General features: G+C 45.6%; 1 protein-coding gene across 3 annotated transcripts; it reads right to left on the reverse strand.

The window, feature by feature from the left end:
- Nucleotides 1-2757: 2757 nt before the first annotated feature.
- RAB38 (RAB38, member RAS oncogene family) lies at nucleotides 2758-50142 on the reverse strand. 3 transcript variants are annotated; one of them, XM_053304722.1, is made up of 4 exons: nucleotides 49659-50142; nucleotides 37963-38082; nucleotides 28257-28537; nucleotides 2758-7052 (listed from the first exon to the last, which is right to left on the reverse strand). In XM_053304722.1, exons 1-4 carry the CDS (start codon nucleotides 49873-49875, stop codon nucleotides 6900-6902), a joined length of 771 nt encoding a protein of 256 aa, XP_053160697.1. In that variant the 5' UTR covers nucleotides 49876-50142; the 3' UTR covers nucleotides 2758-6899. The 3 variants fall into 3 exon arrangements, with proteins under 3 accessions (XP_053160697.1, XP_053160698.1, XP_053160699.1); XM_053304723.1 differs by lacking the exon at nucleotides 37963-38082 and having other exon boundaries at nucleotides 49659-50135; XM_053304724.1 differs by lacking the exons at nucleotides 37963-38082; nucleotides 49659-50142 and adding an exon at nucleotides 34609-34739.
- Between the last annotated feature and the right edge of the window lie 21947 nt (nucleotides 50143-72089).

The raw sequence follows: 72089 nt of genomic DNA on the forward strand, positions 1-72089 counted from the left end.
CCTGGTAAAAAAGAAATGGGGGCATCCCTGCTGTGAGGTCCCCCTGCTGGGCTGTGAGGCCCCCTCCACTGCCACTGTGAGGCCTCCCCACTGCTGCTGCTGCCATGTGTGCGGTATGGGGGTGGGGTGAGCGGAGCCCCCCCCCATGGTGTCAGCCAGCAGAGCAGGAGTAGCCGCTGAGCCTGACCATCTGGCCCAGCGGCCCTTGAGAACTGTGAGGTGCTCCAGGGCGCCTGTGCAGCCGAACTGAGCGTCGATACTCTGTTCAAAGTGCGCAGGCATGCTGGAGTGCCTCACAGTTCTCAAGGGCTGCTGGGCCAGATAGTCAGGCTCAGTTCACCCCTCTATCCTCCGGCCATGCACATGGCAGCTAGAATTATTTTTAAGTTTAGCGGTTCAGCATCACAGTGGTGGGGCAGGCGCGGGGTGGGGTGGCTGCAGGAGGCAAGACAAAAACCTATACAACATAGTTGGGCCTCAGGCCCCCTTCCGGACTTCTGGGACCCAGTAATTTGTACCAGCTCCCCCTCCACCGCCACATCGGCCCTGATCCTGCGGGCAGGACTAGAACCAATTGGTCAAAATTACAAGGAAGCAGACTTAGGAGACACATGAGGAAACGCTTCTTCACTGAAAGAGCTGTTTGGCTGTGGAACAGACTGATCCCTTTCTCATGAGCAGTGAAAAAGGGCAAGAGGGGTAGTGGGGAGGAAGCCTGGGAAAGCTTGCCTCCCCGCAGACAATCTGGTCCTGTCCTTTGGGCGCCCTTCATGCTGCAATGTAAACCACCCTGGCATTTGATAGAGGGCATTCTAGGAAGGTGACAAATCGATAATGGATTGCTCATGCCTAGGATGGAGGTGGGTCAGAGTCACATGGTGCAGACACCATCGAGCTGTGTCTCCACAGAGGCCTCCTGGCTGGCTTGAAATGACTGCCTTAGATCCACAAGGTCTTCTAGAACCATGGCCCGCAGTTCTTTCTGAAGTCCTTTGTATGTCTTCTCAGCACTTCGCTTTCTTGGGCCTTCAGATGTGTAATCTGCCATTTTTTTTAATAGGGCTGTGCAGGTCAGAAACAGGAGGTTTCTGACATCTGAAATCCCAGCCCCTGCCACCAGGAGGCATCAGATCATGGGGCAAGTGTCCTGGGTAGTGTGCTGCTGGTGGAGGCCCTTTAATTGCCTACCCAGCACTGGCGTGGGTGTGGCTGGGCCACGCAGCACTGCAATTTCTGGGAGCTTTGGGCGAAGGCAGGGAGTGATACAGGCCTGTGCAGGCTGGGAAGCCAGCAGCTACTGGGAGGATGTGTGGGCTTCTGAGCAGGACTACAACCCCCAGAAGCCTGCATGTCCTCCCAGCAGCTGTGGGGGTTTCCTAGGCTGCCCTGTATCACTCCATGTCTGCTCCTCCAAAGCTCCTGGAAACTGCTGTGCCACCCAGCCACCTCCACACCAGTGCTGGGTGGGCAATTCAAGGGACCCCAACAAGAGCACACTACCTGGGGGCACTTGCCCCATGATCTGATGCTTCCTGGTGATGGAGGAAGGGATTTCCCACATGGGAAGTCTGTTTCTGACCTGCACAGCCCTATAAAAAACTACAGATTACACATCCGAAGGCCTGTGATTCTGATGTTGCAAATCCCCCATTTCTGGCCTGCACAACCCTAGTTTTTTAGTACCACAATGCTACCCACTACAGCCCTATTCATGTTATGTTCGACACTCATACAATGAGTGTACAGTATTGGTACAGATCTGTACGCAGGTACAGTCATTCACACGTTATCTTGAACACAGGTGCAGCAGTACACTTGCTCTCTTTAGCCTCCATTTGAGGCGCCTGAACCCAGGTTCACTTTTAAAATGAACACAGGTACAGTCATTTACACAAAAACATGGAAGAGTGTACAGAAATCTATATACTCATACAACATAATGTCTGAACAGGGCTTGAGTCAGTCAGTTTAATGATAAGGGCTGACATCCTGACTAACAAAGCATTAGTTAGTCTTTATTTAGCAGGGGGAGAGCAACTGGCTCTATCCATCCCCATCACAGCATCCCTCCAGTGCTGTTGCTGGTATCTGCCTTAAGTTTCTTTTTTAGATTGTGAGCCCTTTGGGGGACAGGGAGCCATTGTATTTATTTATTTATATCGATATAAACCACTTTAGGAACTTTGTTGAAAAGTGTTTTATAAATATCTGTTGTATTCATATTTCATAACAAAAGTTGTGCTAGCAGAAAAAAGATCTCACAATTGCGCTATAAACAGGGATTTGAAGAATTGCACTATTGCGGTCTGGCACAAAAGTTCCCTTTAGAACAAAGGAGGCATTCCACTAGTTTCACAACTGGTGCACAAGTGCAAGCATGCTTGTTCTGAAGTCCTTTGTATGTCTTCTCAGCATTTATCTGTCTTGGGCCTAGTGCAACAGTAGCTTGGACCACCGGCTTCAGACTTGTGCAGGTGGCTTATGCAACAGCTTCACACAAGCACACCCTTCTGAAAGTGCTTTGTTCGCCAGGATGTCAGCAAGGTCTCTTCTCATCTGAAGGTTTCTTCACATCCAGTAGACCAGGGCTGCAGAACTTCAGCCCTCCAGCTGTTTGACTACAACTCCCATCTTCCCTATTGGCCACTATGGTTGAGGATGATGGGAGCTGTAGTCCTACAACAGCTATAGGGCCAAAATTGTGCAGCCCTGCTGAAGATACACACAGACACAAATAACTTGGCAAGTTACACAGTCTGGGGAGGGGGGGTGTTTTATTCCAACGGGTCCATGGAAAAAATGCTTCCATAAGCAGAAGGTGGAGTGTTTCATTTCAATAACCACAATATGAGAATAAGGCAATCTGTAATTACAGTATAGAACTGTCAGCCCGTCTGCTTCAATTTCAGCTAATACTTTGCCCTTAGACTTCAAAAGCTGCAGTAGATATTAGGAAGGAAAAAAAGAGATCCCTGAATACCGCTGTTGAGGCAGGCAAGTATCTTATCCCTGGTTGACAAAAAGGGGAAACTGAGGCAGAGTGACTCATTCAGCGCCACAGCGGAAGCATGTGCCAGAGCTGTCCTGAGCATTTAAAAGTCTCCATGTGCAGGAATGCTCCTTTCCCAAATGAAAATGGGCTAGTAGGCAATCCTAGGCAAACTGAACATGGAAGTAAGTTCTATTAAAGGCAGTAGGACTTCCAAGGTGCTTTCCAGATTACACGCTACAACAGCGGTAGTTTATTTGGCTCGGCAGGATCGCCTTGAAAGCGTAAATAAAGGATGTTGCGCAAAATAAGGGGATTAGTCTTTTCTAGTTTGCAGGAACCTCCTACAATGGGAAAATACAGCTTGCTTTCCCCCCTCCAATGTTGTAGCACTGTGACACAAAAATAAAACCCAAAAGAAGGCATCGTGAATGGAACCTTGCTGACAGTGCAAGGGACGACGATGTTGAAACGCAGGCAGTACAGAAGCATATTTAACCGACACGTAGTGACACAGTTGTAGCGTGTAATCTGGAAAGCGCCCAGACAAACATGGATAGCATCAGGCTGCATATAAGCAAGCATGTAATAGGGCTCCTGTTTCTTTAACAGTTGTGTATAAGGCGGGATTTGGGGACAGACAGCTCTCCTCTTTCCTGCACAGCAAGCTGCATGCAACTGCAAGCAAGCAAATACCAGAAATCACACCTCAAATGTGTTGATGTGATGTTTTAATTAATACACATTTGCACTTGCACCCAATGGTTTCCTGTCAAGCAGGGGTTTCCATCCTTTTTTAAAAAAGTGTACCCTTTTTGTTGCAAACCTTCAACCCATGTACCACATAGAGATTGGGTTTATGTGCATTTGTGCATGTGTGTATGTGTGTATATGTATGAACGCGCACACACCATTTATATGTTACAATTATGAGACAAGTTATTCCAGTCACTGGCTTACATCCAGACTAAGTTATTCATGAGTAAGGAAAAGTGTGCCATCGAGTCGGTGTCGACTTCTGGCGCCCACAGAGCCCTGTGGTTGTCTTTGGTAGAAGACTTTTGACTTTTGGGCACTGGGCTTTTGAGGGTTTGTTTGTTGTTATTCTGTCTCTCACAGCTACACTAAACCTACCATTCCAATTATAGCCTGGTCATTTCTGTGTCAGGGGGAAACGGACAAAATCAGCAGGGGATCAAATACTTATTTCCCTCACTGTATACACATACATATAGTACATCAAAACACAAAATTAAGTGTTACCGTTAGGAAGACAAGCTACTACAGCGAAAGTAGTAGCCAGTGACGTCATTCACAAAATCAAAAACTGTGTTCTACCCAGATTTGGGAGGTGTGTGCGCTCCCAATTTTTGGTTGTGTGGAAGCAAGGTAGCAAGGAAAACCTGGGTAGCTTTTATTTATTTTTACACTTATATCCTGCTCTTCCTCTGAGGAGCTCAGAGCAGTACATGGTTATTTTTATCCTCACAACAACCCTGTGAGGTAGGTTAGGCTGAGAGATATATGACTGGCCCAGAGTCACCCAATGAGTTTCATGGTGGAATGGGGATTCGAACTCAGGTCTTCCCAGTCCTAGTCCAACCACTATGCTATGCTGGCTCCTTCTGCCTTGCTTCAACACGGTCACTTCTACCCAGGTTTCCCTCCTACCTTGCTTCCACACAACCAAAAATTGGGAGCACACACAGCTCCCAAACCCGGGTAGAACACAGTTTTTGATTGTGTGGATGACTTCACTGGCTCACATTCACATTAAATTAGTCATAAGGCATGTTACTGACATTAATGGGAGAAGTTTACTTGCCCTATTAATTTCAATTTGAGTACTCTGTGCTAATTTTCTGAAGCCTTGCAGTCAGACTGCAGGGAGACATATATTGAGCTTTAGCATGTAGCCAGCCAATCGGAGGCAGAGGAAGAGGGTTCCCCCCACCCCACTTTTGCAGCAGACATTGCTGAGGATGTGCCAGCTTCAAGCCAGCGATCTTCAGATGGGAGCAAATAGTGTGGCCTCAGCACAGGGAGGCAGAAGAGCTCCGGGTCCCCTCTGGGAGCCCTTCAAGTTCCACCTGTACCCACACAGGACACTGAGACATATTGAGCACAAGCTAACTTTAAGACTGTTAGCCATTCTGCAAGTTAACCAGAAGAGAGGCAGAGTCAACCCATGGGACACTGAAATATATAGAAGGGAACATCCTTAGGAACATAGGAAGCTGCCTTATACTGACTCAGACCATGCTCAGTATTGTCTACACAGACTGGCAGCGGCTTCTTCAAGGTTGCAAGCAGGAGTCTCTCCCAGCCCTATCTTGGAGATGCCAGGGAGAGAACTGGGAACCTTCTACATGTAAGCATGCAGGTGCTCTTCCCAGAGTGGCCCCATCTCCTAAGGGGAATAGCTTACAGTGTGCTCACATGTAGTCTCCCATTCAAATGCAACCAGAGCGGACCCTGCTTCGCAAAGGGAACAATTCATGCTCACTACAAGACCAGCTCTCCTCCCATCCGTGTACTGCTAAGGTAGAACTGCCTTATTCCCAAGTGAGTTATCTAACCAAGACACAACACCACCAGAATCTAGGGTTTGTGTCACTCTGCTGCAGTGCAAAATTATATTCCATTCCTCCCCTAAAAAATATTGCAAGTAACTTCATCAAATATCCCCCTACAATTGCCCAGAATATCCAAAGATTCTTTCCTTTCTACAGACATTCTTGTAACTAAGGAATCTTCCAGATCATAGTAAGCAGTACTTTGGGAAGAGCTCACCCACAAGTTGAGGGCACTCAAGACTCCACATATTCCTGAAGACTTGCATCTTCTTCCCCAGCATGCGGTCATGGGCCGGCGTGATTTCTGCAGTGCGGCCTTCTTTCCCAATGCGAGCTCACAGGCTGGTCAGATGGCCAGTAGGGACCTCACAATATTTCTGTAGGGCCCCTACTGGCCAGCTCTTGCTTACTGTGCTTATCCCACCCTTTCCCCAACTTGTCAGAAATGTATTGAAACGTGGTGGGTGAATTAACAGAATGTGAGAGCTATCCAGCAGGTGGCGCTGCAGAAACCGTGCAAGGTCCCTTCTGGCCATCTGACCAGCCTGTGAGCTCACACTGGGGAAGAAGGTATAAGCCTGTGGAGGGAGTGTGTGGGGGCTAAGTGCTCACTCTCAACTTGTGGATAAGCTTTGTTCAAAGGGCTTTTTATCGCCACCTGGAAGAAGTAAGAAGCATCAGCAGGACACCCAAAGAAACCAAATGTTAATATTTTTCTCAAGAGGTGATTCCCCCAATACGATACACGTTTTGTATATTCGTATTTGAAATGGCATCTTAGCCTTCCTAACTGCTAACTGAGCAAAGTGGCACTTTCTTATGATTATTAGAGGAGAGCAACTGTCCTTCTGCAACCCCAACACAACATCCCTCCAGTGACTGCTGATAATGACTACTTGGGGTGTGTGTGTGTGTGTGTGTGTGTGTGTGTGTGTTTGAAGACTGCGAGCTTATTTGGAGGCAGGGACCCATCTTTATTTATTTATTTATTTATCTTTCTGTGTAAACCACTTTGAGAACTTTTGTTGAAAAGTGGTATGTAAATAGTCATAAGTAGTACCGAGAGAACCTTGGCTGAACAATGGCAATTAATGACAACAGCCCTAACACTTAGTACCAAATACCCAGATGAGACTCTCTGCAGCTTATCCACAGAATAAAAAGAAAGGAACTTTGAAATATTATTTAATCATCTGGTTTGGGGGGGGGGGATGCAAAGTTTCTGATCTTGGTTCATGCTCAGGAGCAGCAAAAGCTGGCTTTGTGCACCAGAGAAACTTTTCTTTCCAAGTGATGGTCTCAGTTTCAGTTTCCGCCAGCAGCTTAGACATTACTTAGGGTTTAAAGCAAGCTGAACAGCTGAACATCTTGGAGGAATTCAAGTGTGGTTTGATGACATCCACTTCAATGTCCGGCACTGGGTCGCTCTCGCTTGCAATGATGTGCTTCACTAGGCACCTGGACGCTTCATCAATGTTTATGTTTTCCTGCAGGTGAAGAAGAAGAAGAAGAAGAAGAAGAAATAATGAGTTCAGTGATTTAAATACGCACACCCCCAATGCACAGATTTTCTAGTCTTGCAGTAGAGATTAAGGCTCTTTGAATCAAGGTAGAAACCCCATTTTTAAATCTGAGCCTCGCTGGATCAGGCCCAAGGCCTATCGGGTCCAGCATGCTGTTGCCCACAGTGGTCCACCAGATGCCTCTGGGAAACCCACAGGCAAGAGGAGAAGACATACCCTCTCTCCTGCTGTTGCTCCCCTGCAACTGATACTCAGAGGCATCCTGCCTTTGAGGCTGGAGGTGGCCTTTAGCCCTCCGACTAGTAGCCGTTGATAGACCTCTCCTCCATGAAGTTATCCAAACCCCTCTTAAAGCCATCCAGGTTGTTGGCTGTCACCACATCTTGGGCAGAGAATTCCACAAGTTGATTATGTGTTGTGTGAAAAAGTACTTCCGTCTGTTGGTCCTAGATTTCCTGGCAACTGGGAATCAGAGGCCTCCTACGTCTGAGCCTGAGCTATAGTCATCAAGACTTAGAGCCACTGATAGACCTGTCCTCCATGAATTTGATGAAGCCCCTTTTAAAGCCATCCAAGCTGGTGGCCACCACCACCACATCCCATGGCAGAGAATTCCATAGATTAATTATGTGCTGTGTGGAAAAGTATTTCCTTTTGTTGGTCCTAAATTTCCTGGCAGTTTTATTGATTCTAGTGTTGTGAGAGAGGGAGAAATGTGTCTAGAATGGACCTCCCTTCTGCTTGATTGTTCTCATGCCCCTCAAAAAGCTAATATTGAGGGTCATGGGACCCTCAGGAACAGCATGGGATATGTCATGAGAGGTTGCAGTTGGAGAAGGCATCTGTGGACATTGTGAATGCTCTTCTTCTGATTAAGAGAGAAGCTACCTTTATTCAGACTAATAAGCAATACGATATGATGGAGAGGCTGCCAGGGATTTGAACCTGGGACCTTCTGCACAAAAAGCAGCTGCTCTGCCACTGAGCTGCAGCCCCACCCCTAATGGGAATCTCTTCCAGCAGACAGTGCTCACATGTAGTCACCCATCCAAATGCAAATCAGGACCAACCCTGCTTAGCAAAGGCGAGAACTCGTGCTTTCTGCCGCAAGACTGGCTCTCCCCCACAACTCAGAAGAGCTAATCATGTACAACGCTCTAAACTCTTGGGAGGAAAGGTCAAACAAAATCAAGTCCCCTGCTAATCCCTGCTAACTGGGCAAAGAGGCACCTTTTAATGTGGTGATTCTCTTTATTGAGCAGGGGGAGAGTAACTGACCCTGTCCATCCCCAGCACAGTACCTCCAGTGACTGTTGCTGGTGTATAACTTATGTTTCTTTTTCGATTGTGAGCCCTTCGGGGACAGGGAGCCATCTTATTTATTTATTATTTCTCTGTGTAAACTGCCCTGAGCCATTTTTGGAAGGGCAGTATAGAAATCAAATTATTATTATTATTATTATTAATTATTATTATTATTATTATTATTATTATTATTATTATTATTATTATTATTATCATCATCATCATCAGTTGAGAAGAAAGAAAAACAAGTTAAAATAATCGACATAGCAATACCAGGGGACAGCAGAATAAAAGAAAAAGAAATAGAAAAAAATAACAAAATACAAAGATCTACAAATTGAAAGGCTGTGGCAGAAAAAGACCAAAATCATCCCAGTGGTAATTGGCAGTTCCAAAAGACCTTGAAGAGCACCTCAACACCATAGGGGCCACAGAAATCACCATCAGCCAATTACAAAAAGCAACTTTACTGGGAACAGCCTATATTTTGCGACGATATCTATAACAACAACAGCAACAACAAAAATAATAAAATTCAGCCATCCCAAGTCCTTGGGAAGGACTCGATGTCTGGATAAAACAAACCAGTCAATAACACCTGTCTGACTGTGTAAACAAGAAACAATAATAATGATATCACAGATGGGAGTGCACTGAAGCGAGCTAAACATAATATTGTCTTATATTTAGGAACTACAAGAGAATTTAAATATCTGGCAGGAGAAACCTCAAATAATTGCAGATTATGAACAGATCTATCAGACAAATGAGTATGTTCTTCTTGATAAGTCACATCCAGTATCCTCTGCTTAATAGTAAGCTTAGCTCGCTCGTTGCCCAAATACAGTAACAGGGCAGAAGAAAAACCTTGATAGAGGATCTCTAACTAGAGTGGAAACAATCTGATAATAACAGAAGAATGAAAGGAAAGAAGTCTTAACCTTAAAGATTAAGATCCAATCTCTGACTTCTACCCTGTGCATACCTAACTCCAAACTTGTAACAGTATTAGATACACACCAGGGGACCTGGAACAAACTCAAAAATTGTGATTGAATAACTTCAAGGGACGCTGTGGCTTCCAGCGGCATCTGGTGGGCTACTGTGCGAAACAGGATGCTAGACTAGATGTACCTTGGGCCTGATCCAGCAGGGCTGTTCTTATATTCAGGGCCTAATGGTGGTGGTGGTGGTGGGAATCTGAATTCCATAGAGCAACTGAGCAAGAGCCTTAGCTTCATATAGTCTAACCGCGGCAGGGATAATTTGCCCCCCTTTAGATCTATAAAAAGCCAAAATGGCTGTTTCACATATGACCAATAAGTGTTTCAAGCTTGCAAATCACTCTGCCAAGCTTTCAGTGTTACTACAAATAAAGTTATTTAATTTGTTTAATTTATTTATTTAGCATATTTTTGTACCACCCACAACCTGCATCTCTGGGCAGTTTACAGTTTAAAACATTTAAACATCAATTAAACAATTAAAATCATTTAAACATTAAACATTAAACTCATTTAAAAACCCAACATTAAAATATTAAAACTATAAATCTAATTAAAAGCCTGGGTGAATAAAGAAAACACTATGATAAAGTTAGAGTAAAATACGATAATAAAGTTATAGTGTTTTACCACCATGACTTCCCCCAAATTATCTTACGGATTATTGTTTGGTAAGGTACAAGATCTCTAACCCTCACCTTGTAGAACTACAGTTCCCTGGGAGAAGGAAATACTCTTCAACTAGTTTAATCCTGTAATATAGGTACATCCTTGAAATTCTGCCATAACCCAAAGCAATGCCTGAAGCCTGCATTTTCCTAAACTTTGGGCATGGAGCGGCAGTACTAATGAAGGCTGTCATCCAATTAAAGAAATCCTAGTTGAGTCTGATGATTTAACTAATTAAGCAATTAACAGAGGTGTGCAGAACCGGTTCAAATCTAACTGAATTCGATTTGAACCGGCCTGGTTCAACTGGTTCAAACACAAACTGAACTGGCTTCAAAAAAAGGTGGCTGCCGGCTGATCCAAGTTTGAACCAAACTGGACTCAGCCCACTACGGACTGGTCTGACCCATTTCGAGGGGCTATGATGGTAAAGGGGAATCTGGTGAGGGTTCCTCTTTGCAAGCAAAGAGGAATCCAGCCTTTAAAAGGTTTCTGAGGGCAGCTGTGGGGAGGTGGCGAGAGGGCACTTTACCGCTGTTGGCAGTTCCTCTAAACTCCGGTGCTCATCCATGGAGACCAGAAATGTGCTACTGCAGCTTGGGCTGAGCTGCTGGGGGGAGCACTAAGGTTTAGATAAGCTGCCCCCAGAGGTGGTGGTAAGGAGCCCTCTCGCCCCCAGCAGTCCTTAGAAACCTTTTAAAGGCAGGACTCCCCATTGCTTGTAAGGGGGAATCCTCACTGGATCCTCCTTTACAAGCATAGCCCCTTGAACCAGGTCAAATCAGTTCAATTGAATGGACCACACCTCCGGCTGGTTGAACCAAATTGGTTCATGGACTGGTGGTTCGGCTTGACTCTGGCTCCAATTCAAACCGAACTGCCAAGAACGGTTCTGTGAACACCCCTAGCAATAAATTTAATTTATACATCAGGACAATTCAGTTTAGTTCTGAAGCAATTTTGGCTGACATCCTGACTGATGAACCATGAGTGCTACATAAAAATAATACGGGTGCTGTGTAAATCTAGAACTCAGCAGCAGCACTTGTGTTCACGTCCGGGCACATCAGGTTGTGTTCGATGATCTCCACACCTTGTGGAAGCACCCAGTGCCACCTGAAAATATGCCCCTGTGGGCTGCACAGCCTTCAGGGAAGCTGCCTCATAGCAAGTTAATCGTTGGTCCCTCGAGCTCAATATTCTCTACGCTGACTAGCAGAGGCTCTCCAAAAATTTCAGGCAGGAGTCTCTTCCTGCCCTACCTGGAGATGCTGCCAGGGATTGGACCTGATATGTCTGCATGTAAGGAGATGCTCTTCCACTGAGCTACGGCCTATCCCCTAAGGGAAATATCTCAAAGCGCTCACATGTAGTCAACCATCCAAACGCAAACCAAGGTGAACCCTGCTTAGCAAAGGGGACCAGTCATGCTTGTTACTGCAAGACCAGCCCCACCCCCCATATTTTCAGGTGGTGTAGAATGTTTCTGGGGAAAGAGGCAAAATTTGCCACCCCCCTCATGTGAGTGCCGTTGCCAAGCATATGTTAGTTGAATCTTTCAGCAGAAACAGTGCTTCTCATGTAGCACCTGTGCTTTGTTAGGGTGTCAGGCTTTATTTTTAGTTTTTTATTTTATTTTTAAACATTGTATATCCCACTCTTCCTCCAAGGAGCCCAGAGCAGTGTACAACATACTTAAGTTTCTCCTCACAACAACCCTGTGAAGCAGGTTAGGCTGAGAGAGAAGTGACTGGCCCAGAGTCACCGAGCAAGTCTCATAGCTGAATGGGGATTTGAACTTGGGTCTCCATTACACCATGCTGGCTTTTATTTTTAGATGACACTTTAACCTTATTAAGATGTTATGTTCAATTCTCATATGAGCGTTCACAATTTACACTGGTACAGATACTAACATGTTACATTGGATGCAGTACAGCAGTATACTTCCTATCTGTATCCTGCATTTTCAGGACTCCAGGTTCACTTTTGAAATGAATGCAGGTACAGCCATTCACACAAAAACATGTGTATGAGTTCATTCCCCACCTCGGTTAAAATAAACCAAGTTTGGTCATGATGTCCACATTGACCAATCCTGCCTGAGTCTAACCTACTTATGCTGAGTTTTGTCATTAACTTCAAGCCTGAGTTCAGATCTCACCATATTCGAAGTAAATAGGATAGAATCAACCAAGAATGGTTGGTTCTGGCATCACAACCAATCTTGTTTATTTTAGTTTGGAGAGGGTGAAATGCCACCACACATGACCCTACATCAGCATGACGGTATAGGAGAAAGGGGCATGGCCCTGAAACTCAGCAGACTTGGCCGCTTGTCATCAGGCTGCCAGGAACCTTGCTATGCCCCTGCAAGCACGGCTTAATTTTAGTTTGTTTCAGTGACTTTGCCCTCAAGCACTCTCACACAGAAAAGAGGGAAGTTTAGATCATGGGATTGAAGGAGGGGCAGGATCTGAACAAGCTAAGATCTGGCAGTCATTTGTAGCACTAACCCAGGTTTGCGAAATACATTTTAGTTAAACCATGGTTCCGTGTAATGTCTGAACGCACCCAGTGGGACCATTTTTGCAAGTGTATACTACTGTATCCAAACATGTAGAGGAGAGCTGATCTTGTGATAGCATGCATGAATTGTCCCCTTTGCTAAGCAGGGTCTTCCCTGGTTTACATCTGAATGGGAGACTACATGCAAGCACTGTAAGAAATTCCCCTCAAGGGATGGGGCAGCTCTGGGAAGAGCGCCTGCCTGCTTGCATGCAGAAGGTTCCAAGTTCCCTCCCTGGCATCTCCAGATACGGCTGAGAAAGCTTCCTGCCTGTAACCTTCAAGAAGCCGCTGCCAGTCTGTGTAGACAATACAGAGCTAGATGGACCAATGGTCAGACTCAGTATACGGCAGCTTTTATTTTCCTATGTGTGTGCTAGGAACGGCAAAGTGTGAGATGCCAAAGCACCAACACCTCATTCTGGAATTTAGCAATCAAAAGGCTGGCACTGAACTGAGAACAGCATAGAAATGATTTATGATCCTGAGGAATTTACAGTAAGTCTATCACGGGACCTTCTGAACAGACTGGCAAATTCCTTCAGTTTCTAAGAAGTAACTTTCAGGGTGCTGTGAAATGTAATTCAAGCAAATAAAGCAAACCTTAGAAACCACTCTTACAGCCCTGGTTAGAATGCAAGGGAGAAAAATGAAGGAGTTCCAACCCTTCCGAGGTCTAAATTGATCATAGTGAAATAAGTGCCAAGTCATTTCCATAGAGTCAAAAGCCCTAGCTAGCTAATGCTCCCACAATCTCCTGAGAATCAAAGCAAATGGACTGTACGGTTAACATGTGACTGCAAAAAGTCTCCAGGCACCTTAAACATGAACTGATTTATTGTTTTCATGGATTTATTGCATGGATTTATTGTTCCACTTGATCAGATGTGTGAAGCGCTGCTTGTGCTGAAACAGACTCACATGACTACTCCTTTGATAGTTCACATTAAAAAACTTCAGAAGAACAGAACTTTAGAGTTTTCGAAGGGATCTTTGAGGTCGTCTAGTCCAACTCCTGGCTCAGAGCAGAAACTGCTGTATACAAGGTCAAAGTCACCAGCCCGATATTTTCTACTTCTAGTGCTTCCAAACTTTGGCTTGCCAAGGTGTGCCTCCATTCCAAATTAAAACTAGAGGCAAATTTCACGTTTACATGGAAAACCTGTGGACTTTTATTGCTGGCTTCTAAGCATGTTTACTCAGAAGAAAGTCCTCAGTTTTAATGAGACTGACTCCTGGGTAAGTAATCACTGGATTCCAGCTTCAGGCTGCAATCCTGTGAACTTTTTCCTTGCAGCAAATTCCACTTAAATCAGTGGGATTTACTTCCAAGTAGGGACACAAAAAGAACCACCACCATATAACCTAAAAAACTAAGTTTTTAAAGTATGCATGGAACATTAAAAACTATCAAACAATAGAAAACCTAGCTCTATTGAAACTAGAGGACACAAGTAAATGGCCATGCTGGAAGGATATCCAAATTTATAGTACCAATCAATCAATCCTTTATTACAGTCACAGGCCAGAACAGTTAAATTTCTAGTAAAGGAAGTTTGGAATTCTACAAATCGCAAATCAAACACCTGGTTCCACATGAGAGCATAGCTGCCACTTGGGGAACTACAAGAATTCCTTTATAATAATGCCACTGAGGAGGGCCCATTGTAGGCTAAAACGCATTTGGCTATAGTAGAAAAGGAAGGACATTCCCTATATATGACTTGCAGTTGATGGAAATGCCCCATAAGATACGGAATTCACAGTTTCATCTGATTTAAGGACAACTGGATTCTCCTTCAATTTCATATTGGACTTCCAGATATTTAGAGGGTTGACTTATGGAGGATTGACCTGCAAGTTCTGATATTCTTGGCATATTCATTTGGGGGATCTCAGCAGCAAGGCTGATTGTTAATTCTCATTTTACAGAATTTGTTGCTCTATGTTTATGTTTTCTGTTACATGCTTTTTTACCTTTTTATATAAATGGTCCACATTAATGTGTTAATGGAGTGTTTATTAAATGTTTATCCTGTCCCATGCATACTTTTAAAACTTAAGTTTTTAGGTTGTTATATGGTGGTGGGTTCTGTTTGGGTTCTTTCATGCAACAGGTTGAACCCACCCAGGTCCTCTTCAGCCTTTCATTTACTTCCAAGTAAACATGCAGAGGGTCAGACATCATCTGTGTTGGAATGTATGAGCTCTTTTATGGAAATAGTATAATAACCAATGGTTGCATGCAATAAAATTGGAGGGAGGGAGGGAGGGAGGGAAAGGGCACATCGGTGAAGAATTTATTTCTTAATCAGATTTTGATTGTGTCCTTTCTCTAATGAGCTCAAAGAAGTCTGCATGACTTTCACCTGCCTCCCAATTTTATCCACACAACAACCCTGTACAGTAGGTTAGGCTCCCTCTCTGACAACCTCATTGCTAGCCATCTGCTGCTTCATCAAAACATTTTTGCTTCAACAGTCTTTCAATTCTGCATGACAATTGATGTTTTGTTTTCCTCCTGCAGTTTTGCTGGCTGCTTATTATCTCCTGCTGTGTGTCTTTGTTAATTGCCTGGAAGGAACCAGAGGTTTGTGAAGAGCATGAGTTCAGACACAGCACACACCTTAAGGGGAAGCATCACTTGGTTTGGCAAGCCAACTTCAAATTTTGGTTTGAGGCCCTGAGGGAACCTCAAGTTCCTACCCTGGAGTGGGTTCACGGACAAATCAATTGCTGAGGCTGTTCTCACAAGCAGCCAAGACTGGGCTAAAGCATCTAAGCCTTGGCTGCCCATAAGAACCAATGGGAAGCACACGGCTCCCAGTGGTACCTCGGCGGCAAACCTGCCTACAGAGCCTGCCTCATAAATGGGTTAAGGAACCGAATGTTCCCTGAGCCACTTTTCCCTGATCATGCGTCAGTGCCAGCCTCTTTCAGCCAGCACTGCATCCCTGATGGGTGCTCGCCTGTCGCTGGGAATTTTTCTCCTGTTGGAGAAAAATAACTCCCTAGAGGTTCTTTTCTCCAACAATCCCCACCGCGCCCGCACGCGGTGCATTGTGAGATTGAACCTCCGTGCTCCCTGGAGCAACAACAGACTGTCTGGGCACAAGATCCACACACTCAGATTATCCTCGGAGATTGTGTGTTGGGAAGGCAGGCTTCTGCAGCCTTCCACACCACCCACCTGCCTGGTTGTGAGAATGATTCATTGAATCTGCAGGTAGGTTCTGCATTATGTTTGAACCCACCCTGTATCATGTGACTTCAGATCATGCCCTCCACTAAAAGGTCCCCACTAGAAGTTCTCTGCACTTGGATGCCCTGGCACACAGTCTGGCAATTACTTGTTGCCTTAAAATTTAATTTAATTCCTCATGTTCTGGATCATCCAGCACTTCACTTCCTTGCAACAAGACATAGGTGGGCTGTAGCTGAGGATTACGACATTAAAAAAGAAACATTTTATTGAATGTGTCTCCCTACAACCTCAGGACTCGATTTAGGATGCTTTATTAACGTCTCAGCTGTATCTTGCTGTAACATAAGGCACAACATTAACGTTTAGAGCTTTTGGTTGTGATATCTGAAATGAACCCCCACAGACCTGGGTCATTTGGCTGTCTTCACCGACATATTGTGCCTTGATTAGCTTTTATGGATCTTTCACACTTCCAGAAGAAATATGTTATTGTTGGGCATGTAAATCTCTTAGGATTTATGGTTCTTTTTGTCTTGGAATGTAAAACTGCTTCTAGATTTAAGCCAACAGGTAGTTTTAGTTTACGACTATGTGAAATTCTGCTGCTTTTGAAAGCTGTGGGGAGCCATAGGATTCCCAATAACCCAGAGTTATTCCAGACAATCAGGATTTCTGGACGGCTGTCAAGAAGGAGGAAATGCACCCTTTCGGCCAGCAAGATGGCCAGGAAATTTTAAGTGTCACCTATGGGTCCAGGTGTGAAAAGAGATAGCCACAAGCTTCTCCCGCAAGAAGCCCCAGAGGGAAAATACAGAGCCTTTCTCACGATCCATGAGAAGGGCTTGAAGGGGTGAGGGGAGGAAGCCTCATAAGAACAGCCCTGCTGGATCAGGCCCAAGGCCCATCTAGTCCAGCATCCTGTTTCACACAGTGGCCCACCAGATGCCACTGGAAGCCTACAGGTAGAAGTTGAGGGCATGCCCTCTCTCCTGCTGTTACTCCCCTGCAACTCGTACTCAGAGACATTCTGCCTTTGAGGCTGGAGCTTGCCTATAGCGCTCCAACTAGTAGCCGATGATAGACCTCTCCTCCATGAAGTTATCCAAACGCCTTTTAAAGCCATCCAGGTTGTTGGCTGTCACCACATCTCGTGGCAGAGAATTGTGTAAAAAAGTACTTCCGTCTGTTGGTCCTAGATTTCCCGGCAATTAATTTCATGGGATGACCCCTGGTTCTAGTTTTATGGGAGAGGGAGAAGAATTTCTCTCTCTCCACTTTCTCCACACCATGCATGATTTCATAGACCTCTATCATGTCTCCCCGCAGTCGTCTTACCTACCCTGCAAATAATCTTCTCCTTGTTGCTGGGCAGGCGGATATAGGCCGCCCCGACGACTGCTGGCTCCTGACAGCAGCAGGGAGGTTTGGGGGCCGGGAGGCCCCAAGAATTCCCATAACGGGGTAACTCCAACAATGGGTGAGGATTGACAGCTTTTGCTAGCAGCAGGGAGGCTTTGCGGGGGGGGGCGGCAGGCCCCTCTCACTCTCACTCGCGTAGTGCATTATGGACAGTTATTTGACCCCAACAGGCTGCTGGTGTGTAGGGGCCGCACGGAGCCGACACAATCAGTTAGCTCGGGCTAATGATGCGTTTGCGCCCTTAACCAACAGCCGGGGCTCCCTTCTGGGTTTGCCACTGTGCCACCACCAGGGGCCGTGTGGTTCCCAGTGGTTCTCACCTGCTGGCAAAACCAGGCTGGGCTTCCATAGCCCAGTTTTGCCAGTGTGCGACAACAGCCTCAGAGAAGCATAGAACTTTAGAGTCAGAAGGGCTAGCCAGCCCGCGGTAGGCGCCCCCACTAGCCCCGCCCCAGCGTATGACGTCAGACGCGGGGGCTAGCCACGCCCCCACATCTGACATCAGACACGGGGGGCGTGGTCTGGCTCCCAAACAGAGCCTTGAGTTGCAGTTTAACTGCCGAAGGGGCCACGCTTCGCAGTCCAGGAGTGGCTCTTCCCTACAGGGAATCAGGGGCCATGAGAGCTGCCGTCTGACACCAGATGTGGGGGTGGCAGTTTAGCTCCCTAGTGGGGGCCGCACGGCCCCTTCAGGAGCTAGTTAGGCTGGCACTGAGTTCGCAGCGCCAGCCTTAGCTTAGCAGCTGAAGGGGCCGCGTGGCCCCCGCTCGGAAGCTAAACCACCACCCCCGCGTCTGATGTCAGACGCGGGGGGCATGTCGGGGCCGCTCTTGCTCTTCTTTGAACCCGCTGGCCCAATGGTGGCTCTGCCCCTGCTCTGGAAGCTGTAACAGCTGGTATGGGTGGGCAGATCATGAGCTACAGGCGCAGCTCATGCACACTGGTCTTGCCCCGTCCCAGAGGCCTCTCCCCACTGCAGTGTTAACCACAGGTGCACAGGCTGGTATTTACCAGGTTAGGAATTGCAGTGTTGGGACCAGTGTTCCCTCTAACAGGGATTCCCAGATGTTGTTGACTACAACTCCCAGAATCCCCAGCTGCAATGCCTTTTGCTTGGGGATTATGGGAGTTGTAGTCAATGTCTGGGGATCCCTCTTAGAGGGAACACATCTGGGAATCCCTGTTAGAGAGAATCCCTTTTCTACCTATTTAGTCATTCAACATGAAGATACAGCGAGTTACCCAGAAATATATGGGCTCTTGGGGAGCAGACATATGCTGACTTGGCTTCCTGCTAAGCAGGCAAAGAACCACCATGTAAAGTGTCGGCTCTCTTACATTTAGCAGGGAGAGAGCCACTGTCACCATCCAACCCTAGCACCGCATCCCTCCCAATGGTGGCTGCTGGTATCTGCCTTGTGTCTCTTTTTAGACTGTCAGCTCATTTGGGACAGGGAACCATCTTCTCAAACATTTTACTATGTAAAATGCTTTGAGAACTTCTTTTTAATTGCAAAGCAATTTAGAATTATTATGACAACAGATGCAATCTGGAACAAAAGGAAGGAGAGTGACACGCAGTTATAAGATTTATGTTGGATTGGGTTTATTTCTTTTGTTTTCCTGCACCCGCCCACCCTCCTGCCAATGATTGTCAATCCTAGACAATCTGTAATGTAGACTTTCATTACAACAATTACCGTATTTTACGGACTATAAGACGCTACGGACTATAAGACGCACCTTAATTTTAAGCCAGTTTTTCAGAGTTTTAACATATTAAACTGTTAAAACATATAAGATGCACCTGAATTTTGGCGGATATTTTTCGAGGAAAAAAGTGAGTCTTATAGTCCATAAAATACGGTAAGCTAGTTTTATAAACGTTTATATAAGTAGTTCATAGATAAGTAAAGTTAAAAAAGAACCAAAAGGACAGGGCTATCAATGGCTACTAGTCTGAGGCCTATAGGCCAGCCTCAGAGGCGAGATGCCTCTGAATACCAGTTGCAGGGGAGCAACAGTAGGAGAGAGGGCATGTCCTCAGCTCTTGATGGTGGGGCTTCTCAGAGGCATCTGCTGGGCCACTGTGGGAAACAGGATGCTGGACTAGAGAGGCCTTGGGCCTGATCCAGCACAGCAGTTCTTATGTTCTTAAAAGTTCTTATCAAATTTTTTCACACGTTGAAGGGACAGATTGGACTGAGTGATTTCCCTAGGTCACAGAGGAAATGAAGCAGAACAGCAAAGGAAACCTAGATTTCCCGAGTCTCAGCTCACGGGTTATCTCATCATGACGAGATAGTTGTTATTATCTTATAACTGTTTATTTTGAAAACATCAAGGGAGCTAAGCTGAAAGATACCCACAGAGGAAGACAATAGTGTAGTCCAGTGGATAGAGTGGGAAATCTGGGGTGGGAGCCTTGGGTTCAAATCCTACTCACACAAATCCTGGCTCACAGAGTTCACTACATAAGCTCAGAGGGCAGCATCCGGACAAGTGAGTCATGACTATGCGCCACTGACATCAATGAGACAAGTTAGTCATGACTAACTTAAGCCCCATTTATTTCAAAGACTAAGTTCATCCATAGATCTTGTAACACTTCTCTTTTCCTGCCCAGGATCAAAGCTCTGTGTTCCTTACCTCCACCTGTCATCACACATTGCTGGAGAAACTTTCCTGCTGTATTCATTTACTCTCCAACAGCAATTAGTGATTGTAGTTCAAAATTAACCACACCAGCTACAGTGAGAAAGGTGCTAAGAGAGATCCCTGATAACTGAACAAAAGAGGCACCTTTTAACGTGGTGATTCTCTTTATTTAGTAGGGGGAGAGCAACTGGCTCTATCCATCCCCAACACAGCATCCCTCCAGCGGCTCTTGCTGGTGTGTCTCTTATTTTTGTTTTTTTTAGATTGTGAGCCCTTTGAGGACAGGGAGCCACTTTATTTATTTATATTTACGTAAACCATTTTGGGAACTTCTGTTGAAAAGTGGTATATAAATATCTGCCGTATCCGTAAAGTGATGCATTATGCACTGATTAGACACGTCTGAAGCCGACTTCAACTGCATCAGACCTTTGGCCCATCTAGCTCCATATTGTCTGTGAGAGGGGTTCCCAAGTTGGGGTCCCCTGTTGTTGGACTACCGCCCACTGTGGCTGGGGATGATGGGAGTTGTAGTCCAACAACATCTGGGGATCCAAGGTTGGGTACGCCTAGTCTCCCATAACTGACAGCAGCGCTCCTGGGTTTCAGACCGGGAGGTATTTCTCAGCCCTGCTTGGCACTGTCAGGGATTGTACCCGGGACCTCCTCTCTGCAAAGCACAGGGAGCTTTGCAAGAAGGAGTTTTTATATTCTGGCACATAATTATGGCCCATCCCCTGTGCCTAAAGCACAGAAGTGGCGCCAGAAATATAAAAGGTGGCAGCTCTATACAGGAGTAACATGGAATGCATATATAAAGCAGCGGCATCCACCTAATGAACCTTTGCGATCTCTTTACAAACCTTTCTCAAGCCCCAAGATCATATTCTTGCTCCTGTTTTCTGCCCCAAAGCTGGGAGAGACATAACAAGGGCAAGGGCACAAGAGACAGGGAGGTCATTCACAAATCAAAAACTGTGGTCTACCCAGGTTCGGGAGCTGTGTGTACTCCCAATTTTTGGTTGTGTGGAAGCAAGGTAGGAGGGAAACCTGGGTAGAAGTGGTTGTGTTCGCCTCAAAAAGAACAACAATTGGAGGATTTGAAAGTTTGGGGGGCATTGCTGGAGAGCAAGGCACTGTGCTTCTTTCTGCTCCCCCTTGTGATTTCAGTGTGCTTAGGAACCTAACTCCCCAGTCCTCATAGGGTTAAGGGATCTTTATTTGTGGCTTCATTATCCGCAGAAATAAGTGGGAATGGAACCCCTGCGAATAAAGAGGGGACCTCCTGCATATACTACAAAATTATAGAGGTGACTTGCAAATTAGGACAGAATATTGAATTTATTTCTTTATTATATTTGTAGAATGCCCCAAACTTCTGTCTCTGGGCGGTTTACAACATGTGGAACATGAACAAGATTTTAGCAAGGATTACTCGACTAGGTCACACCTTTAGCCTTAGGACAGGGCTTCCCAATCTTTTTTTTTTTTTTTAACCAAATGTACCCCTTCTTTTGCAAACCTTCAGCCCAGGTACCCAAGAGAGGTGTGTGTGTGTGTGTGTGTGTGTGTGTACACACACATTTAAATGTTACAGTCATGGAACAGGCTACTCCAGTTATTGGCTTGCATCCAGATTGAGTTACTTATGAGTACTCCCACTGAAATCAATGGGCATTTACTTATTCTAGTAATTTCAATGAGAGTAAGATAAAGTGTGCCATCAAGTCAGTGTCGACTCCTGGTGACCACAGAGCCCTGTGGTTGTCTTTGGTAGAATATGGGGGGGGGTTATAATTGCCTCCTCCTGCTCAGTATGAGATTATGCCTTTCAGTATCTTCCTATATCGCTGTTGCCCGATATAGGTGTTTCCCATAGTCTGGGAAACATACCAGCGGGGATTCGAACCGGCAATCTCTGGCTTGATAATCAAGACATTTCCCCGCTGCACCATTAGGTGGCTCAGTGAGAGAGTACTTGAGTGCTAATCTTCTGAAGTCTGTCAGTCAGGCTGAGGCGAGGGGTACGCTGAGCTTCAGCACATAGCCAGCCAATCAGGGGCAGGGTCTTCAGCCTGCAGCAGACACATCACTGAGGCTTTAAGCCCGAGATCTTCAAATGGGGAACAAATAATACAACTGCAGCGTGAGGAGGCAAAAGGGCTCCGAGTACCCCCTGGGAGCCCTTCAAGTATCCCCAGGGATACTAGTACCCCTCTGTTGGGAATCCCTGCCTTACGGGAACATCACAAATCTTGAAATGCGGGGCCAGCTCCAAGGCAGTTAGGTACATAGGAAGCTGCCCTCTTCCGAGTGAGACCATTGGTCCATCTAGCTCAGTATTGTCTACACTGAGCCATTTTTGGAGGGGTGGTATATAAATCAAGTCAATCAAATGCACAGACAGGCAGCAGCTCTCCAAAGCTGCAGGCAGGAGTATCTCCCAGCCCTATCTTGGAGATGCCAGGGAGGGAATGTGGAGCATGCTGATTCTCTTCCCAGAGCAGCCCCATCCCCTAAGGGGAATATCTTAGAGAGCTCACACATGTAGTCTCCCATCCAAATACAAACCAGGGCAGACCCTGCTTAGCAAAGGGGACAATGCATATCTGCTACCACAAGACCAGCTCTCATCCCCCATCTGTTATGAAATATAGCCCAGTCCTGGCCATGCATTCTGTTCATTCTGAAAACGCTACTCATTCTCAGTGGGTTTCTCCTCAACCTCTAGAGAGCTAATTACACAGGAACACCTCAAGAAGCATTAGTACCTCTTTTGAACTACGACAGCACTGAAGGCCAAACCAGGGGTGGGGGTGGGGGAGATTCCCGATGTGTCTCTCCCAATATTTTTTTGTTTTGCTAATTAGCAGCCCAGTGGGGCAGCTTTGAAGATCGAGGAAGCGGCATGCTGGGAGACAGCGTTACACCCTTTCCTTACATGCCCTCTCCGGATGTAAATCACTCCCTACCCGACACTGATTCATTCCAACGGACTGCTGAAAACAAACCAATAGGGAAAGCATATTTCCTTCTCCGGTTTGTTTGGGATTTTTTGCCCTGCAGAGGTAAAAGCAGCTTTTGGTGGGGGCGTGATTTAGTGGGGTGAAGCAGGGCTGTCCTTAGAGAGCCCTGGCAAGGTGTTGGGCCTAGGGCAAATCAGCCAGTGTGGGGCCCCTTTCCAGTTAATTCTAATGGCGGTTAAAAGAGTGGAGGCTGGGGTAGTTGCCCTGCTTGCTTGCTTGCTTGCCTGCCATGCCCTAAGGACAGCCCTGGCTGAAAAGGCATGGGAGGAAAGGGTGAAACACTCGCTCCCAAAACAATGAGGTCATTCACACAATCAGAAACTGTGTTCTAAACAGGCTTAGGAGCTGTGTGTGCTCCCAGTTTTTGGTTGTGTGGAAGCAAGGTAGGAGGGAAATCAGGCCAGAAGTGATTGTGTGAAAGTAAGGTAGGAGGAAAACCTGGATAGCTTTTCCTCCCTCCTTGCTTCCACACAAGCACTTCTACTTGATGGAAAGCATCCTCAAGGATAAAATTGTAAAGCACCTAGAAGAACAGGCCCTGCTGGGAATGAGCCAGCATGGCTTCCGCAAAGGTAAATCTTGCCTCACCAACCTTTTGGACTTCTTTGAGAGTGTCAATAAGTGTGTAGATCAAGGTGATCCAGTTGACATAGTTTACCTGGACTTCCAAAAAGCTTTTGACAAAGTTCCTCATCAAGACTCCTGAGGAAACTTAGCGGTCATGGGATAAGGGGACAAGTACATGTGTGGATTGCTAACTGGTTGAAAGGCAGGAAACAGAGTGCAGGTATAAATGGAGAGTTTTCACAATGGAGGGAAGTAAGAAGTGGGGTCCCCCAGGGATCTGTACTGGGACCGGTGCTTTTTAATTTATTCATAAATGATCTAGAAGTAGGGGTAAGCAGCGATGTGGCCAAATTTGCAGATGATACCAAACTCTTCCGGGTAGTGAAATCCCAAACGGATTGTGAGCAGCTCCAAAAGGATCTCTCCAAACTGGGGGAGTGGGTGACAAAGTGGCAAATGCGGTTCAGTGTTAGCAAGTGTAAAGTGATGCACATTGGGACGAAATACCCCAACTTCAAGTATATGCTGATGGGATACAAGCTGTCGGTGACGGACCTGGAGAGGGATCTTGGGGTTGTGGTGGACAGCTCGTTGAAAGTGTCGACTCAATGTGCGGCAGCTGTGAAAAAGGCCAATTCCATGCTAGGGATCATTAGAAAGGGGATTGAAAATAAAACGGCTAACATTATAATGCCTATGGTGCAACCACACTTGGAGTACTGCGTACAGTTCTGGTCACCACATCTTAAAAAGGACATTGTTGAACTGGAGAAGGTACAGAAGAGGGCAACCAAGATGATCAGGGGCCTAGAGCACCTTTCTTATGAGGCAAGACTACATCACCTGGGGCTTTTTAGTTTAGAAAAAACACGAGTGCGGGGAGACATGATAGAGGTCTATAAAATCATGCATGGTGTGGAGAAATTGGAGAGAGAGAAATTGTTTTCCCTCTCACACAACACTAGAACCAGGGGTCACTCCATGAAATTGATTGCCAGGAGGTCTAGGACCAACAAACGGAAGTACTTTTTCACACAACGCGTGATCCACTTGTGGAACTCTCTGCCACAGGATGTGGTGACAGCCAACAACCTGGATGGCTTTAAGAGGGGTTTGGATGACTTCATGGAGGAGAGGTCTATCAATGGCTACTAGTCGGAGGGCTGTGGGCCACCTCCAGCCTCAAAGGCAGGATGCCTCTGAGTACCAGTTGCAGGGGAGTAATGGCAGGTGAGAGGGCACACCCTCAACTCCTGTCTGTGGCTTCCAGCGGCATCTGGTGGGCCACTGTGTGAAACAGGATGCTGGACTAGATGGGCCTTGGGCCTGATCCAGCATGGCTGTTCTTATGTACCCAGGTTTTCCCCTTACCTTGCTTCCACACAACTGAAAATGGGGAGCACACACAGCTCCTAAACCCGGGTAGAACACAGTTTTTGATTGTGGGAATGGCCTCACTGTTTCCCAATGGTCAAAGCCGTCCTGTGGCCGTAGCTCAGTCGCAGAGCATCTGCTTTGCATGCAGAAGGTCCCAGGTTCAATCCCTGGCAGCATCTCCAGGTAGGACTGGGAAAGACTCCTGCTTGAAGCCTTGGAGAGCCACTGCCAGTCAGTGTAGACTACTGCTACTACTTCTGCTATGACAATGAATATGTATATACCACTCTCCAACCAAAGTTGTCAAAGCAGTTTTATACAGAAGAATAAATATTACATAATACAACATACCCCCTGCTAACTTGGCAAAGAGGCACCTTTTAACGTGGAGATTCTCTTTATTTAGCAGGGGGAGAGTAACTGGCCCTATCCACCCCCAGCACAGTACCTCCAGTGACTTTTGCTGGTGTCTATCTCATGTTTCTTTTTAGATTGTGAGCCCTCTGGGGACAGGGATCCATCTTATTTGTTTGTTATTCCTCTGTGTAAACTGCCCTGAGCTATTTTTGGAAGGGTGGTATAGGAATAGAAGAAATCATCATCATCATCATCATCATCATCAAATTACCATCATCAGCCAATCACAAAAAGCAACTTTACAAAAAGTTGCATTACAAAAGTTACATTTACAAATTACAAAAAGCAACTTTACTGGGAACAGCCTATATTTTGCGATGATATCTATAAAAACAACAGCAACAACAAAAATAATAAAATTCAGCCATCCCAAGTCCTTGGGAAGGACTCGATGTCTGGATAAAACAAACTAGTCAATAACACCTGTCTGACTGTGTAAACAAGAAATAATAATAAATAAGATGCCCCCATCCGTCACCAAAGGGCTTACAGTCTAAAAGAAACGTAAAGTAGATACCATCAACAGTCACTGGAGGGATGATGTGCTGGGGTTGGATAGCGATTCAACCCCAATTGTTCCCCCCACCCCATGCTAAATATAAGATAATTGCCACTTTAAAAGGTGTCTCTTTGCTCAGTTAGCAGGGCTAAGGTAACAATGCACAGCTAGATGGACCAATGGTCTGATTTGCTGTAAGACAGCTTCCTAGGTTCCCATGTTAATTAACAACAAAAACACAGCTCTCTCTCCTCATGCAGGCCTTTGCTTCAGTATGGTACAGTATATAAGGGTCAGGCACTATAAGGGTTGGAAATCCATAACTGGAATGCTCGATGCAATTGTGTTCTTGCATGGGGTCCCCCCAGTTTTGATCAGGGCCACATCAAGTAGGTAGCCTCACTCTTTGCACCTGCACTGATTTCCCAATTTAAATCACTTCCCCAAAGTCGCTATTGGCTGACATCCAGACCAATGCTGCGCTGGCACTATGGGAAAGGAGCGATTCTCACCAATCTCCTCTTGCCTCTGAAGCCCACCATGGCTCCTGGAAATATGCCATTGGGGTTATGCGAGGAGGCACAGCGGGCTTCAGAGGGATGGGGAGATCCCTGAAAACCATCCATATTGCTTGCACAGTGTTAGTCTGAATGTCAGCAATACCTCCAGAGGAGAAAACGTATGGGTGCAAAACTGAGTCTTCCTCCACGCAGCTTTGATTGGGGCATGGCATGGGGCAGGGAGGGCTGATTCCCACCTCTTTCTGGCCCTAATCTAATTAGGGGCCCCTGTGGCCACTATTACAAGAAAATCACATTGAAGCTCCAATTTAAAATGCAGAGCACATTCCTAGAAAACTCACAAGTGCGCCATGATGATGAAAGCCATCTCCAGGAGTTTACCCTAGGATTCCGTAATCAGTTAGACTGCCTTTGAAGTTAGAAGTTCAATTCCTTGCAGTCATGGCTGCCAGGGATTAGCCCTATTCAGACATTATGTTGTACCTGATCAGATGTCTGTATACCTGTTGATGTTTTTTTTGTGAATGATTGTATTCATGTTAAAAGTGAATCTGGACATAGAGTCCCCAAATGCATAGTAAAGATAGGGAGTACATTGCTGTGCCTACATTCAACATACCATGTAAATAACTGTACCTGTGCAAAGACTTGTACCTGTGTACATTGTACACTCATTGGACAAGTGTTGAACATTATGAGGTCATTCACACAATCAAAAAAGGTAGGAGAAAAACATGGATAGAAATGGTTGTGTGAAAGCAAGGTAGGAGGAAAAGCTACCCAGGTTTCCCTCCTACCTTGCTTCCACACAGTCACTTCTCCCCAGGTTTCCCTCCTGCCTTGCTTCCACACAACCAAAAATTGGGGGCACACATGGCTCCCAAACCAGGGCAGAACACAGTTTTTGATTGTGTGAATGACCTCAGTGTGTGAATAGGGCTGCTGATATATTGTTTTCCATATATTTGTTAACTTCTTGTTCTTCTTTCTTTAGACATTTAAGGCAGAAGCCATAAAATCTTCCCAGCAAAGGAGCTAGTCAAAATATTAGCTATCGCCATATGCTGTGGCAATAAATTCCCTAAGTTAAATGTATCCATTGCCTTTTGTCTGTCCTGAACTAGTTGCCTATCATTCTCAGTGGGTACACCAAATCATGGGCTGGGTTGGAGCATCTGACTTGAGAAAGCCTGTTTGCTTTTCTGGAAAAAGCAGGTAAGTTTCATCTTTCCAATTCGGGAGTTTTTTCATTTTGCCATAGGCCAAAAGTACACTGGAGACCCCATACTGTTATTGAAGAGCTTGATGTAATTATATATTTTAAAAAAACCAAAAAACCTTATAGTTAATTTGCAAGCTCACTTTGATGGTCTAGAGGCATTTCTGCACACACAGAGAACATCAATTTGGATCCAATTCATAATACATTTTCAATTCTCAACGGCCTACTCTTTCCAGTTGTGGACAGCCAACGCAGATACTATCTATGCTCCTCTCTGCTGGTTTTACACCTCTGATTTCAATGATGAAATATTGGTTGCAAATTAATTTTATCATAGGGAATGATAATTTAATGGGAGAGAGACATAGCTTTAACCTGTTGAGAGTATACATATGTAAACAAATCCAATTTCATTTCTCCATATCATCTTGAAACCAATCTGAAATGAATGTGCTGGTGGTGGAGACCCCCAAAGGTTGCTAGAAGACAAGATAATTGCAGAATTCAGCAGAAGCTTTACATAAGCTTTACACCAGGGGCTCTCAAACTTGGATCCCCTGATGTTGTTGAACTACAACTCCTATCATTCCTAGCCATGATGGCCTGGTTATTCTGGCTGGGCATCATGGGAGTTGTAGTTCAATAACATCTGGGGGGCAAAGTTTGGAGAACCCCTGCTTTATGCCCTTCTGTAAAACAAAGAGCTGTTACCTTAGCCGACGTTTCAAACCATCCCACAAAGCCGTTTTCTTGGCAGAACTGCTCCATCTTGAAACCGTTGTTCACAAGGACCTCTTTACCCTGATCGCATTTGTTTGCCAAGAGGACGGTCGGCACAGGTTTGCCATTGGGGAGAGTCAGCTTAGTGTCCAAATCCTCTTTCCACTTGGTTACTGCTTCAAAAGTGGCCGGCCTTGTGACGTCGAAGACAATAAATGCTCCCATCGCTTCTCGGTAATAGACCCGGGTCATGTTCCCAAACCTTTCCTGACCTACAGTGAGAAGAGTACCAGAAAGAACATCATGTTTTCACCCGCAGGGCATACAGAGTTTTTGCATCTGCCAAAAGAGGGTGTAGGGATGTACGCGGGTGTGGGATGCGCGCGCGCGCGCACACACACACACACACACACAATATCTATATCTATATATGAATGAGAGGGAGGGGAGAGGGGAAACTGGATTAAGACGAAACACAAAACTGGAGGTCCGTTCACCTTCGGTTTCGCTAGTCGAATATCCGGGCCCAGGGAACTGGAGTTAAAAGAAAAAATGGACCCGTGGTTTAGGCTAGCCCGCCTAAAACACGCTCCCCTAAGACGAGGTTAACGGAGCGAGTGCTCCATTAACCTCATCTTTCTGCTTGTGTGTTGCCACGGCCCGTGGTGACACACGAGTAGACCCCCAACCAGGAGGCTGCAAGCAGCCTCCTGGGCTTGGGGGTCTCTCCAGGATGCCCCACGTGGCCTCCGATCCCCGTCACCCCTGCTGGCTCCGTGACGGAGCTGGCAGTCATGTGGGCAGCCAATCTGGCAGCCCAGCTACGAGCGGCTGCTCGTCGGCGGGGAGAGCGGGCTAAGTTCAGTCTCCCTGCAGTTAGCCCCAAAGCTCTTCTCACTGATCATGAGAAGAGCTTCAAGATGGGTTCACACTTAGCATGGCACCCACCTTCTCCCATCTTGTACCAGCGTGGTGTAGTGGTTAGAGTGCCGGACTAGGACTGGGGAGACGCGGGTTCAAATCCCCATTCAGCCATGAAACTAGTTGGGTGACTCTGGGCCAGTCACTTCTCTCTCAGCCTAACCTGCTTCACAGGGTTGTTGTGAGGAGAAACTCAAGTATGTAGTACACCGCTCTGGAGCAAGAACGGGATATAAATGCAAATAAATAAATAAATAATAACAATAATAAATCTTCACACATATGTCTACTGCATTTGTAGTATGCAGTACTGCATAGTAGGTTATGATATGCTGAGATTGCTTGTGATGTATAAACACACGTATCTCAGCATACTCTAACCTACATGTCAGGTTCCTTGCAGCAAGTTGGTTAGAATTTGCCAAGACTGGTAAATTCATATGTAACGACCAAGCTCAGCACATCGTAACCTACAATGCAGTAGCCATGCACATGGGGATGGATTTATTTTTACGCGGGGTGGGGGGAGCATGTGCGAACCTCAGGTGCTGCATTGTGAACCCACCCACAGTGAAACTATGGCATACGTTCCAAATCAAGCCCTGCCTCCTAACGAGACCTGCTTGTCACCTTATAAGCTAAGAAGTTAAATGGGGGGGGGCAACTACCTTAACCACGCTTTGCAGAGTGCAGCTATTAAGCCTCTTCTCGCGAGCAGTGAGAAGGGCCGCAGAGCAGGCTGCCAGGAAGGCGGGTTATTCTTACCTTTCCCGCAGACAACCACTCCTCCTGTGCTGGGGGCGCTTCCCAGGCACCCTGGCAGCAGGGAGGGTTGGGGGCCAGGATGTGTCATCCTGTCCCCCAGAAATACCATGATGCACTGCGTGAGTGCACAGTGCATCATGGGGATCCCCTCTCCCTTCTCCGGGCTCCCCGCAGTCTGGCTGCCGTGGCTGCAAGCAACCAAGGCTGCCAGATGATTTTTAAAAATGGGATTAACGGAGCACTCACCCCCTTAACCCCATTTTAAAGGGTGGCTACTTAGGCGGGTTTGCCGCAGTGTTGCCACTGGGATCAGCCCGATCTTGGCAGTTCACAATTGCGTGCAAAGCCAGGCTGAGCTCCCTTAGCCCAGTTTTGCACGTGCACATGAATAGCCTCGTTATGTTTAACCATGGTTGACTGAACATAGAGGCTCTTCTCACAATGAGTGAGAGGAGCCATGAGCGGGTTAGTGGGGATCCTCACAGACGAGCAGGGCAGCAGCCCTGGGTGGCCGGATCGGCCGCCCAGACGACTGCCGGCTCCATTACGGAGCGGTGGGGGCTGGGGGGATCGGGGGGGCGCAAGCGCACAGGGCATGCTAGAGAGACCCTTGAGCCGGGAGGCTGCTTTTAAGCCTCCTGGTTGGGAGTCTACTCATGAGTTGCCACGGCACAGGGCTGCACCGCGGTAACACACAAGTTAAAAAACCGGGTTTGCGGAGCGCTTGCTCCCCAAGCCTGGTTTAAGGGCAGGGGTACTGTAGCGGGTTCCCTGCTGAAGAACCACCGGGCTCGCAGCCGAGCCTGGTGGTTCACACGATGGGAGAAAACCGGGCTAGCCTCCGCTCACCCGATTTTCTCCCATCGTGTGAATAGCCTCATAGTTCCACTTTGTGAAGAATCCTTAACCATGATTTGGGTAGGATTAAGGAAACCAAGCCATGGTTAAGGGTTATGTCTTAAAGAGATCTGAGCCTTGGAGGGGAAATTTTGGTTGATCTGATGACACCATTTCACAATGAAGTAAAGGAGAACAAAGAGATGTTTGGGGCTATTCACATGTGCAGGCAAATCCAGACTAAGGAAGCACAGCCTGGTTTTGCCGGCGTGTGTGAATTGCCAGGAGCCACACGGCTCCTGGCAGCGGCAAACCTACTTAGGGAGCCCACCCTCAAAACGAGGTTAAGGGAGCAAGCACTCCCTTGAGCTCATTTTCTCGATTGTCTGCCAGGGATGGGAGACTGCTGGACTCCCTGCCGGCACCGGGGGGGGGGGAATCCCCATAATGCACTATGCACTCGTGTGGTGCATTATGGGAGTTCCAAGGGCTTCCCAGCCCCCAAACCTCCCTGCTACTGGCAGTGGCAGAGGAACTTCTGGGTGCATGAGCCGTGCACCCAGCAAAGAGGCTTCCTTCCCTCACCAATTTGAGCCCTTTCTCATGATGGTGAGCAAGGGCTCGTTATGAGAAATGGAAGAGGGGGGATTGTAAAAACCTGACACAAATCAGGATGGCCTTATCCAGTGCACAACTTCCCCATCTTGAAAGGGAAAAGATAAATGTTGTTATGCTGAATAAAATACAGAAGACAATAGGCCTGGTTAGATCGCCCAAGCAGCTCATGCTGTGAGCAGATATTCACTCTGCAACAGATCGTTGAAAAAGCTATTACTTGGCAAAACCTCATCTTAAAATCAATTTTATTGGCTGTTTTTTTAAAAAAAAAAAATCAGTAAGTGAACCCATCAACAGAGAAGCTTGGTGAAACACGGTTAGATGCACCGAGACACTGAGAAAATTAATCAATGCTTTTTTATGATGGAGACAGACAAATAATAAGAGTGGATACTAGAATGGGTGTCTGGTGCGATGCAGGTTTTGAAACAAAGTTAAGCTGGGCAACATACAAAATGCTAGTAATTACCCCTAGAGCCATCAGTGGCTTAGGCCCTTAGGGGTATCTAAGAGAGCACCATCTTCTGTATAATCCTCTGCATTCATTACGATCGTCAGGAGAGGTCTTGCTTACAGCTGCCACCAGTTCAGTTCAGCTGCTCAGTTGGGCCTTCTTGATAGCCCAGGGCTTGACAATCTCAGGCACCAGTGACCCATGGGGCCTAGAAATTCAACTCTACCACCAAGACTAGGCTATTCAGAGGTTGAGTTACTTAATAAAATCTTTTATGTGTCCCAGGCAGCCCTGTTTCTCTTCTACGTATTTACTTGTGAAGCGGAAAAAAGAGAAGCCCATCTTCTGTCTCCTCTGCAATGCCCATCACCAGTGTTCCCTCTAACACGGATTCCCAGATGTTGACTACAACTGCAACTCCCAGAATCCCCAAGCAAAAGCCATTGCAGCTGGGGATTCTGGGAGTTGTAGTCAACAGCACCTGGGAATCCCTGTTAGAAGGAACACTGCCCATCACTAAATCCAATAGTCTCGTTAAGTGTCCATTGGCTGGGTCCTCAATCTTTGGGCTGGCGCCTAGATCCAAATAAAATATGGCAAGGCCTGAGATAGCCTCCCCTGAGTTCTGGAACATGCTCCCCACTGAGGTGTGAGCCTTCTCTCTGGTAGCCTTTAAGGGGGTCTTAAAAATGCATCTCTTTACTAAGGCATTTGAAGGCTGCATTGAACTGTTTTAGCAGTTTTAATCTGCCATTATTATTTATTTTTATTTTATCTTATTTCTATACTGCCCTTCCAAAAATGGCTCAGGGTGGTTTACACAGTGACATAACAAATAAATAAGATGGATTCCTGTCCCCAAAGGGCTCACAATATAAAAAGAAACATAAGATAGACACCCAGCAACAATCACTGGAGATACTATGCTGGGGGTGGATAGGGCCAGTTACTCTCCCCCTGCTAAATAAAGGGAAACACCACATTAAAAGTTGCCTCTTTGCCAATTAATTAAAATTCTATTAATTTTAATTTAACCGTCCGTAAACCAGCCAGAGACTGAAATTTGGACTCCAGCCTCCCAATCATGGAAACGCCCACCATCACGGTTAGAGTGTTCACCTCTTCAGATGACGACTGCTGTAACAGCAAGCAGCACAGCGAGGGGGTGATGGGTCAGGGCAGGACTTCTGACCTGCTTTCAGTGCCATACAAGATTACATCAGAGGTTCTCTATAGCAGGGATTCTCAATGTTAGGTTCCCAGATGTTATTGGACTTCAACTTCCATAATCCCCAACCAAAGGCCAATAGGGCTGGGGATTATGGGAGTTTAAGTCCAACAACATCTGGGGACCCAATGGTGAGAATCCCTGTTCTATAGCGTCTGAATAGGCCTCCTGTGTACACTGTTCACTCATACAAGTGTTGACCATAACCTGTGAGTAACCCTGCTGTATTTCAAGGAAGCTCATTCACCATTACTTATCTTCTTATTGGAGGAGCCCCTAGTAAGCATCCAAGGAACACCAAATTTTCCAGGAAAACAAGATGGGGAAAACATTGCCTTCACAGAAGAAAGGTGGAGAAAAATGGGGAAAAAAATTGGGCCCGGCTTCTGGGGATGACCCCTCTGATTATCTGAGGGTTAGTTTGCTTAAAAAAAAAAAAAAGTTTAATGTATTTGGGGTTTAATACAACTGTGACATTTTATGAAGCCTATTTAGAATTATATATCTATATGAATCTGTATTTGTTTCTGTATTTAATTTGTATGGGTTTGCTCTGTTTTTGATTTTGTATTTGATACTCTATATTTGGTTCTTTCTATTTGGAATTTTGAGCTGTAATGCTTATTTATTTATATACTGCCTGATATATACATCTCTAGGCGGTGTACACAGTCCAAATATAAAATAAAAAACAAAACCATTTCACAGATTAAAAACAGTTCACAGAGTAAAATAAAGCAATTTCACAGAACAAAACATTAAACAGTTTAAAATTAATTTTAATTAAAAGCCTGGGAAAATCTGTCTCTTAAGGGCCTTTTTCAAAAAGCAATCAGAGATGGAGAAGCTCTTATTTTGACAAGGAGTGCATTCCAAAGCCCTGGGGCAGCCACAGAAAAGGCCCGGTCCCGTGTCGCCACCAGACAAGCCAGTGGCAACAGTAACTGGACCTCCCCAGATGATCTTAATAGGTGGCAGGGCTCATGACAAAAATATCATCTCATGACAAAGAGAGCCAGCATGGTGTAGTGGTTAGAGTGCTGGACTAGGACCGGGGAGACCCGAGTTCAAATCCCCATTCAGCCATAAAACTAGCTGGGTGACTCTGGGCCAGTCACTTCTCTCTCAGCCTAACCTACTTCACAGGGTTGTTGTGAAAGAGAAACTCAAGTATGTAGTACACTGCTCTGGGCTCCTTGGAGGAAGAGCGGGATAGAAATGTAAAAAAAATTAATAATAATAATAATAATAATAATAATAATAATAATATCTTTCTGTACTAAGCATTTATTCAATTAAAAAAAAGTCTGGGTGGGGGGGGGGGGAGTTGTCCCAAAAAACATCCAAGATACACCAAATTTTCCAGGAACACCACTGCCTTCATGGAAGATAGTAACTACAGTCCCATCTCTGAAGTTACACACTAATCCAAACTCTTTGTAATAGGGATGTGCATGAAGTGTTTTGTGCACATCCGGGGCAGTGGAGAGTGGGCACTTAGGGAGGAAGGTGGGTCTTACCTGCCCCTCTGTTGCACCTCTGCTGCTCCCTCACCCCCGCCATCCCAGTTTGCATTAAGCAGCTAGGCATTCGGTTTGCCGGTTGCATTTACTTATAAACAGGAAGTTCCCCCTTCCCAGCAGGAAATGGCATCTGAGCATGTGTGGACATGATTGTGAGTGTCAAAACAGACCACACAAGACAGCATCCGCACATGATCAGATGCCATTTCCTTCTGGGAACAGGGAACTTCCTGTTTCTAAGTAAATGCAGCCGACAGAGAGCCTGGCTGCTTAATGCAAACAGCGCTGCTCTGAGGCGCTGGAGGGGAGGCAGAGGTGCAATGGAGGGGCAGATAAGACCTTCCTCTCTTTAAAGTGCCCATTCATCCCCAGCTGAAATGATCTGGCAGAGGCAGCTCAAAGAGTTTCAGCACCTGGACATAGAGGTGCCGAAATGCTTCATGCACATTCCTACTTTGTAGGACAGATGGCTTGTGAAATAAACGGATGCAATAAAGAAGGGATCCAGACCCACCGCCTCTCATTCTAAGCACCATCAGTTTCCTTCTCCTCCTCTCATTTTCTTTTGATACATGGAGGGCCAAAAATTTACAGCATGAAATGACCAATCACACTGGATTTTTAACACAGATTTATAACACTCAGCTTTTGTTCAATAGCCTGACATTTTATTTTAGGAGGGGACACATTCGTTCACATGAGACAGATACTCCAAATGTGAACTTCTGCCTTTCGTTCTTTCTATTTTATATAACACTGCTATCCATTGATGGAACTCAAGTGTATTCTTTGGGGAGGGGAGAAGCTGAAGGTCATGAAAACCCATTCTTACGGACAGTTTCCTGTCAAGATGCCTTATGATCTGTCTCAATGGACTAATCAGATGAGTGCTTATGTCATGCGCCACTGAATAATCTCTTTGTTAAGAAGGCTTCATTGTATGCTAGTGTACCTCCATTGTAGATGTTAATCTTTCTCCCCAGTAGATTAATTCAACACAGTGTTGAAACTCTGTGCAGCAATGAACAGGTTTCGAACTTTCTCGCCACCACATAAGCCGAATACACCTACCCTTTCCCGCATATGTGCTATCAGCCTAAGCCCAGAGAGTTCAGAAGTTTGCTGGTCACAAAAATTCAGCTTTGGATTTCCATAATATCTGGCTAGGGATGCCTGGAAACTAGACTGAGATACTCATAATGTTTGCCTCAGAAGATGAGGCAAGCACCGAGTGCCCAAATTCTGCTCTAAATCAAATTAAAATCCAAGCCAGAGAAGAATTCCCAGCTAGCCTGCTGGCACTTCAAACCTCTCCTTCCTTCCCAACCAGAGCCCTCTGACCCCTATCACCATCAGTAAAACTTACCCATCTGGGGCAGCAGCAGTGGTGCTCCAGCTACACAGAAGAAGGAAGATCTAATCTCTCTCTTCATCTCCGTTCCAGTGTGCCCATTATTTGTGCCACAAAGAAAAGCCCTTGTGGCCCTTGGAAATATATTCTGTTTGTTTGTTTTTTGGAGAAGTATTGTCAACCTCTCTCGCTGTGGTTGAAGTGCTGCTGCCGCTGCCCCAGAAAGATAGGAAGCATTCTCACAATCAGAATGATCACGGTTAAGGCATTAACTGTGACTGGCGAGCCCCATACTCTCCCATGGAGCCTATCATGACCACGCAAAATATCCGGGCACTCCTGGTGAAATTGCAGCAGTTAACTAGGCTCCTGCTTAGCGAACCCAGTTAAATGCTATTTAACTGCCGGGATTTAACTGGGATTTCCAGATACTGTAGGTTCTCATGACATGCTCTATGGAAACATGCAGGGCTTGCCAATCATGGTAAACTTTTTAACTGCAATCATTCTGTTCGTGAGAATGTGTCAATAGTTTTGCTGAAAGGAAATGGGGCAGAGGTTGGGGGACTTCTGAATATTACATTGGCTCAAAAGCGAGCATAGCAATCTCCTATTATTTTGCAAGTATGTATGTATGTATTTAACACACTTCTATATTGCCCAAAACTCATGTCTCTGGGCAATTTACAACAAGCAAACAAAAAGTTTAAACATTAGTTCAAATAAATGACAACAAAAAACTTAAAACAGTAGTTAAAACAAAATAAATGACATAGTAAAAGTTAAAATATTACAACAATTTAAATTTTAAAACAACATTTTAAAACGATGTTAAAATATTTAATTAAAAGCCTGGGTGAATAGGTGCATCTTTAAAGACTTTTTAAAAGGTGTCAGAGATGGGGAGGCTCTTATTTCAGCAGGGAGCACGTTCCAAAGCTGTGGGGCAGCAGCTTAGAAGACCCATCCCTGAGTGGCCACCCAACGAGCCGGTGGCAACTGCAGACGGACCTCTCCTGATGCTCTCAATGGGCGGTGGGGTTCATAACAAAGAAGACGTTCTCTTAAATACCCAGGGCCCAAGCCATTTAGGGCTTTATAGGTTATAACCAGCAGGAGCTCCGTTTATTTTCTAAACCAATCTGATGTGAGTGGGAGAGTGCTTGCCCATCTCTTATATGAGAAACAGGAACTGAAGGGGGAATGGAGACAAAGGATTCATTCTTCCTGTGCCCCCTTCCTTCTCTTCCCCACCACTGATTTGATCACTGGGGGTTGAGGGCGGACTTAGTTTAGGTAAAGTTTCCTTCGAGTTTGCGATGAACTTCACTTACATTGATCACAATTGTTAAGGCTTTAGCCAGCTTGACGTTACTGACTTCCATTTTAAAAATGGCAAAATATTATGCTGGGAGCCAGCAAAAGCAGTCCACCTTATTTGGTATATATAGTGGCTGTCTTTTATTTTATTGATTGATTGAATGTCTACACCACCCGATATAGAAATCTCCAGGCAGTGTACAAGTGAAGATATAATATAAAAATATAAAACAGTTAAAATCCACAAAACAGATCAAAATCTCAATGAATAAAAACACATTAACATTTCAATTCTGGTTGAAAGTCTTTGCCTCATAAGCACCAACCAGCTCTCCCAGTCCTCCCTTCATTGTCCAATCACTTTTCAGTATTATGCCCCTGGGCCATTTCTCCTCATTTCAATAGTTTTCCCACAGGAGAACTTCCCAATGCTGGCGCTTCATGCATCAAAATGCAGGCTCTGCCCATGAAGCGTCCATTGCAAATCACAGTGCAAGCAAGTGATGAAAAAAGAAAAGCCCTCCACATTTACAAATGTTTCCATTTCTAGACACGAGCAGCCATTTGAAGGGAACCCAGCCAAGGAACCACTGTGACTATCTCACATTTGCATGTGAACCCAGTTTGCCTTCTGGAAACGGTGTGCTCGAGCGTTCTCAAGAGCAACGCATAATACTCACATTTTCTTAACAGCTTTTTAAACCCTTGAATATTATCTCTGGGCTCCCGAAGGCCTGTGTTTCTGACAGCGAAGCTGGCAGGCGCGGGAAATGAACTCATCCATTCATTACAGCTGCCATCTTCAATGTGAGACATAGAGATTAGAATGCTTCGGCAGAAAATAAAACACCAGAATTCAACAGAACACATGTTCATTAATACTGATTTAAGTTTCTCACCCAACCTGACCCTTGAAGATGGGTTAAATGTTACTACCCCTTGCAATTCTGGCTAAAAAGCACTTCCATGTGGCCTTTTAACCAATTAATGAATCAATTTAAATTTAAATATGTCTGCATAGTAGAAAAATCTGAATATAGGTGCCTTTTTGATATATTGATCCAATTTTAAGATCATTTACAATTTAATATATAGATACTACCACTTTTAAACTCATTTAATCAAATGACCGGTTTTATTTATTTACTAGTGTTTTCAAGCCCGTTGAAATAACAGGCGCTAGTAGGGGAGAGTTCCGCTGCCACCGCCAAGAGTGCCGCCCGCCCCGCCGGCAACCTCTACCTGCCCATCTACCTGTCCGACTTTGCCCTCTTCTTCGCCACCCCGCTCTTCCTGGCCACCGTGCTCTACGCTCTCATCGGTAGGATCCTCTTCCGCAGCCCCGCTCTGCATCAGCCTGCTGGCCTCACTGAACGCTGGAAGGGACGGAGCGGCCAGGAGAGGGACGGCACAGAGGAGGGCCGGGCCAGGCCGGGCTGCTCGAGAGCCGGAGTGCCCGTCTCTTCCAGGAAGTAGGTAGGGAGGCCCGCAGCACTTTCCCCTCTCCCAGTACAGCTGAACCTAGAGGGTACCCTCCCTGCAAACTCAGGACCCGGTGGGAGAGTCACTTGGCAAACGAGATGGCACAGCTATCCATGGGGAGGGGAGGGGAGGGGAGGGGAGGCATACTGACGGTGGGGGGGGGTCCGAAAAGGCAGGACACCAGACCGGCCACGAGGAGAGAAGCAGACAAAAAAAAAAAAACCTAGAGCCCGGTCTGAGTGCCGCCCCCGCCACCCATAGCGCCGCCCACCCCCGCCGACTCTCCCCGCTGTTTATCCTCTACCCGCGGCTGGACTGAGTGCCGCCCCCACCGACTCTCCCTGCCTTGCGGCCGCCGCAGCCCTTTGTCCTTTTTTTGTGTCTTTCCTTTGTTCGCGGAGGCCGCTTCTGGCCCCGCCGTTTCCCTCGCCGGCTCTTCCCGGCTTCTTCGGGGCGGCCACTTCTGGCCACCCAAGATGGTCGCCGGGTCCTGGTGTTTGTGCCTCCCTGGCTCTGTTTTGGGCATGCGCTCCGCGCATGCCCAGAACAGGCGAGGCACAAACACACGCTTGGTGTCCGTCCACAGACAGACACCAAGCGTTTTATTAGAGAGGATTATATTTATAAGGTAAAGATAAAGTACACTGTCAAGTCGATTTTGAGTCCTGGCACCCACAGAGCCCTGTGGTTGTATTTTGGTAGAATACAGGAGGGGTTTACCATTGCCTCCTCCCACGCAGTATGAGATGATCTTTCAGCATCTTCCTATATCACTGCTGCCCAATATAATACCAGTGGGGATTTGTACCGGCAACCTTCTGCTTGTTGGTCAAGCACTTCCCCACTGCGCCACTTAACACCACTTAATGCCACTCCAAATTTCTGCCTCTAAACAACTAAAGAAATGAAACAACTAAAAGTTTAGTTATTTTGTTTGCTGGTTAAAGATTGCAACCTTACAAAATAAAAGGTACAAATCTCACTTCAATCTGTTGAATTCAGTAGCCAAAAATGTAGGGATCAGTGATGCTAACAGAAGCCTTGGTATGACAGTGCCTGAGTTCAGCTATCATGGCAAGCCATGGTGTGTCATAATCACATGGCCAGTTCAGACATCATGTGAAAGCTTGATTGAAGTCGCAATCCTTGCAACATCCCTGCGCTTGGGAATGTGCACTCCCTCTCCAATCAGCACACATGTATCTACTTGCTATCTTGTGTAAAATAAGCCAAGATTAGTTCTAATGTCTGAACTGACCAATCATAGCTTATTCTAACCTACAAGCTTCAAAGAACCCAAGTTACAGACCTTGGGTTACTTGAAGCAAGTAGGTTAGAATAAGCCAAAACTGGTTGGTTCAGACATCACCACCGATCAACTGGCCCATTGAGGTCGTCCGGAGAGGTCTGTCTCCAGTTGCCGCCAGCTCGGCTGGTGGCCACACGGGGACAGACTTTCTCGGTTGCTGCCCCGAGACTGTGGAATGCGCTCCCTTCTGAGATACGATCCTCCCCATCTCTGACAATTTTTAGAAAGCATTTGAAAACCCACCTCTTCGCCAAAGCTTTTTCTTTTCTTTAAAATTTTAAGGTTTTAGTTCATGGCTGATTTTTAAATCGTTAAATTGTTTTAAGTTTTTGTATATATTTTAACTTGTTTTATACTACTGTAAACCACCCAGAGATGAAAGTTTGGGGCGGTGTACAAATGTAATAAATAAATAAAATAAATAAAAAATAATATCTATCTATCTATGTTTCTATCTATCTATCCCACTAAGGCAATGCATGACACACACATGTGTGACATGCTGGAGGTGCCTGGAGTCCATGCACAGCACACTGGAGGTTCCTGGAGCACAGAGCCACATGTGTGTCGAGCCCTGTCAGAGGCGAGAGTGGTGGCGACCCTGCTGCTGCTCCGGGAAGGGGCAATGTTGGAGTTCCAGTTGGGAGCCACTCCAGAACTGCAAAGAGGAGGAGGAGGAGCAAGAGCAGAGGAATCTAGGGCTCAGGTGAGGGTGGGGGGGTCTCTGGGGTGAGGGGGCTGTGGTGGGGGGGGCGAGAAAAGCAATACAATACTAGCGTGCAGATCGTCTGCACCCGTCAAGCTAATCTCAGCTTATTTTAACCAAGGTAGGAAGTAGGGATAGGAGTGGGAGGGGGAGCACCGATCTCCATGGTTCAGGGACATCACACAGAGCCTTAACGGAGGGTCTGTATGCTGCCTGAACCAGCCCATATTTAGAAGCTAAACCATGGTTTGAGTTTCCAAACACATACGGATTCCTACGCAACCCAAACTTCCCAGCATTCTCTGCCAGTTCTCCTCCCACCTCCCCCAAGGCAAAAGAAACCATACCATGGAGAAGCGGGGGTGGGGTAGGGTGGAGGAAGTCACAGACAGTAGGGAGAGCCCATACAGGAAAGGCTCCACAAGGCCTCTCCTTCGCTAGCAATGATACTTGGAGCATCATTTCATATGGGGTGTCAAACGGCTGGTAATTTCCAAACTACAAGTCCCGTGATCATACCTAGTGCATGAACGTTTTGGACTTGGGTATCACATTTTGACAACTTCACTTGGTGTAAGAGTGTTCACACTTGCAGCAATCAAAGGAGAGGCAACGGGCAGAGCTGGGTGCTGGTGGCCGAAAAGCAATGCTTGAGAGTCAGTGATGGGGGCGGGAAACCTGCGTTGCTCAAGAAAGCTTGCTTTTGCTATTAAGTAACATATTGACTATGGACCGGCATTACATGAACAAGCCTTATGCTCTAGTATCCTCACGCTCTGCTCCTCTACTTCCCTTTTCCAAGCAGTTACTTCCACTTCCAAGGAAAGCCAGTTTGCCCATATATCTGAACCAGCAAGCTGGGGTCTGCAGAATACTTCAGAACAGGACCTCAAATTAGGACCAGACCATGGTTTGCAATCTTGGTTTGAAGGGAGTGTTAAGACCACAGTTTGCCAGGTATGGAGCCATAGCTCAGTGGAAGTGCTACTCCTATGTAAAAAATATGTAGAAATTATTATACCCACTTAATTTCCCACACTCCACTCCTGGGATGCAAAAACTTGTATAATCCATGGGTTATATTTGTGAGCATATGGTAGATGGAAGATAGGAAACTGCCTTATCCGGAGTGAGACCATTTGTCCATCTATCTTATATCTATGCTATCATTATTTATTTATTTAATTTAACATATTTTTATACCGCCCAAAACTTACATCTATTTCCAGAAGAGCTGGCAATGTTATGATCCTTATGGATGCATAACTGGAGTGCCTCTGGGTGAGAAGAAGATACCAGCAGACACAGAGTGACCCGCAGATACGCGAGGAGTTGTTTTTTTAAACCCAAAACTTAAAGGGGCCAAACCACTTCCCAGAATTCCCCCATGTAAGTCAATGGGACAGAACGATTGTGGGATCAGAGGGAAGTTAACAGACAACCAGGTGGGTGGAGCTAATGGAACTCAGCGGCAAGGAGAATGAGGGGAGGAGGGCTTGAACAAAAAGCGTGAAAAATTTATCAGCTTGAGGAATACTCAATCAAGACAGTCATAACTTTTTCTTCTTCTGAGGGGGAGAGGTGCCAAAAACATTCATTTTCTCACCAGCCATTTCACACTTTTGTGTTTCCAAGGAAGAAGGAGTCTGACACATATGAGCTCTTGGTGTGTGAGGTTGAACCCCCTCCCCCACTCAATAACATAAAAACAACTGTTTTAATGTTATTGTGTGTGTAAACTCTACTGAGGCTTTTAAACACTGGCACCATGTAGCTACAATGCCTGGAGAGAAGCACCAGAAAATTGGGTAAAATTCATAAAAGCAATCTTCCTGCTCAAATTCCTGGACATTTAGAGTCCAGTATATGCAGCAGCGATATAGGAAGATGCTGAAAGGTATCATCTCATACTGCGTGGGAGGAGGCAATGGTAAGCCCCTCCTACCAAATGAAAACCACAGGGCTCTGTGGGTGCCAGGAGTCAAAATCAACTTGATGGCACACATTACTTTTATGACACTTTTCCTACATATTGGACAGGATGTCTGATTCTTGGACTGTCCAGGCCTATCCTGGTCATGTGGCAACCCTACAGCAAGCACAGCTTGGACAGATCAGAGCAATACAATCCAAATAGCAGATCCCAGTGAACAGACTGGCAGCAGTATTCTCTACCAACAAAAGTTTCCGAACACTCTTCAGTTCAAGATAATCCCACATATAGCTCATTGCCATAGTCTTGGATGTAACCTAAGCACATGTGACAAATGGTCAGATTCACCTTCTGCAGGAAACACCACAGTTGGATCACCAGCCAAAACTGGGTTAAAGCACTCCAGACCACTGCAGCCACTGAGATCTGCAGGAGCAACACAGATCCAGAAGCACTCCCAAACTGTGAGCCTGATTGGCTAGTGCCCATTCCATCATTGGTGAAAAACACACATTCCACAACTCATTCCTCCCCTCTGCCACTATTTTATGTATTCATGTATATATCATTATATTTGTATACGCCCCAAAACTTCCGTTTCTGGGCGGTTTACAACAACATAAAACAAATGAAAACAGAAATGAAAACCTGAAAATGATTTAAACCTATTTTTGCATTTTAAAGGCGGTGGAGTTGCTTTTAAAAAAAATTAAAGTTTTTGCTGAGAGGTATGTATAATTCCCACATGTGTCAAACAGTATTGTCTAAACTGACCCTCACACCGCTTATCTGAGAAGTGCTACTAAACGCTCATTGACACACCTTGAACTTTGCACATTCCTTTTAGTGTAGGAAGACTCTGCTCATACAAATACAGGGCTGCAATCCCCTCCACCCGGCAGAATAGCCCAAGAGGTTGTGCTGCTCATTAAAATCCGCTGCGTTTTTATAATTACTTCCAAATATTTGGCCGTCTGCCTGCGACATCATATGATCTTCCAGCACATGATTTGCAATAGAACACTTCCTTAGGCTACTCAGGTGGTCTGCAAAAATCATGATGCTCTCTGCTGAGATAATGTCCATCTTTATGTAAGCCACAACTACAACAAAAACTGGTAGTATTATTATGTGGTTCTAAAGGCTTCAGGCCACTACACTTGGCTACAATTTTTCCCCAAGTTAACTATTCATCGTGTTTATTACGAAGTTGTAATTAAAAAAAAAACATAACTAAGGAGTCTGGAAACAAAGTTTGAAGGATCTGGGTATGTTTAGACTGGTGAAGAAAAGACTAAGAGGAGATATGATAGCCTGCTTCAAATATCTGAAGGGCTAAGTACTGTAACTTAAGTACAGCCCTGCTGGATCAGGCCCAAGGCCTATCTAGTCCAGCATCCCATTTCACAAAGTAACCCATTAGATGCCTCTGGGAAGCCCACAGGTAAGAGCTGAAGGCATGCCCTCTCTCCTGCGCACTCGCCTGCAACTGGTATTTAGACGTATCTTGTCTCTGAGGCTGGAGGTGGCCGAGAACCCTCAAACTAGTAGTCACTGATAGACATGTCCTCCATGAATTTATTCAAACCCCAATTAAAGCCATCCATGCTGTTGGCTGTCACCACACCCCATGGAAGAGAATTCCATAGGTTAATTATGCGTTGTGTGAAAAAAAAACTTCCTTTTGTCGGTCCTAAATGTATTGGCAATTAGAAGAAGGAGCTGACTTGTTCTCTGTTGCTGCAGAGGTCAGGTCTAGGACCAATGGGTTGAAATGACAAGGAAGCAGATTTAGGCTAGAAATTAGGACATGTTTTGTCAAATCCCAGGTGCCAGGAAGCCATGGCACCTAGAAATTTAACCGTGGCGTCTATATTCATACACACAGAGAGAAAGTTATTAAATAAATCTGTATTTGTCCAAGCAGCATTGTTTCTGTTCTTAGCATGTTGTTTATAAAAGAGAGAAATAGAAGCTCATCCACAATGTCTGTCACTATGTCAAGTAATTTTGTTAAGTGTCCATTGCCTGGTTCCTAAATTTGTGGGCTGCCTCCTAGTTCCAAAGCAAATTCATTAAGGCCTGCTTTAGAAAGGAATTCTTAACTGTAAGAGCTGTTCGACAGTGGACAATCTGCAGTGGTGGGCTCTCTTTCTCTAGAGGTTTCCAAACAGAGGCTGGGTGGCCATCTGCCAGAGATGCTGCAGCAGTTTTCTGCACTGAGCAAGGGGTTGGACTAGATGACCTCCCAAGTCCCTTCCAACTCTAAAATTATATGAAGCCCATAAAATACGTTTTCCCCACACTAGTACTGCTACGGTTTCTGGGAGGGACACTAAGGCATCAGGAGGAATAGAGGTTTTCTACATTTCCTCACATAAGAAGGGGACTAATATTTGTTGTTTCTGAATCATACTAGGCAGGATACCAGCAGCTCAAGAAGCTGGTGTTTTGACCAATCATGATGGTATCAAACACACACATGTCATTGCATAAGCATGGCTAGTTTCAGATGCCTCCGTGAACAGTGCAAGCATCTAAAATCCCTTAATTCCAAAAGAATCCTAGGAATTTCATTTTCCTGGACTTATGTAATTCTAGCAAATAACAGTAGAGTTTAGATATTAGCATCATGGCTTCAAAAATAAAGTTTCATGAAAGTTTTATCTGAGCGATGTGGGACGTTTTTCTCTAAAGTAAGTTAATTCATGCTTGTTGGAAAAGAAACATGACTTGCTGATTTCTGTTTAGCTGATCAACAACAGCAGCTGACATTCTACCAAAGACACATTTTGAGATGTGTCTGGACCAACATCTAGCTAAGAGCTATTGAGAACAAATGTAATCAATAAAGGATCAACAAGCAACAAAGAGAAAAAGGCCAAGGCACTTTTAGCACCGGATTTAAAGTTTTGTTAAGAATCACATCTCTGCATGGCATTTATCCTTGATGCCTAGCTATCTATCTAGATTAAATCATAGGGCTGTTATATGCATTACATTTTAGCAAATCCGGGTTTGCAGTTGACTATACCAGCCAATCCCGGCTACCTAACAAGTGTACAACCCTATTTAGACAATACATTGTGAGAGTATATCAGTGTCTGTGCATGTGCATTTGTTTTTGTGTGAATGACTGTACCTATGTCTGTTTTAAAAGTGAAATCCATACAGTTTACACCAATGGTTCACGCACCGTACATAATGTGTGAACAAGGTTTGCACACATACCATTCACATGGCATGTTCAACTATTGTATTCTGCTTACAGAATACAATAGTTGTATGTGCAGGTGTTGATCTGTATGTGCAGAGAAATCTCAACTTTCTGAACTAATTGTGGGGATGAGAGGGAAGTCAGTCTGAATCAGATGAAATAGGAGGTTAAAAGCATATCATCACAATATTGGGCTCACAAGGCAATGAACAAAAAGGGTTTGTACACTACCACACAAAACATGCTTTGAGGTGCGGAAAGCGATTTTTCTGCACAATGTCAAACAGCATATGTCCAGGACAGCGGTCAAGACCAAAATGAGGAAGCCAAATGGCCAAACTTCCAGTTCCATGAATGCTGTCCCAAAACACCAAAATCTGGAATAACGAGGTCTGGAAAACTGAGGATTCTCTGTATGTACAATTATTCACATTGCACAGAACATGTATGTGGCAATACATGCAATCTGCACTCTACCTTTCTGAGGGGCCAATTCCCCACATGGATCTTTAAAAAAAAAAAAAAAGGTACCATCGTTCACATGAAAAATGTGTATTTTATTTATTTTTATTTATTTATTGTTAAATTTATATACCACCTTTCATTAAAAACAATCCCAAGGAAGTGTGTATGTGTACAGAGATGACCAAATGCATACAATGTGATGGGTGAAAAGCCCTGCAGTCTTACCCTTTACAGATGTTCAGTGATGCATGAGTGTGGAGCAGAGAAAGTGGATTTGCATCCACTGTCACGTTCACACACTCTTCTGAATATAGCCTATATGTATACCACTATGTGTGCAATTGGAGACTCCGCTTTTTCCAGGGTTTCTGATTAGGGGTGTGCATGGAGTGCAGGGCACAGTTCGGTCTGAATTCGGTTTGAATTTGGACCGAACTGTGCCAAAGGAAACCATTTCGATCGAACCAATTGGCTGGGCCGGTCGGTTCAATGAACTGGCTCAAACCGGCTCAAAACAGTTTGTGATCGAACCACTCGAACTGGCCTGGTTCGTGGCAGTCCGGTTCACAAGCGAACCAGTTCTGCACTTCCCTATTTCTGATCATGCAGAGAAAGCCTGTCTTGTACATAGGAACATAGATGCTGCCTTCTACCAACTCAAACCATTGGCCGATCAATCTCGGCATTGTCTACACAGACTGGCAGAAGCTTCTCCAAGGTTGCAGGCAGGAGTCTCTCTCAGCCTTAACTGGAGATGCCAGGGAGGGAACTGGGAACCTTCTCTTCCCAGAACAGCCTCGTTCCTTAAAGGGAATATCTTACCGTGTTCACATGGAGTCTCCCATTCAAATGCAAACCAGAGTTGATCCTGCTCAGCAAATGGGACAATTCATCCTTGCTACCACAAAACCAGCTCTCCTCCAGCCAGAATTCCAGGCAAATATGTGGAGGCCAGGAAGGAGCAAGAAGGGCAGACACAAACCCACCCCTCTCCAAGCACTGTCTGCACAACTGATAAGGGTTGCACATGAACTTGAGGTTGCAAACTCAATTTCTCTTGTTATTCACACTGGACATTGTCTGCTGTATGCTCATGATTTCTTGCACCTAAAGAACATCATGTGTGAACTGGCCCTATCTGAGAATCTCTTCTTAGCACTGGGACTTTCTCAAAAACAAACCAGATCACTGAGCAGTTATCCAAAATTCCACATGACTATATCAAAGTCAGATAAGAAGCATTTGCTACTATAATAGCCATCTGATGTCAGGGGTTTTGTTTTGTTTCAAACCACCACAGATGCAAGCAGTTTGCCAGACTTTTCTTCTCTCATGCAAGTCATTCTTACGTTTTATTTATTAGATTTGTATCTTGCTCTTCTTTCAAGGAACTCAGGATGGTGTATCCACCCCCATTTTATCCTCAAAATATCCCTGTCAGGTAGGATAGGGCTGGGAGAGAAAGATCAAGATCACCCAGTGAGTTTCATGGCTAAGGTAGGATTTGAGCCTGGGTCTCCCTAGCTCCTGTCTGACTCTAACCATGAGTCTCTCAAGTATAACAGAATGGATGACAGAGAAATTAGGAATCCATCCCCAAAAAGTGTGGACTGAAATAATGCCTAAACCTGAAGGGAGATATCTGAACACAGGAAGCGCTTTAACAAAAAACCAACCCATATCTGCCCTTGCTGAGATCTCTCCTTAGAGTATGGCAGGATTCTGGGACTTGGGCCCTCAGATGTTTTGTTGGACTACAACTCCCATAACCCCTGGCTATTGGCCACTATGGCTTGGGATTATGGGAATTGTAGTCCAAAAAAAGATGGGGGAGAAAAGTTGAGCAGCCTTGCCCTGGGCTAAGGGGAAGCACGGAATTGCTACCCCCTGCAAATCTCACCTCCCGCCCAGATTTGGGCCTTGTTCCTTCATCCACCCCTGCCTCTTAACTGGGGGTGCCACGCAGGCAAACTCTAGATTCTCATTGTTTCTTTAGGACCATTTCTTTCACAGTCTGTTTCCAACACAGGGTGCCCAACCCATAACACATGATCTGCATGCAGATGGTTGCATGTGATCATTGCACAGAGATGGATTTTGTGGTATGTATATGCAGCATGATCTACAATGAGAATGAAGAGCTTCCATCTACAAAGCAGTCACTGGCTGAAGGGTTAGTTTTCTTTAGGAAGAGTACTTTGTGGGGACTGCTTTTTTGCCATAGTGGACTATCACACCATTCTCAAATGTCTTTTTCGTAGTTCAAACCTCGACACTGTGGCTGGGGATTATGGGAACTGTAATCCAACATCTGGAGAGCCAAGATTGAGAACTTCTGGTCTAAGAGCACGATCCAACAGACATTGAGCACTTTTGTTTCAATGGAAGAGATTCACACACATCCTTAAGCATGAAATCCTCAACAAGCTCCCCAAGGAGTCCTTCTATTGAACACAGTGGGACAGATTTCTGAGTACACATAGCAAGTACTCTGCTATACATCTTCTATTGAAATTGGTGTGTGTGTGCATGCGCTCAAAAAAACATGCTCAATATTAAAAGAATTGTGATTTGTGTGTGCGCACGTGAGAGTAACCTTTTGATCAGTTACACAAACTTATCTTGTTTTTGTTATTTGTTACAAAACACTTGGCACACCATTTCAAAGCACAGTTCTGCTAAGCTTTTAATAACTTTGGGCACACCCTAACCAGTAAAACACTTTCAACTCCAGAATTCGACAATTCTATAAAACAAGAATAGGCTTGTGATGTAACTTTTGGCTAGAGTCTGCCCAAAAGTTTAGAAACTAGCTTCTGGATAGGTTACTTTAAATATGTTATTCTATTGTATTGTATTAAAATAAAATTTTCAAAAAAATAAATTAAATTAAAACAAAACAAAACATGCATGCATGCAATTTCTGAAGCCAAGTTAGGTGTGCTTATACCTGAAAGACGGCATACAAAGATTTGAAGTCAACAGAGTACCTTGGCACTTCTGCTGCCTTCCTACCAGGCCCCATGAGCAGTTGGGTCCCCACTTATTGCTGGCCAACAGCTTTCATCATCCCCATCCTTTGCGACCGGGGATGATGGGAGCTGTAGTCCTATGCCCAGTTTGAGTACCCGGAGTTTTCCGTGGACGCCAGACCTCCCCACCTTTGCCTGCTCATTCTTATAAGGCTGTGATCCAAAGCACGTATAGACTGACTCGCGAGGAAACCACCTTGCCTAGGTCTGGCCTGCGTAGGGGCCGCCTTACCGGCGATGTCCCAGAGCTGGAGTCGCACCACGGTTTCAGGGTCCCAGCTGAGCACCTTGAGGGCAAAGTCCACGCCGATGGTGGCCCGGTAGTGCGGGGAGAAGTTCTGGTGGACGTAGCGCTTGATGATGCTGGTCTTGCCCACGCCCAGGTCGCCGATCACCAGCAGCTTGTAGAGGCGCTCCTTCTGCCCGGCCGCCGCCGGCCTCTTCTGCATCTTCGGCGCTCCGCAGCAGCCTGGCCGCCTCCCTGCGCTCTGATCGCATGCTCGGAGGGAACGCCGCCTGCCAGGCTCGAGGGAGGGAACGGAAGCGAGCGAGGCGGAGGCGGAGGGCCGGGCCTCCCTGGAGTGCGAGAGGAGGAGAACCAGAGGAAACCTCTTCCCAGCCCCGCGGCAGAAACTTCGCGGCCCGTGCGAGGCTTGCAGGAAACTCCGCTAGGACGGGAAGGCAAACGCTGGCTGCCAGACTCAATTACTCGTGCGTAGTAGTCCCCTCGAAATAAGTGCGGGAAAGTAACTAAATGCTCACGAGTAATCCTGTTGAAATTGATGGGGCCGCCAACCACACCTGAGCAGTCCCACTGAAATGGGTGCAGAAAGGAGGTACCTACTCGCGAGTAGTCCCATTGAAATTAATGGGGCGCTAACAAACTGCGCATGAGAAGCCCCATCAAAATTAGTGCGGAAAGTAACAAAAGACTCATGAGTAATCCTATTGAAATGAATAGGGCCACCAAGTGCACATGAATAAGTAAGTAAGTAAAGTGTGCCATCAAGTCGATTTCAACTCCTGGCACCCACAAAGTCCTGTGGAAGGGGCGCAACTATAATAGGGCAAGGGGAGACAGTTGTCTGGGGGCCCACTGCCCGGGGGGGGGGCAGAGGCAAGTCACATGACTGACTCCCCCAGCCACACACCTGCCCCGGCTTCCTTCAGTTGTATTCATCCTCCGAAATTGATGTGAGTGTTAAGACCTGGAGCTACCAGAACAGCATGTCTTTCTCTAGTACCATTAAATGACTTGCATCGTCCACAATTTACAAAACCTTTAAAAAATAATTTAGGGTGATGTTCTATTGTGTCACAGACACACATTTTACTATGCTTTTTGTTATTTCTTTACTTCATGAGCTGAGCTTCAGTGATGGGGGAACCCATTTTAAAATCTTGTCTCTGGGCCCACTCAGCTAATTTTCCACCACCTAGAGTCTTTGGAGGAGGCGGTATATAAGAAAATAAATAAATAAATAAATACATATGGGTAGTCCCACTGAAATTAATAGGGCCATAAACAAACTATGCATGAGTAGTCCCATTGAAATTAGTGCGGAAAGGAACTAATTATTTATGAGTGATCCTGTTGAAATTAACCAGGCTGCTAACTGATCCAGGATTCCAAGATAGGGGTGTTCACAGAACTGGGAAGCCCAGTTTGGCTTGAATAGAACCAAACTCAAACTGATCTGGGCCTGGTTCGGTTCTGTGCATGTCAAGCCAGACCTCAATTCGCTCAAGGCTGAACTGGTTTGGGCATGGTTAGAAGGGGGGCGGCCTTCTAGAAGTGGAATTATTTTTATATTACCTCCTGGTCCGATGGCCTCTGGGGAGTTCTGCCGCAGCCTGGGGGGGCGGGGTCTCCAACAGTCTCCGCTCCCTCCACTAACCTCCTCCCAGTCTTTTTAGGGCCAGTTCTGCCCATTTATGGGCCTTTCTGGCCCGCTTCCTACTCACAGTGGCTATTTTGAAGGACACCGCGCATGTGCACTGGCCATTTGTGTTCCCGAGTCCAAGTTAATCACACACCCCATTCTAGAACGCCCAAACCTGCCCGGGTAGTTCAACTCAAAGTCAAGCCGAACTGAACCAGGCCCTGTTGGGCTCGAGGGTGAGCCATTAAACAGGCCTGTTTTGATGGTGAACCGGCTCAACCTTGAGTTGGTTCACACATCCCTATTTGAAAGGGCCTTGGAGGGTCTTGGAGTTGGTTCTGCTGGTGATTCTGTCGATGATCTGGTGGATGCCTGGTACAGGGAACTTGCCAGGGCAGTAGACACGATTGCTCCTAAGCAGAAAGTTAGATGACTGGAACGCAAATAGCACTTAGCAATAGCACTTACATTTATATACCGCTCTATAGCCGGAGCTCTCTAAGCGGTTTACAATGATTTTAGCATATTGCCCCCAACATTCTGGGTACTCATTTGACCGACCTCGGAAGGATGGAAGGCTGAGTCAACCTTGAGCCCCTGGTCAGGATCGAACTTGTAACCTTCTGGTTACAGGGCGGCAGTTTTACCACTGCGCCACCAGGGGCTCTTTTTGAACTCATTTTGAATTCAATAATACACAGCATAGCACCAATTTGAAGGCCTATGCTCTGGCAATATGTGCAGCAAGCAAGTGATTTTATTCTGGACATATTGCATCTGCATGTTCTCATCCAGCAGAGCTGTTCCGGATTGTTAGGGGTTTAACTCAGGCCCTTTCTGTTTCTGGAAACAATGTTTCACTGTGATACATTCAGTGACTTCTTTGCAGATATAATCTCTTGCATTTGGGCTGATCTGGACTCCAATATTTCTGCAGAGCCAATTAGGGAGGTGTCCAGCAATCTTGCAAGATTAGATTGGATCAGTTTCAGTTTGTGACTCCTGAATGGCCTACCATTCACCTGTTCTTTGGATCCTTGCCCAACATGGCTGATTTAATCTCGCAGGGAGGTTGTTGAAACTGACATAGTTGTATCATTAATATCTCATTGAGGGAGGGCAGGATATCACTTTGTTTGAAGGAAGCAATGGCTAGACCCCTTCTTAAGAAGCCCACTTTGGATCCCCTGGCAATGGATAATTATTGGCCAGTCTCCAAGGCCAAGCTCCCATGGTTGGGTAAGATGATTGAGAGGGTGGTGGCTGACCAGCTCCAAGTGGTCTTGGAGGAAAGTGATTATCTAGACCCATTTCAAGCTGGCTTTAGCACCAGTGGACTAAGGGGTTGAGACAGCCTTGGTTGGCCTGATAGATTGCCAGGGAATTGACAGAGGGAGTGTGAATCTGCTGGTTCTTTTGGATCTCTCCACGTGTGAATCTGCTGGTTCTTTTGGATCTCTCCACGGCTTTCATCATCATCATCATCATCATCATCATCATCATCATTATTATTATTATTTATTAATTCATTCGATTTATATACCGCCCTTCCAAAAATGTGGCTCAGGGCGGTTTACAAAGAGAAATAACAAACAAATAAATAACATGGCTCCCTGTCGCCAAAGGGCTCACATTCTAAAAAGAAACATAAGACACACACCAGCAACAGTCACTGGAAGTACTGTGCTGGGGGTGGATAGGGCCAGTTACTCTCCCCTTGCTAAATAAAGAGAATCACCACGGTAAAAGGTGCCTCTTTGCCCAGTTAGCATTGACCATTGTATCTTTCTAGATTGCCTGAGGGATTTGGGGATAGGAGGCACTGTTTTACAGTGGTTCCACTCCTATGTCTCTGGTAGATTTCAGATGGTGGCACTTGGTGACAATTGCTCTTCAAAACGGGAGCTATTATTTGGAGTACCTCGGGGCTCTATTTTGTCACCGATTCTTTTTAAAATCTACATGAAACCACTGGGTGAGGTCATCAGGGGATTTGGTGCTGGGTGTTATCAATATGCTGCTGACATCCAAATCTATTTCTCCTTGTCATTAATATTAAGAAATGACATTAGCCTCTTAAATGCCTGCCTACAGGTATTAATGGGCTGGATGAGGGATAATAAATGGAAGCTGAATCCAAGCAAGACAGAGGTGCTCATAGTTGGGGGCCGTAATCTGCAGAACAGGATAGAACTTCCTGTTCTGGAGGAGAAAGAATAGGTTCATAGAAAAAAGAACAGGTTAGTAGCTTGGGAGTGCTCTTAGACCTGGGCCTCTCCCTGTTGTCTCAGGTTGAGGCTGTGGCCAGGAACACTTCTTACCAGCTGTTATTGATTCAATAACTCCGCCCATTTCTTGTAGGGCTGCAGTTCTTTTTGGCTGAAAAGAGGGCACTTCTAGTCAGAAGCCCACCTCTGTAGCCCTATATGTGTCTGCATGTGTAGTTTGGCCCTGATACTAACCTGGTGCATCCCAGCATTTTTTTTTTTGCCTGAGGCAAAAAGATTTTAAAGAGAGAAGAAGATTGAGGCACACTGCCTCTTCCCACTCCACATATACCTTGCTGTTGTTGTTGTTATCAGGAAAGCTGCCTCACAATTATTTGTTCATTATGCACCAGGAGGGATGGGTTAGTATGACCTACAAGGCCGGTGAGTTAAAATTCCCTGCTTTGGGAGGTGAATTTATTTCTTATTTATTTATTTATTTATTTAACATATTTTGATACCGCCAAAACTTACATCTCTGGGTGGCTCACAACAAACAATAACAGAAAAGTTAAAACATTAGTTGAAACAAATAAATGACAAAAAAAATTAAAACATTGGTTTTAATTTAACAGCAAAACGTTAATACATTGCAACAATTTAAAAATTTAAAACAATATTTTAAAACAATGTTAAAAGCCCCTGGTGGCGCAGTGGTAAAACTGCCGCCCTGTAACCAGAAGGTTACAAGTTCGATCCTGACCAGGGGCTCAAGGTTGACTCAGCCTTCCATCCTTCCGAGGTTGGTAAAATGAGTACCCAGAATGTTGGGGGGCAATATGCTAAATCATTGTAAACCGCTTAGAGAGCTTCCAGCTATAGAGCGCTTTATAAATGTAAGTGCTATTGCTATTGCTATTGCTAAAACTATTGAAACAGTATTTAACTAAAAGCCTGGGTGAACAGATGTGTCTTTAAAGATTTTTTTAAAAATTATCAGAGATGGCAAGGCTCTTATTCCAGCAGGGGGCGCGTTCCAAAGCTTTGGGGCAGTAATGGAGAAGGCCCGTCCCCGAGTAGCCACCAGACAAGCCAGTGGTAACTGCAGACGGACCTCTCCTGATGATCTCAGTGGGCAGTGGGGTTCATTACAAAGAAGGCGTTCCCTTAAATACTGAATAATAATAATAATAATAATAATAATAATTATTATTATTATTATTATTATTATTACATTTATATCCCGCTCTTCCTCCAAAGGAGCCCAGAGCGGTGTACTACATACTTGAGTTTCTCCTCACAACAATCCTGTGAAGTAGGTTAGGCTGAGAGCGAAGTGACTGGCCCAGAGTCACCCAGCTAGTATCATGGCTGAATGGGGATTTGAACTCGGGTCTCTCCGGTCCTAGTCCAGCATTCTAACCACTACACCACACTGGCTCTACTGAATTCATTCATTCATTCATAATGAATGAATAACTTGCCTTATGCAGTGGGAGGAACAGATCCCTCTCAGTGCATTAAGGTGCGTGAGTTTCCTGCAAAGGCAGGCAGCAATTCCCCACTTATGGAAGCAACTTATGCACCAGAAGAAAAGGATCCCTTATGGTGCATTTAAATTCCCCACTTTTTGAGCTGATTCAAGACCCATTCACACGTTATGTTTAGCCCTCATACATCGAGTATACAGGGTACACAGGTACAGATGTGTGCACGGGTAGAGTCCTTCACATGTTATGCTAAACACAGGTGCAAAAGTACACTTCCTATCTGTGCCATGCATTTGAAGGGCCTGCATCCAGGTTCACTTTTAACACAGGTGCAGTCTTTCACAAAAAAACATGCATGAGTGTACAGTGTACATTCGTACAGCAGCATGTCTGAACCAGCCTTCAGAATCAGCACAGTGCATCGGCCAGTGTTCTGCAGCACACTTACATGACATGGCACAGCGGCTGAGAAACGCTGCTTGAAATAGGAACACAAGAAGTTGCCTTGTACCAAGTGTGACCCTTGGTCCATCTAGCTCAGTATTGTCTATATTATCTCCGTGGCAAGGTAGATTTATTTAATCTGTCAACTTGGGCTAGGATCGACCTTGCTTCCACCACCCTCCTTGTGCTTTCATTTGTTCAGCATATTCCCTGAAGTCATGAGGGCTGCAGATTCATTAAACATACCTATCTGAAATGGCTTTTGACTCACTAAATACCTACTGTAGTGATTGGCTGAGAGAAAAGGAATTTGCATAAATAAATACGCAATAGCTTTCAAGTAGGCAATTGTCCTACTTCTTTGTTCAGGGGGCTTAATTTATGTTAGGTTTGTATATTTATCAATTGTTCTATTGAAGTTTTGTTTCCTTTTTGTAAAAATAACACAAACCCAACTAAACAGATTACTAAGCAAAGTCATATAGAAGTCAGTTTGATTTTTCACCAGCTTGGAATGGTCAGTCTTTGCATAAAAAGAAGATTATGTTTGAACAGAGCAGTTTAAGTCAATCCTGTTTTGCATTTCTCCCAGAGAAAAATTCCTGGTGGGTTTTAAAAAGCACGCGGACTTATACAATAAATTGGCTTCGCACATGTTTCCAGCCCTACACCTGGATACAGATCCTTCAAATGCATGGGATACATAGGAAGTGTATGGCTGTATGTGTGTCCAACATAATGTGTGAATACCTATACTTGTGTACAGATCTGTGCCTGTGTACACTGTACATTTGTTGTATGAAGGTTGAACACGTGTTTATAGCCCCACATTTCATGTAATGAAAGACCATTATGCCTGTGAGTTAGGGTGGAGATATCACTGTTATTCCTGTTGTGTTAGAACTAGAGAGGTGGATTTTCTGGAAAACTTTGAATTGGAAAAATTTCTGGATTTCCACTCCAAAAAAATCCAAGCAAATTTTCCTGTAATTTTTTCTCATTGGCAGAAATTTGCATTAAAAATATCATACAATTTTACTATGCAATTTTTCCAGCTGTCCTAATACCTTGTGATCAGATATGGCATCTTATATGACCTATATAGTTAGTAAGAAAACCCCAGCATCATAATTTCCCAAACTGTATCTCAAAGGTGTTCAAGTAGCCAAATAGCTGAACTGAAATATTTGCTAGAGCGGATCAATAAAAACACTCAGCTGATTCAGACATTATGCCGTATGAGTGTACAGACATCTGTACACTCATACATGTGCTTGTGTGAATGACTGTACCTGTGTTCACTTTAATAGTGAACCTGGTTAGAGGTCCTTCAAATTCATGGTACAGATAGGAAGTGTACTTCTGTACCTGCATTCTACATAATATGTGAATAAATGCACCTGTGTACAGATCTGTACCAGTGTTCCCTCTAAGAGGAGAGCTGGTCTTGTGGTAGCAAGCATGACTTGTCCCCATAGCTAAGCAGGGTCTGTCCTGGTTGCATATGCATGGGAGACTTGATGTGTGAACACTGCAAGATATTTCCCTCAGGGGATGAAGCTGCTCTGGGAAGAGCAGAAGGTTTCAAGTTCCCTCCCTGGAAGCATCTCCAAGAGAGGGCTGAGAGAGAATCCTGCCTGCAATCTGACAATACGGAGCTAGATAGACCAATGGTCTGACTCAGTATATGGCAGTTTCCTATGTTCCTATGTAACATGGATTCCTAGATGTTGTTGACTACAACTCCCAGAATCCTCAAGCAAAAGGCATTGCAGCTGGGGATTCTGGGAGTGTAGTCAACAACATCTGAGAATCCGTTAGAGGGAACACTGATCTGTACCTGTGTACTCTGTACACTCATTGTACAAGTGTTGAACATAATGTGTGAATGGGCCAGTGTGGTTTAAATGTTGTGCAGACACAGATTCAAAGCTTTATGTGGAAAGAAATTTAGAAATTGAAAAAATTTGAGAGTTTTCTCCCACTCATGCACCATGCGCCTAACATGTGAAGCAGCTTATTCATCCGGAGGCCTGTATACATCTACATGATTTACACAGCTGTGAACTTTCCCTTGTTTCTTGGGGTGTGAAATAATCTACAGAGGAGAAAGGGAAGGAAGGCCCCCTAGTGGGAATACAGAAAAGGAAATCTGGGTGCACAAGAAATGCATTTGTAATGCATTGAGGTCATTCACACAACCGAAAACGACCCAGGTTTGGGAAGTGTGTGTGCTTTCAATTTTTGGTTGTGTGAGAGCAAGCAACAAGGTAAGAGGAGCAGGAGTGACTGTGTGGAATCAAGGAAGGAAGAAAAGCTGTCCTACCCAGTTTTCCTCCTACCTTGATTCCACACAGTCACTTCTCAGTGGCTCTCCTGTGTTTAGTAAGGGCCGATCAACTTTCCCTGTTCAACCCCAGCCTCCCTTGCATCTTCTTCTTAGGCTGAGAGCCTTTAAGGGACAAGGAACCATTTTCTTATTGTTCTTCCCGCCCCTCCCCACCACATAAATTGCTTTAAAAACTGATGTTTCTGAGCAGTCTTCAAAGGCAGTCCCATCAACAATGCATTGCAGTAGTCTAACCATGTAATAACCCATGCAGCCATGGATAGGCAGCTCTGAGCAGAAGAAGGGCAGGTGTAGAAAAACTGCATAACTAATTCCTCTTTCTTTCCCCCCCTCTTTTTTTAAGCTCAGAGACACCTTTCTCAAACTGCTTTTTTCACCCATGGGTAAGTGAAAGTGAAAAAGCAATTTGGGGAGGGCGACTTGGAGCTGGAAAGGGACCAGTGAGGAAAGGGTTAAGCAGCAGCTCGTCTTCAGCTCAGACACAATCTGTCCCAGCCTGCTCTTTGGGTTAAAACAAACTTGCAGAATAAAGAATCATGGGAATTTGTGGAATGTGTCATTTGAGTCTCTGTCCATGCAAGGCGATGGTGGATGACAAGAGGTCTTGACAGTATTCATTCATTCATTCATCCATCATATCATAGTCCCCTGCTCACTTGGCAAAGAGGCACCTTTTAATGTGGTGATTCTCTTTATTTAGCAGGGGGAGAGTAACTGGCCCTATCCACCCCCAGCACGGTACCTCCGTGACTGTTGCTGGAGTCTATCTTATGTTTCTTTTCAGATTGTGAGCTCTTTGGGGACAGGGATCCATCTTATTTATTTATTATTTCTCTGTGTAAACTGCCCTGAGCCATTTTTGGAAGGGCGGTATAGAAACTGAATTATTATTATTAAATATTTATTTATAAGTAAAGTGTGCAGTCAAGTCAATTTTGACTCCTGGCACCCACAGAGCCCTGTAGTTTTCTTTTGGTAGAATACAGGAGGGGTTTTACAATTTATCCTCCCGTGCAGTATGAGATGATGCCTTTCAGCATCTTCCTATATTGCTGCTGCCCAATATAGTACCAGTGGGGATTCGAACTGCCAGCCTTCTGCTTGTTAGTCAAGCATTTCCCCACTGAGCCATTAGGTGGTTGTATCATATTTATATACTGCCTGATATGTATATCTCTAGGCAGTGTACACAATTTAAAACACAACAAATATAAAACAAAGTAAAAACAATTTCACATTAAAACAGGTGTTTTGTTTTGTTTTTTAAAAAGCTCACAGAATAAAAACTATTCCAACAGTCTTAAATTAATTTCAGTTAAAAGCCTGAGAAAACAGGTGTGTCTTGAGGGTCTCTTTAAAAGTAATCAGAGGTGGAGATGCTCTTATTTTGGCAGGGAGCCTATTCCAAAGCCTGGAGGTTTGAGGCCCGGTCCTGAGTTGCCACCAAATGAGCTGGTGACCCCAGATGATCTTAATCGGTGGCAGGTTTCATGGCAAAGAAGGCATTCTCTTACATGCCCTGGACTCAAGCTGTTAAGGGCTTTATAGGTACAGTGGTAGATTTTTGAGCAGGTAAAATAATATGGAATGGTCCCCAGAAGGCAGAATGTTTAAACATCTCTGCCTTACAAGACCATCAAGGACCATCTGAATGTCATCCAGAGCAGCCAGGATCAGGTGGCATTGAACTGCCAGGTTCATAAGAACATAAGAACAGCCCTGCTGGATCAGGCCCAAGGCCCATCTAGTCCAGCATCCTGTTTCGCACAGTGGCCCACCAGATGCTGCTGGAAGCCTATAGGCAAGAGCTGAGGGCATGCCCTCTCTCCTGCTGTTACTCCCCTGCGGTTCAAGCAGTTCAAACAGTTGCAAGTTCAAACAGGTGAGGAGTCATTATGATTGAAATGGATTGTGTGTTTTATTTGCAACTATTTCATTGGTTTTATTTACAATTCCCAGGCCTTTGGGAAGGGGAAGATAAGGGGGGAAACTGAATAGCAAACATATTGCACTCTTACCCCAAACGTATGCCCGATTAGAAAGAAGCAGCATAAGCCACACCTGTGAGTTGTTCAATAGTGAATGATTAACCTACCTGCTGAGATCATTGGGGGAGGCCCTTTTGCCCTGCAAAGTGTAGAGGGTGGAGACTGTGACTAGACTTTCCCATCAGCAGTACCCAGAGGATGGAAATACGTACCCCGGGAGGTTTGGTTTTCCATCTCTCTTTCAGGCAGAAGATGAAATTTCAGTGTGTTTCAGAATACTTTTCAAGGTATAGTTTGAAACATCATGCTTTTAGCAATCCCCACCACCACACACACACGCACTTGGGCTCTACTTGGAATTGTGACCACGGTGTTTTACTGTCAACAAATATATTCTGATGTTGTTTTTGTGGATTTTGGATTTTATGTGATTGTAAGCAGCTCCTTTGTGATGGAAGATACAAGATGCAAATGATTGTATAAACAACTAAAAACAAAAATACTGGGTGTGGGGCACTCTGCATATCTTCAGAGATGCTTACCTTAATTATATAATACTATTTCATATCTGTTTCTTTACACAGACATGGCCAAAGACGGGAAAGAGTGGAGCTAAAGGAGGAATAGTGGGAGTTCCAGACCAAGAGTACCTATTACTAGTGGATTTTTTTTAAATACTAGTGGATATTGTACTAGTGGATATTTATACTAGTGGATGCTAGGTACTAGATAGATACTTGTATATCTATATGCACTATCTATTAGTGGATTCTATAGTTCCACTGTTAATTGCCTAGGCCAGGAGTTTTGAAACTTGGGCCCACAGATGTTGTTTGAGTACAGCTTCCATCATCCCCATGCTCAGTCCACAGTCCGTCTGTGGACTCCAGTTTCAGAACCTGGCCTAGGATGTTGTGATGAAACCCCACTCCCTGAATCTTTCTGTTTTTTAGAGTCAGATTATGATGACATAATGTTTGTTCCACAAGACATTCTGAAAGGGCTTTTTAAAAGGAAATAATAAAAAGTAGTGTTCTTAAGACACCCAGCAATTTTATAAATAATTCAACATAAAGATAAATGGCTCTTCATACAGAGAAAACCATCCACTCTGCATTCAGAACAAAAGAGACAAACTTACCTTTCAGTACCATTTTGTTGATATACAAAGAACATTGGATCCTGACCTCTGGAAAATAATTGCATTTGTTTTGGACACTTAGCCTCATAAGCTTTTTTAAAATCAGAATGTGTAAGTGAGGGCTGGGGCCAGCAAACCGTCATTTGCCTTGTTTATGTAACATTAATCATGCTTTAGTGGATTTTTGAAATTTTAGATTGCAGCCTGCATGACTTCTGGCTGCAGTACAATTCCGAAAGCAATTGTTACAGGCCGTCTACCTCCACGAGCAGTGAGATATTCTAGGGGCAGCACTGCTTGGGTTTATCTTCCTTTGGAGGAGCGAGAGAACACTGGAGGCTTATGGCCTTTTGTAGTGTGTTGGGGACCCTCAGGAGACCCTCACACCATGGGAAACCCTCACACAGCAGAGTATGCTCTGGTGATAAAGCAATTCAGCCCAAGAGATTATTTGGAGACATTAGGTTGAGTTCAAAACCCAAAGATTTATTAAGAAACTAAACACCACTTACTAAGAGAGAGCCATTGAACGACATGCACAAACAAGGCATTAGCCTTCAACAACTGAACAATTCTGACTCTTAACTGACCAAGACAGACCTATTAACTTGAAAGTTCTCATCATGCTTCTAGTGGCCAGATGAGGTTACTGCGGTGCTAAGAGCAATGCTTTAGAATTCTAACAGTAGCCACATCTCTGTGCTGACATGCCTGCTGTCTACGTCCCCCAAGTGTCAACATATTCACTATTTGCAAAGAGCAGTGCTGAATGCAAGGAAGATTCCTCCACATGAACTGAATTCGGCTCTCACACTTCACAATGGAAGCTAGGGGTACCCAGAGATGTTTAGACGTACACTTAAACCAGCTTAGGTATACACTTAAAAATATACTAGGCTGGTTGACATGACCATTAAAATCTGGGTAGAAGGTGGGCTACACAGATTTACATGATCGTCATCATGCATTTCCCTCCAGCTGAGGTTGTTCCTGGCAGTAGGCATGCGCACGGAACCATGGTGGGGTGGTTCGAAGGTGGTGGGGCTCTCCCTTTAAGAGCAGGGGGAGGGTGCACTTACCCCTCCCGCCGCTTTCCCTCCGCCGGCGTCGGTTTTTTTAACAGCCCATCAGTGCCTCAACATACTTCCCTGCCGCCCTATTGCCCTCGTCTTCCAGATATGACCGGAAGTTGCTGACCACCTGTGCGTGCCAACACAGGTATGCGCCCATCACACACACATGCACACCCATGCCAGCGCATACACGTGCGTCAGCAACTTCCAGTCATATCCGGAGGACGAGGGCAATGGGGCGGCAGAGAGGTACGCTGCCACCCCGGTGAGCTGTTAAAAAAAACGGTGCCAGTGGGGGGAAGCGGTGGGAGGGGTAAGTGCACCCTACATTCTTAAAGGGAGACCCCTTGCCACCTTCGAACTGGTGGTACCGCCGGTTCTTCAAACCAGTTCGGAGGCCCATAAAGGGCCGGTTCCGAGCACATCTCTTCCTGGCAGGGATATCCAGTTTATGCACCTCGGTTTTTATCAAGGGTGGAGGAGAGCAGAGGCATCGTATCCTGATCATCTTATTGTGAGAATTCACCCACTGCTTCTACCTGGGCCATAGACTCCTGAGCCCAGAGTGGCTGTCAGGATGGGATACGCTTGCTTTCAAAGCACATTCTATGCTCCTGAAGCTGAAGCAGGGCTGCATCTGCCTCCTCCTTCTTCATGGCCAATGGGAGAGCAGCCACTGATGCCATGAAGCTTTCCCAGTCTGCTGGCAGGGAAGGGGATGCTGGGAATGAGTTCCAACCCTTGGGGGTTGGGACCTGAAGCTGTGGATTTCAGCAGCAGAGCTTTTGCCCACTATGCTCGTGGGCTGGTGGAGTTCAGCAGGAATGCTTGTTGTGTGCTGTCTTCAAGGTAAAATTTCGGATGGATTCCTACTCGCCTCACAACGGTCATGTGAAAAAGCTGAATATGTGATGTGGCCTCTGAATGTGACTGGAGTTCCATCTTGTAAGTATTTGTAGTGAAGTGTTACCTGGGGTGGTTCTCAATGGGAATGGGGAAGTGCTCAGAGCGTGGAATGTTGAGGTAAGAAGGGGCAGGGGCATAGCAAGGTTGGAGTGATTTTAAAATGCCGCCCCCCCCGCTCACTGAAGCTCAGCTCATGAAGTAAATAAATCTTAAATGAGGCTGAATAGTGGTTGCAAAAAGCATACACACACACACACACACACACACACACACACACACACACAGTAGTCCCTCAACCTACGAACTACTCAACAACCAACGTTTTCGACTTACGAACGCCAAAAAAGACCGGAAGTAGTTGGTGGTTTAGATTTGGCTTCCTCGACGTACGAATTTTTAGATGCGGTTTCCTCGACTTACGAGTGTTTCCAGACCTCCGTGGGTGTGCTTTTCGACCTACGAAAATTTCGACTTACGAACGTCCGTTCGGAACGGATTAACTACGTAAGTCGAGGGACCACTGTGTGTGTGTGTGTGTGTGTACACACACACACACACACACACACACACACACACACACACTAGTCGATCCCACACAGAGCATCTGTGTGCTCTTGGGGCCGGCGGTTACCTCTTCCCCCCACCTTCTGCCCCAGTCTCTGCTTCCGGGCGCAGCCACCTCTCCTTCCCACCGCCATTTCTGCTCCCCTACTTTCTTTTCCCCCTCCTGGGCCTTGCCTCCGTGGCTGGGCCCGCCACCGCCTCTGGCCTCCACAGCTGGGCCCACTGCCACAGCGACCAATCCTCCTGGGTGCACCTCAGCCAATCAGGCGCATCCGCCACCAAGCCATTCACCTGGGCACTGGGATGCACATTCCAAGGCACACCCAGGAGAATTTTATATATACTAGCCAACTCGCACAGAGCATCTGTGCACTCTTTGGGGCCAGCTGTTCCCCCCTCCTGCCCCACTCTTCCTCCGTTCTGCCCCACACTCTTGCCCCTCTTCCCTTTCCTCTTTCCCCACTCTCTTGCCTCCTCCCCCCTACCCCTCACCCTCCTGCCCCGTCTCTCCTGCCTTCCCCCTCCCCCTGCTCCTCCCTCCTGCCCTTCCCATCTCCCCCTGCCCCACTCTCTCTTGCCCTCCCCCCTGCCCAATGCTCTCTTGCCCTCCCCTCCCCCTGCCCCAGGCTCTCTTGCCCTCCCCCTGGCTCCACGCTCTCTTGCCCTCCCCTCCCCTCCTCCCCTCTCTCCCTTCCCTCCTCCCCCTTCCCTCCTCCCCATTTAAATTTCCTTACGGGGCGGTGGATGAGTGGCCAAAAAGGGCCCCGCTGCCACTTCCTCCTCCCGGGCGGCGAAAAGGAAAGTTCTGCCACCTGTTTCCCTCCCACCCCAGCCTCCCATGGGCGCCTGGCCTCGGCTGCTGGTCCCGCCGCCACCTGGCTGAGAGCCGCCTCCGTGGCTGGGCCCAGCGCCTCTGCGGCCTGGCCTGCCTCACCCAGCTGAGTGCTGCCTTTGTGGCCGCACCTGCCATGCCAAGTGCCGCCTCTGTGGCCCGCCGGGCCCGCTGCCGCCGCTTGCCAGCCTCTGCAGCCAGCCTCTTTGGGCTGGCTACCTCTCCCCCGACCTTCAGTCCCAGTTTCCAGGCAGGCCCGGGCCCGGGCCCAGACTGCCGGTCCGAGTGCTGCCGCCGTGGTCGGGCCTGCCGCCTCGCCTCCATGGCTGTGCCGGACCCACTGCCACCATTGCCGCGGCCTGGCCTGCTGCCGGCCAATTCTCCTGGGTCCGCCAGACAATCAGGGCCTCAGCCGCCCAGCCAATCAGCTGGGCGGCCGGGATGCACATTCGAAGGCACACCCAGGAGAAATAATAATAATATTTTTATATATACGAGGGGGTATCCAAAAGTTTTAATTATCACCATGAAATAAAAAACATACAATAGTCACTTGCAGTGGTCAAAGTTAGTTCTTCTCCACGTAGTCTCCCTGCAGAGTCACACATTTTTGCCAGCGTTTCTTCACCTGTTTCAAGCCCTCTTTGTAGAAGTCCTCCGCTTTGCTCGAAAACCACTGTTCCACTTCGAAAATGACATCCTCTCTGTCGTCAAATCGCCGACCACGAAGTGGTTTCTTCATCTCGAGAAAGAGGGAAATGATAGCTGAGTCACCCCTGCTGAGCTGCCTGGGTGGGCACCTCATAAAAATTATTCTGTATTTCCAGTAGATTACTTCGCTGCCACCAACTCACTCTTAAAATTCTTTTCTTAATGGGAATGGGAGAGTACCAGAATAATAATGAAACAAAGTCCAGATTATTTATGTGGAGGCTATACTGATGCATCTATAGATCTAACAGCACATTAATGACAGGCTACCATGCTACCTTTACTTCCATTAGTTACCAGTAAGTAACACATGGCATGATCAGCAAAGGCGTCCGTCTCCTGGCTGACAATGCACCCGTCCATATGGCCCAAGCATCCGTTGTCGCCGCCCACCGGTTAGGCTATGAACTTTTGCAGCATCCACCTTATTCGCCTGATCTTGCGCCAAGCGACTTTTTCCTCTTTCTCGAGATGAAGAAACCACTTCGTGGTCGGCGATTTGACGACAGAGAGGATGTCATTTTCGAAGTGGAACAGTGGTTTTCGAGCAAAGCAGAGGACTTCTACAAAGAGGGCTTGAAACAGGTGAAGAAACGCTGGCAAAAATGTGTGACTCTGCAGGGAGACTACGTGGAGAAGAACTAACTTTGACCACTGCAAGTGACTATTGTATGTTTTTTATTTCATGGTGATAATTAAAACTTTTGGATACCCCCGTGTGTGTGTGTGTGTGTGTGTGTGTGTGTGTATACACACACACATATACACAATAGACACAATAGAACATCATCCTAATTATTTTTTTAAAGGTTTTGTAAATTGTGGACAATGCAGGTCATTTAATGGTACTAGAGAAAGACATGCTGTTCTGGTAGCTCCAGGTCTTAACACTCACATCAATTTCAGAGGATGAATACAATTGAAGGAAGCCAAGGTGGGTGCGCAGCTGGGGGAGTCAGTCATGTGACTTGCCTCGGGGGGGGGGCCAAGGCAGTGGGCCCCCAGACAACTGTCTCTCCTTGCCCTATTTTAGTTACACCACTGAGAAGGGGGTGGGTGACTGGAGGGTGGAATGCTGGGGGAAAAGGAGTTGGGATTTGAGAGTTGTGGGAGTCATTTGGGATGAGGACTGGGGATGAGGACAGATCAAGCTCTTAGTTTAGGGAATTGATTGACTCATTCATGTCTGTGTGAAAAATCAGACAAAAGGGAACCAGTAACATCATTTGAATCAACAAAAAGCTCTTGATATGGAACGTTTGCCATTCCTTTATAAAATATTCCAAATTATTAAACTTTGTCCTGTCTCCTTTGACACCCATGCATTTTAAGATTTTAATGCCTGCCCCAAAGTGAAGCAACTGGTACAGTAAGGCTGACACATAATTATTGGAGATTGGGCAGAGGGCTGTTGGGCAGAGGGTGTGGGTTCTGGGATTAAGCACTGGTTTGGGGAGGTTAAAACCAGGGATGGTGTCATGGGTAGACCAAGTTAGGCATTGATAAATGCGTTCTCTAAGGTAACTCCAGGTTACCTTAGAGAGTGTCTTCTTCTGCATGATCCCCATCGCACGTTAAGGTCGTCTGAGGAGGTCCGATATCTGGTGGTCACTCAGAGGCGGGCCTTCTCTGTAGCTGCTCCTGGGCTGTGCAATGCACTCCCTGCAGAAATCCTTAATATAAATTCATTATTGGCCTTCAGAAGAGCCCTCAAAACCTATCTGTTTGGCCTGGCCTTCTAGGGTTCTTAAATTGTTGTAAATGTTTTTAATCTGCTGTAACCTGGTTTTCCAGGGTTTTTTAAACTGGAATGGTTGAATGGTTTAATTGATAATTGTTTTATGGTGTTTAATAGTCTCTGTTTTTAACTGTTAATTGATTTTAATTGTTCTGTTTTAATGTAAACCACCCTGAGCCATTTTTGGAAGGGTGGTATAGAAATGAAATATAATATAATATAATATAATATAATATAATATAATATAATATAATATAATATAATATAATATAATATAATATAATATAATATAATATAATATAATATATAAATAACCCATGGCTAACCCTCAAGGGCCCAGCCCAGGACCTATATAAGGAGAGATGCTGGGGAGAAGAAAGCAGTGCTGTAAGTCTTTGTGATGACCTTGGCCACTGGAAGGACATTTCATCCAGCTGCCTTTCCATGTGCTGAGTGTAGTGGAAAGGAACCAGGCACTGCTACCAAATCCCCCTGAACATTGCCTTGTGCCTTGGTGTCATGAGCCCACTGATATGCAGGTGCATTGGACGCACAATGTTCCCACCCGCCCAATTGTAGATTTTATTTCTAGGGACTCTGGGGAGGGAGCTGAATCCTGAAGAATGACAATTTTAGTAACTCATGGGGGAAACACACTGAATAAGGCATCTCCAAAAAGCAGAAATAGGAACAAATCTGAGGGACGATGATCTGCCAGGGAGAGATTCCAGAAAATACAAACTGTCCCTGCTAAATAGGAACAGTTGGAGCCTAGGAGAGGAACGTCCCAAATGTCTACACAAGTCAAGCATTGGGACTGGATTGTGATGCATTCAGAAGGTATACTTTCTCTCTGCTTTCAGTGTTTCTGTTTGGGGGAGAGGTCAAAGATATATTAAAGAGGCTGCAGTTTCCTGTAACTGTGATCATTTAATGTAAAGAGAGAGGCCTTTGGGGGACAAGATAGGAATGTCCTTATCTGTATCCTGAATTATTTACAAATTCAGGTTATGAACTTCTCTTCGATCTGCTTGGTCCTGTAATTTGATGCTCAATAAATGTGTAAAGGCATGCTGACCAAGGGTTCCTAACAAAAGGAACTTGCTGCTGCTGAAAATCTTATTTAATCAATGTGTATTACCTACCTAAAACAGGCTCGCAAGGTAGCTTGACCATATTTTGGTGGCCAACCAACCAACAAACCAACCAACAGACACCATTATAGAAACTGGATGCTAGCAACGGGTACTGAATATTAGTGCAGGAAGTCCTCTGACCTACAGCACAGCTGGTTCCTGAAAACTGCATCTTATAGCAAAATGTATCAACCTGGAACCTATTTTCCCAAAGGGAACAATGCTATACATTTATTTTATTTTATTTTATTTTATTGATTGTTAAATTTATATACCACTTTCATTAAAACATTCCCAAGGCGGTTCACACAAAAATTTAAAAAGACTATTAAAAATACCCTTACTTTATTAAATTTACGGTCATGGACCAAGACATGCAGCATAAAAACCTAATGAACCATAAAACATACAATTTATAAGTACATAGATCTTCTGCAACTAATAATAATAAAAAATACACAATTAAAATATAAGCTAAAATATAAAAAACATAGATCTGGTTGAAAGACAGGAAACAGAGGGTAGGTATAAATGGAGAGTTTTCACAATGGAGGGAAGTAAGAAGTGGGGTCCCCCAGGGATCTGTACTGGGACCGGTGCTTTTTAATTTATTCATAAATGATCTAGAAGCAGGGGTAAGCAGCGATGTGGCCAGATTTGCAGATGATACCAAACTCTTCCGGGTAGTGAAATCCCAAACGGATTTTGAGCAGCTCCAAAAGGATCTCTCCAAACTGGGGGAGTGGGTGACAAAATGGCAAATGCGGTTCAGTGTCAGCAAGTGTAAAGTGATGCACATTGGGACGAAAAACCCCAACTTCAAGTATATGCTGACGGGATCCGAGCTGTCGGTGACGGACCAGGAGAAGGATCTTGAGGTTGTGGTGGACAGCTCGTTGAAAGTGTCGACTCAATGTGCGGCAGCTGTGAAAAAGGCCAATTCAAAGCTAGGGATCATTAGAAAGGGGATTGAAAATAAAACGGCTAACATTATAATGCCCTTATACAAAACTATGGTGCGACCACACTTGGAGTACTGTGTACAATTCTGGTCACCACATCTTAAAAAGGACATTGTTGAACTGGAGAAGGTACAGAAGAGGGCAACCAAGATGATCAGGGGCCTAGAGCACCTTTCTTATGAGGCAAGACTACAACACCTGGGGCTTTTTAGTTTAGAAAAAAGACGACTGCAGGGAGACATGATAGAGGTCTATAAAATCATGCATGGTGTGGAGAAAGTGGAGAGAGAGAGATTCTTTCCCCTCTCACACAACACTAGAACCAGGGGTCACTCCATGAAATTGATTGCCAGGAGGTCTAGGACCAACAAACGGAAGTACTTTTTCACACAATGCGTGATCCACTTGTGGAACTCTCTGCCACAGGATGTGGTGACAGCCAACAACCTGGATGGCTTTAAGAGGGGTTTGGATGACTTCATGGAGGAGAGGTCTATCAATGGCTACTAGTCAGAGGGCTGTGGGCCACCTCCAGCATCAAGGGCAGGGTGCCTCTGAGTACCAGTTGCAGGGGAGTAATGGCAGGAGAGAGGGCACGCCCTCAACTCCTGTCTGTGGCTTCCAGCGGCATCTGGTGGGCTGTCCATCCTCTTCATCACCCTTCCATCCTCCCTCTTCCACACCCACCCGCCCCTGGTCTGGCAAGCTGATGAGAACTGGTCTCCCACCGAAGCACACACATCACATGTGTGCATATATGTGGCATACAACCTACTCTGAGCTGGACCCTCCTCCCCCTCCCCCTTCCCTCTCCTAGCTAGCAGCACACAGACGCACACACAACACCTGGCCAAACAAACACAAACACGCATGCACTCACACTGGTGCCACCACCTGCCTTGGGCCTCTGTGTCCTAGAGCAAAGATGTGGTGGACCAGACAGACCCATTTCTTTCCCCAAGGAAGGCAAAAGGCATGCACTGCACACACAAAGAGATGAAGAAGACAGTGACACTGGACAAGACTAGAGAACTAGAGAGAACTACTGAACCAGCAGGTGAGTGTTGCAATGCTCAATGCTCACTGCTCAATGCTCTGCTCTATCATCACACTCAGCTCTCAGCTGCACTATGTAGAGACACTGGTGGTTCTTCCCAAGTAAATTTTAACTTTCTATCTGTGTTAGAATTGCCTCCTGCCTGTAATTATGCCCTCCCCTTGCAGTTGCGTCGTCACACAGGTTGGCTACTACTGCCGTGCGCCATCTAGTTAGGTCTTGTTGTTGGCTTGTGTGGGCAGCAGCTGCTGGCTGTGTGCTATGCTCATGCTGTGGTGTGATGTTAGTACTACTACTAGTAGTAGTAGCTAGTAGTCTGTGCTTGGATTGGTCCCCTGGCCTGCCTGGACTGCTTCTTGGCTTTTTCAGCTGTAGCGTGTGTGCAATTGTGCATTCATGATGAAGGAGAAGAGCAGCAGAGCCGAGCAGGTCAGCTTCTGTCTGTGGTGGCCTCAGTGGGCAGGCACTAAGGCGGTGGTTGTTTTGGGGTTTTTTGCATCATTCATCCTGCAGGAGCACCAGAGCTGGTCTGCTTCTTCTCTGTGTGTGCTGTGCTGGCAGGCAGTGGCTTTTTAGCACTGTCAACACTAGTTAGTGGTCTGTGTCATCTTAGTTGCTTGGGTAGGTACAGTGGACTGACCTGGGTGGTGTTAGGGTGCCCGGATAGGAGCAAAAAAGCATTTTTGCCATGGCCCCAGACCCACTTTGGGGTGCTTCCACCCCACAGAGGTGGGGTTTAGGGCTGCCCCAAATCCTCATTATATCCAAGGGGAATTCCCCCCTCCAAAAAAAATTCACCATTAATAATAGGTGCAACCAATTGCGTTGGGAAGTTGTGGGTGGGGGACACCCATGGGTGCCTACCACCCACCCCAGCTTTTTGCCCCTAAGTACTCCACAGAGGGAGTTATGGGCAACAATGGGAAATGTTTTTAAAATTCATAGAAAATCATAGGAATGTCCAATTGCTTTGAGGTTTGGGTGGTAGTTGGTAGTTTTATGCACATCCCTAATACAGGTATTAGTTACAGATGTTGGGCTCTATACAGCAGGTAGGGTAGAATATGCTGAATCCGGTGGGTTTGTACGATACACCCAATCTTGGCGTATCATTGCAGAGACTGGAAGCAGGACTCAAGTGCACACTTGGGGCTCTGGCAGCTCTGCCGAAATGCTGGTTCCCCACTATGTGTGAACCCAGCTTTTGTTGCATTTGGAGGAAGTTGCTGGCTTCATAGGAAAGGTGGGTTTTGAGAGATGCTTGGTGCCAACCTGTTCCCCAGCTCTGACAAAGAGGCAGGAATTGTAATGAGCTGCTTGCCTATTATCTTTATGGGACACACCGAGTGCATTAGATTACCACTTTGAGGAGCGATTTGAAAAGATCATTATTACTTCCTGTGAGGGAAAGGTCAAGAAAGAAAGGGAGAGCTTTATACCTGTGGAGAAGAAGGCTTTCATATTGGTCCCTCCTCCCCGCACTTTGGAACAAGCAGCAATTTAGTACATCTTAATTTAAAAATATTTTAGACACCCTTTGTTTAAATAAGAAAATAACCTATTCTGCCTAAGATGTTGTTTTGAAAATGGAATCTCATTGCATTCACTGGCAGAGAGTGGAGGGCAGAAAGGGGAGAGAAGTGGAATGCTAATAAGGTTTTTCACTCTTTCTTGGCAGACGATAACAACTAGAATACATCAGATCTTTATTGTTATAGTTTAGATGGATGTTAAACTAGCAACCACAGGGGTTCTGGAGAACAGCTGATCTTTGCAGGAAGGGGAAACCAAATGCTACAATTCCTCAAGATACAGTAATTCTAGCCCCAATAAATTCCTTTCACTGACATGCGGAGCACCAGCCCAACAAGGAGAGGAGCAGATTAACAGCACTTCCAGACTCACTGCACCAGTGCACCGGGGAAGGGGCACTTGTGGACACTCTTCCCATTCTGTGGTAGCCCTCTGTGCCACTTGAAAATATGACCCTGAGAGCTGCACAGCCCTCAGAGACATATATCTGGGTGGCACAGAGGGCTTCCTGAGAAAGGGGAGGTCATAAAAAATGCTCCTACCCCAGAGCAGTCTGAAAATACTTCCTTCCCCAGAACAATCTGAAAAGTCAACTTCTTTCACTGCACCAGTGCTTCCTTGCTCTGCATGTCAGCCTATAAAGTCATT

This window comes from Hemicordylus capensis, chromosome 3 (genome assembly GCF_027244095.1).
Source record: "Hemicordylus capensis ecotype Gifberg chromosome 3, rHemCap1.1.pri, whole genome shotgun sequence".
Lineage (NCBI taxonomy): Eukaryota > Metazoa > Chordata > Lepidosauria > Squamata > Cordylidae > Hemicordylus > Hemicordylus capensis.

Coding starts and splice junctions, on each gene's coding strand:
- RAB38 (XM_053304722.1), bottom strand. CDS start 49,875: ATGCAGAAGAGGCCGGCGGCGGCCGGGCAGAAGGAGCGCCTCTACAAG. Junction 28,538..37,962: donor TAAAAAGCTGTTAAGAAAAT/GTGAGTATTATG, acceptor TTCTCACTGTAG/GTCAGGAAAGGTTTGGGAAC. Junction 7,053..28,256: donor GGTTTGAAACGTCGGCTAAG/GTAACAGCTCTT, acceptor CTTCACCTGCAG/GAAAACATAAACATTGATGA.